Source organism: Miscanthus floridulus, chromosome 3 (genome assembly GCF_019320115.1).
Source record: "Miscanthus floridulus cultivar M001 chromosome 3, ASM1932011v1, whole genome shotgun sequence".
NCBI lineage: Eukaryota > Viridiplantae > Streptophyta > Magnoliopsida > Poales > Poaceae > Miscanthus > Miscanthus floridulus.
The window spans coordinates 144224093-144292860 of record NC_089582.1 but is presented as its reverse complement, the minus strand read 5'-3'; the positions used below and the strand labels follow the sequence as shown (position 1 = coordinate 144292860).

The window sequence follows — 68768 nt, the reverse complement described above, 5'->3', positions numbered from 1 at the left end:
ATCCATTCGCTCGTCGCCGTAGCCGGTAGGCTCGGCTCGGAGAGTGGCAGCCACGCCACAGTCCAACCAGGCACCTGCTCCACACTGACCACACTAGGACACTCGTAGCATCGCTAGCAACCGTCGTCGAGCCCGACACGGTAACGATGTCTGCCATACGGCAGCAGGTGACATGGACCCTGGCCGAATCATCGAGGGAAGCGGAGAAACACGCCCTAGGCACGATTGCCACCTAGATGACCGAAGCCCCAGCCCTAAGGGTCGGGGCCACGGGCCACGGGCCTTTAGCTGGTGCATCCGGAGAGCGCCGTTTCCACAGCGTTTTCGGCCTCCCACCAACATCACTAAATACACTAGGGAGACAAACCTAGGCATTTGGCTTGAAGACTTCCGGCTTGCCTATCGTGCCAGAGGAGTGGATGATGACTTTTTCATCATCCAATGTCTTCCCATTTGCGTAGGAGAGCATATTCGGGCATGGCTCGAATTCCTTCCACACGACAGTATCCGCGACTAGACTGACCTCAAGAGAGTCTTTGTTGGGAATTTCTAGGGGACATACGTCCGCCTGGGAAACTCCTAGGAACTCAAGAGCTACCAGCAGGAGCCCAGCGAATCCCTACGGGATTACATCCATAGGTTTTCCCAACGTTGTAACTCCCTCCCTGATGTCATCGACGTAGACATCATCAGCGCCTTCCTCTCTGGGACAAACTGCGAGTCTCTGATCCACAAGCTTGGCTGCCTAAAACCCCACACCACCCACGATCTACTCGACGTTGCCACGAACCATGCCTCTAGCGAGGAGGCAGTTGGAGCAGTCTTCAGCAGAGACTGGGACAAAGGCAAGCCCAAGCGTGCGGATCTAGACGAAGGCCCCTCCACTCAGAGAGGCAAAAAGAACAGGAAGGATCGGCACCGGACGGATGATACCGTGTTGATCGCCGCAGCTGATCGTGCACCCAGGCAGCCCCAACAGGGACTGCCTGACCACTTCAACAAACTCATAGATGATCCATGCCCTAATCACGCCTATCTCGTCAAACACCTCTACAAGGAGTGCGAGCTCCTTAAATGTTTCCTCCGATAGGCCGACGCGCCAAAGGAGGGGGACGACAAGGAGCCAGCAGTCAGGAGGGGCGGCGCGATGAGTAAGGATGGGGATGGTTTCCCTAAACCCGAGGAGTGCATCATGATCTTTGGTGGATCCAACGCCATCTAGTCTAAATGCTAGCACAAGGTACGCTATAGGGAGGCATGCGCCGTCGAAATAGCCGTCCCCTCTTTTCTTAGCTGGTCGGAATCCCCAATCACCTTTGATCAGAGGGACCATCCCTCCTACGTCATGAGACCAGGATGCTACCCGCTCGTCGTTGACCCCATTGTCCGCAAGAAGTGCCTCACCAAGGTGCTAATGGACAGGGGCAGTGGTCTCAACATCCTGTACGTCGACACCCTCGATGCCATGTGCATCCCCCGATCAGAGCTCCGCCTGGTGGGCTCCCCTTCCATGGGGTAATCCCAGGAGCACAGGCATACCTGCTCAAATAGATCGATCTATCGTCATGTTCGGTAGCTGAGCCAACTTCCACTCGGAGGTCCTCACCTTTGAAGTGGTAGACTTTGGGTCCTACCACAACATTTTGGGGTGGCCATGCTACGCAAGATTCATGGCGATCCCCAACTACACCTACCTCAAGCTGAAGATGCTAGGACCAAATGGTATCATCATAGTGAGTAGCACCTTTTCACACGCCTTTGAGTGTGACTGCGAGCACTACGAGCTCACCACCACGGCCATCAACTCGTCCGAGCTCCTGTAGCTCGGGGAGTCATCAACCCCTGTAGTCCTAGACTGCAACAAACCAACCTCCTTGATGACCTTCCACCTGCTCAAGGAAACCAAGGCGATGGGTGTCGATCCCACCAACCCAACCAAGACAGTCCAGGTCAGGACCCAGCTTCCGGCCAAATAGGAAAGCGAGCTCATCGACTTCCTACGCAACAACCGTGATGTCTTCACATGACAGCCGTCTGACATGCTAGGGATACCCCGGGAGGTCGCTGAGCATGCACTACGCCTTACCCTAGGCTCTAAACCCACCAAACAACACCTGCGTCGCTTCGATGACGAAAGGCGCAGGGCCATAGGCGAGGAAATCGCCAAACTCCTGGCAGCCAGGTTCATCAGGGAGGTCTTCCATTCCGACTGGCTTGCTAATCCCATCCTGGTCTAAAAAAAGACCAGGAAGTGGAGAATGTGCGTTGATTATACTGGACTCAACAAAGCATGCCCAAAGGATCATTTCCCATTACCATGCATAGACCAGATAATTGACTCCACCTCGGGTTGCAAAATCCTCTCCTTTCTAGATGCCTACTCAGGCTATCACCAGATCGCGATGAAAGAGTCTGATCAGCTCGCAACCTCATTCATCACCCCGTATGGTTCGTACTACTATGTAACCATGCCTTTCGGCCTAAAGAACGCTGGTGCCACCTACCAAAGGTGTATGCAGCAATGCTTCACCGACGAAATCGACCCGCTCGACCAGCCTGATCAGGTCGAGCGGCCAAAACCAATGATCGTCGTCTATGTTGATGACATAGTGGTCAAAACGGCTCAAGCTTGTGACCTAATCACAAACTTGGTCGTGATGTTCACGAACCTCCAAAGGTTCAACATCAAGCTAAATCCCGAAAAGTGTGTTTTTGGGGTTCCAAAGGGGAAACTGCTGTGATATATTGTATCCAAGCGCGGCATCGAAGCCAACCCCAAAAAGATCACGACCATCTCCAACATGGGCCCCATACGCAATGTCAAGGGCATGCAGAGACTCACCGGTTGCCTGGCTACCTTAAGCCGCTTCATCTCCCGGCTCGGTGAACGGGGAATGTCGCTCTACAAACTCCTCAAAAAGGCGGACGCCTTCGTCTGGACTGAGGAAGCCCAGTAGGCTCTCAAAAGCCTTAAAACATTCCTAACGTCGGCCCTAATCCTCATCACTCCCAAGCAGGGAGAACCCCTCCTCCTCTACGTCGCGACAAGTAACCATATGGTGAGCGCCGCTCTGGTCATAGAGAGGGAGGAACCAGGACACCAGCTTAAAGTGCAGTGACCCATATACTTCATTGGAGAAGTGCTTACCGACCCCAAGGTCTGGTACCCCCAGGTGCAGAAACTCTTGTACGCCGTGTTAATGGCCGCTAGGAAGCTCCTACACTACTTCACCGACCACGAAGTCATAGTCGTCACTTCATACCCACTCAGAGACATCATCCGTAATCGTGACGCCATGGGACGAATCTCTAAGTGGGCCCTTGAACTCATGGGCCATGACATCAGGTATACCCCCCGCACCGCGATTAAGTCTCAGGCTCTCGCAGACTTTGTCACCGAATGGACGGAGGTCCAGCTACTGGCCCAGGACGTCTCCCATGAGTACTGGACAATGTGCTTCGATGGGTCCGTAATAGTGCCCGGCTCGAGGCTGGAGTGGTTCTGATCTCCCCAGATGGGAGTAGGCTCCGCTACGCCATCTGCCTCCACTTTTCAGCTTCAAACAATGCCGTAGAATATGAGGCCCTTATCAACGGACTATGCATCGCCATCGAGCTCGGCGCTACGCGACTCTACGTCCATGGTGACTCGGAACTAGTCATTGATCAGGTCATGAAGGAATCCTCCTACAAAAGTCCCCTCATGACAGCATACTGCCAAGAGGTGCGTAAGCTCGAGGACAAATTCTAGGGAATCAAGCTGCATCACGTCCCTCGAAGGGACAACGACGCTACCGATTTCCTCGCAAAACTGGCCGCCAGGCGAGATCCGTCCCCGAGCGGAGTCTTCATCAACGACGCCCACGAGCCATCCGCCTGCATCCTAGAAGGTCCAACCCAGACACACCCCGATAGCCAACCGGCGCTTGGGGGCTCTGACCCTAGTACCTCTATAACGACGTTACCCGTGGACATCGCTGTATTGGTACTCGATCAAACCGATTGGCGAGCACCGCTACTCACCTACCTCCTCGAGGAGGTTCTCCCACCTGAAAAGAACCAAAGCCCGATGAATTGCTCAACACGCCAAGACCTTCATCATGCTCAGCAATGAACTCTACAAACGGAGTTCGTTAGGAGTACTCATGAAGTGTGTCCTCGCCAGCCGGGGAAAACAGATCCTCCTCGAGGTCCATTCCGAGATCTGCGGGCATCATGTGGCCCCAAGGTCCCTAGTCGAAAAAACCTTTCGCCAAGGTTTTTACTGGCCCACCGCACTATGATATGCAGAGGAGGTCATCCGCATGTGCGAAGGATGCCAGTTCTACACTCGGCAAACCCATTTGCCAGCACAAGAGCTCCAAACCATCCCAATCACCTGGCCATTCGTGGTCTGGGGCCTCGACATGGTAGGACCTCTCAAGAAAGGTCCAGGTGGTTTTACCCACCTACTCGTAGTAGTCGACAAGTTTACCAAATGGACAGAGGCCAAGCCCATCACTAATCTCTGCTCGGAAGAGGCGGTCAAATTCTTCCTTGACATCATCTACCGATTCGATGTTCCTAACTGTATTATCACTGACCACGGGACTAACTTCATCGGGAAGAAGTTCCAAGACTTCAGCAATGGATATGGCATCAGAATCGATTGGGCTTCGGTTGGACATCCATGAACTAACGGTCAGGTCGAACGCGCCAATGGCATAGTCCTCCAAGGACTCAAAATGCGCATCTTCGACCGACTCAACAAACACGTGGGGCGGTGGGTTGCAGAGGTCCTAGCGATCCTCTAGAGCCTAAGAACGACCCCAAACCGATCCATGGGATTCACACCTTCTTCCTGGCCTACGGAGCAGAAGCTGTGTTGCCTCTGACCTCGACCACAGCGCACCAAAAGTAAAAGCTTTCGACTGCGACCAAGCCGCAGTAGCTCAACAAGATGTAGTCGACCCGCTCGAAGAAGCCCACGAGACAACCATCATCCACTCTGCTCGCTATCAACAGACCCTTTGCAAGTACCACGAAAGGAAGATCAGAGGAAGGATTCTCGAAGTCGGTGATCTCATGCTACGAAGGACCTAATCAACAAATGAAAAACACAAGCTCTCTCCACCCTGGGAAGGACCCTATACGATAACTAAAGTAATCCGACCGGGCACCTACCGACTGGAGGACAACAACAACAATGTTCTCAACAACACTTGGAACATTGAACAGCTATATTGTTTTTCCCTTAGAAACTGGTCTAAACACCTTCGATTAAAGCACATGCTCCTATAAGAGCGCCCCCGCCCGAACGCTTTCAACCCGGGTCGCTCCGGGGCTCCATAAATATACAAATATTGAGTACTACCTCTCTATTTTGTTTACTACTGTATGGAAAATTCCTTCCTACCCTAATGGAAGGGTAGTTCGTTCTTTTGTTTTACCTTACATAACTTTGCTTTAGAACATTCTGACTGATCGCACCCTACCTTTTCCTACGGCAATGACCGGTCGAGCCTCACGGGCCACACCCCAGGCTCGCAAAGTTGTGACCTACGAAACAAATGGGTAGGTACGAGATAGAAAGAATTTTAAAACAAAATTATGCTAAGGGAAAACTAAGGAACGAAAGGGAACAAGCTTCCCTAAACGGAGCCACTCCATCACGAGAAAAAAACCAATTACAGTCATTAAAACACACCACAAAATGTCTTACATGGGAGCTTCCCTATGAACTTAAAACTTCCTACATTTGCTAACTATTATTATATTTTTACATGCTACTAGGCCGACTCGGCGACATCCGACGACGGTGCAACTAACGAAGGCTCGAGCTACTCACTTCTCGATGACGCGGCACCTGGCTCGGCCAAGACTAGGGCGACATTCACCTCTAATCCGACATCACGCTCTAGGTTTGCAAAAGGATCCCTAAGTCCTCCCCCTCGCTCACTCTTCCTCTCACTAAGGAACCGCCGCAGCGTATAGGCACTCTCGGCGAGAAAGAAGAAGGAAGGAAGAGCGAGGAATCTTCACCAAAAGAGACCACCAGACCTCCCTGAGTCGATCAAGTCACCCAGGAGAGATCAACCAGCCTCCTGAGTCGATCGATTCACTCAGGATAAGCACCTGAGATACAGGTAGGAAGCAAAGGGGCACCCCATGCGGGCCATGCCGACTCCATCTCGAATGACGAGCATGGGTCTCGGTCGGACATTTTTGACTGAAGCTCTCCGAACCCCGTCTCTCAGGTCATCAAGGTAAGCATGTGTTCATTAAATACAAAACTGTTCACACGAGAGCTAACCCATGATTGACAAGCGTAGGTCTCAGATGCGTGTTTCCGACTAGAGCTCTTCGAACCCCGTCGCTCCAGTCTTCAAGGTAAAACACCATCAAAGCCCCTCTATTTCATTACAAATCATTCATACATCCATACACGCATTCATCTCATACGCCTAAATCCCCCGGACAGTTAGAGCATGAACCGCCCGGGGGCTCAGGAACTAAGCATCGCACGTGCAGCGAAATGCACCAAAATGCTCCGTGTTGCGCCATGAAGCGGTGGCTTGCCTCATTCGACATGAGCAACCAAACAGAGCCAGGGGAGAAAATCATAGATGAGCACCATGCGGCCTTCGCCTGGTCTGGCAAACTAGGTCATCTCAACATTCTTGTTCGATCCTGAACCTCTCGCCAAGCCCACAGAATCTCCATCGAAGGGGAGGCCGTCAGGCCACCTGGGTCGATCTATGGAATGACCTAGGCATCTATCGGGCTACAGGTAAAGGAGTAGTGGAATGTCACAAGAGGGCTATGCCGACCCCGTTACGAACGATGGACTCGGATTCCACTCGATCACACCCATTAGCGAGCTCACCGAGCTAGTCTTCAAGCCCGAGCAATCGGAACAGGTGACGAAACTCAGCCCCTCCGGTTGTGAGGAACCAAATGGGGTAGCACAAAAATGACTCACAGCCCCCACGAAGGCCCAATAGGGCTTGGGGGTTTAAATGCCATGGGACCGTGACTCTGAATTCGCGTCGATGGGATAGGCGACATACAGCTATGGCTTGGGACCATGACTCCTTAACTCGCGTCGACAGGATAGGCGGCATCCGGCTATGGCTTGGGTCCACGACTTCTTAATTTGCATCGACAGGATTGTAAGGAAAATGGATCCTAGGCCAATTTACTTTGGATTTTGGTGTTTGATGACTAACACAACCAAATTAGACTAATGAATTTATAAGTGTTTGTTTTGTAGTTCAATAGGGTGCAAGACGTGACTTGGATGAAGGCAACGTGATGATCCGATAATCAACGCCATAAGCAAGACCTTAGGAGCACAAGAAAAGACACAAGATATCAAGCAAAGTCCAAGCACGAAGATAGGAACCAAGCTGGACACAAGATCGCGAAGAAATAAGCTCATAGAGGGCACAGGATGCTGAGTGCTAGAGTCCGGTCAACATTAGTAAGGTTCCAGAGAGCCATTTTCGTGACCGAATGCGTTCGGTCAGTGCTGACAGGACGCTGGTCAGAGTCAGGTTAGTAGTAGAAAAGCGGGATTTCATCCCCAACGGCTACTTTCTTAGTGGGGCTTATAAATAGACCCCCTAACCGCCCATTTGAAGGGTGTGGAGCTGAGGAAACATACCAAGGGTGTTGATACATCATTTTAGTGATCTCCACTTGCATAGTGCTTAGTGTTTTATCAGGTGATTAGCGTAGGTGCTTTGCGAAGTGCTTAGGTTGATTAGACCACCGCTTATGCGCTTGCTCTAGGTTTAGGCCTAGTGTTTAGTGAGATTTGCATACTTTTTACCACCCGGTGCTTGCGAGCACCATTGTTGTACATCAAAGGGGCTTGAAGTCTTGCGAGATCACACCAACCGCGTTTATGATGTGGCAACCACCGTGTATTGGTGGGAACAATGCCCATGATGTTTCGGCCGGAAGCTTGATAGTGAAGACAACGGGGAGCATCTAGGAGAGGCTTACCGGAAGGCACGTCGGAGACCCACTTGCATGTGGGGAAGGCCCGAGGCTATCCACGGAGTTACCCAACCGGGAGCTTGGCCCTTGCAAGGGATTCCTTGCGAGGGGCTCCAACGAGGACTAGGGGGAAGCTTGCACGCTTCTCAATACCTCGATAAAAATACCGGAGTTGTCGACGGGAGTTTGCATATCTCTACCTTGCTCTTTAGCTTCCACATTTACATTGATTACTTTACTACATTTATGATAGAGATAGCAACACACTAGTAAAACCATAGTTGCACATTTAGATAGTTTATCTTTTGCATAGGTTTGCTAAGGTTAGAAAAAGAGGCTATAGTTTAAAGTTAGAATTTTTAAGTTACCTAATTCACCCCCCCTCTTAGGCGTCATGGTCCCTTCAATTGGTATCAGAGCTGGTTGGCTCAATTTGGACCTTTGGCTTAACCGCCTTGAGCCGACGCTATTTAGAGTGGTTGAGATAGATACCGCTAGGCCTCCGTATTTTGACAGCACTAACTTCTCGTACTATAAAGCTAGAATGGCTTGTCACCTTGAGGCAGTTGATTTGGGTATATGGAGAGTCACTCGTGACGGGATGAAACCCATCAAGAATCCTAAAAAACCCACAAAAAGTGATGAAAAAGAAATGCACTTCAATGCTAGAGCTAAAAATTGCTTGTTTAAATCACTTAGTATGGATATTTTTAACTAAGTATTCACTTTAAATACAGCACATGAAATTTGGTTAAAACTCCAAGAGCTCCATGATGGCACAAGCAATGTCCGTGAGCAAAAACATTGTCTAGCAAAGCAAAACTACGATTCATTTACTATGAATGATGATGAGCTTGTTCGTGATATATATTCTCATTTGAATCTAATTATCAATGAGCTCCATTCTATAGGATTATTAAAGCTAGATGATGCGAACATCGTGAGGAAGATCATCTCCATACTACCACAAAAGAAATATGCAAGCATCATCACCATCCTTCACAACATGGAGGACTTGAGCAATATGACCTCGGGCATAGTCATTGGCAAGTTAGTGGCATTTGAAATGTCACGTAAGATGGGTCAAGAAGAAGCCTCTTCATCAAGCAAAGGCAAGGCTCTCGCATGTAGCGAGAAAAAAAAGATGAAGGGCAAGCAAGTTGAGACAAACTCAATCTCAAGCTCCTCAAGTGAAGATGAAGAAGAAGATGACGATGATGATGATGATGATGATGATTCAAGTGATGATGATCAATCTTCCTCCTCCACCTCTGACCTTGATGAAGAATCAATCAAACTTATTAATAAGGTGGAGAAGATGATCCAAAGGCTAAATGTCAAGGGTGTGCCTATCTAAATCCAAGATTTCATTTTCACAAATTAAAGAAATGAGCAAAGAAAGAGAGGATGCTATGGATGTGGCGAGTTGGGGCATTTTGTGGAAGTTTGTCCAAACAAGCCCACACCTAAGACAAAGAAGAAGACGTGCAAAAATCAAGCTCTCACGTCAATAAGGTCATGGGATGATTCTTCAAGTGAAGAAGAACCCCATCACAAAAGGCGAGGCCGCAAGCACTCATCATCAAGCTTTTCTCATGTGTGCCTTATGGCACGAGGTAACGAAAGCTCTTCCTCTAGTGAGAGTGATAGTGATGATGATATGCCTTTTTATCATGAAATTGTGCAAGAAAATCTTAATTATGCTAAAGCTTGTATTAGTCAACAAAAGAAGCTCAAAAGTTTACAAGAAAAGCTAGATAGTTCACAAAAAGCTTACAAAACCTTGCTTGAACAATATGAGAACTTTGCTAATCTCAATATTGAACTATCTACTAAAATTGAGAAACTTAAGGCTAGTGCAACAACAAATGCATGCACAATCAATGATGAGCAACTTGTAAAGAAAAATGAAAAATTAAAAGAAAAGTTAGCTAGCTCAAAAGAAGCATATAATAGTTTGCTTGCTAAAATGGAAACCATGTGCAAATATTATGATGAGCTAACTAATAAAGTTGCTAATTTTGAAGCCGTTAGCACAACTCCCACCAAGGCATCTAAAAAGAAAAGTTCTATCTTTAACTTGCCTAAAAAGGATGCCTCTACTTCTTGTAATGATTTATGTTTAGACTCACCTTTGTGCAACCAAGTTTGTGTTGAGAAAGTTATTGTAGATACATGCAGACAAGAGATTGCAAAGGAGAATGAGCAACTCAAGCAAGAAGTAGCTCACCTCACCAAGGACTTGACTCAAGTAAAAGGCAAGGCGAAGCAAACCCAACTTCATTAAGATAACACCATCAAAGGAGTGAAGAAGCTTGATAAAGGACAAACTGTGGTTTGTTATGTGTGCCACAAGGAAGGTCACAAGTCCTATGAGTGCAAGGTGAAGAATGGGGGAGGAGCAAAGAAGAAAGAGAAAAAGCAAACAAGCAAGCTCTCCAACACCTACACCAACAAGGTGGACAAGAAGGCCTCCACACCTTATCTCTTGAAGAAGAAGAAAAATGATAAGGTGGTGGCCATCAAGGTGAACAAGCAAGCCAACAATAGGGTCAAACGCTTTTGGGTGCCAAAGGAAATCATTTCCAACATGAAAAGCACCAAGAAGGTTTGGATCCCGAAAAGAAAGTGAGAAGTCCAATGAACTTTGGGGAATTTGGAGACTTGGCAAAGTATGGGTGTATTTCATGGAGTGCATCATGATGGACAAAATTATTGCCAAGTGGGTTAGTGAGTACTATGAACCCAAATTCTCCTTCCCATGTTAGGTAACTAGATGTTATTACTCTTTAATTGGTACATCTTTCAATTGGCATTTCTTACAATTTGATATCTTAAGCATACTAGTTACTATTCATGCCTATGTTTGCATTTGCATGTTTATATTTTTGTCATGTATACATTAGGTATATCTTATGGTAGGCTTGCTCGGTCTCTTTTTGAACCCTTAGAGCAAACCTACATGGTTTAAAATTATCTAGGGGCATGGCACATAGCTTGTCTTACAATTGTTCATCTAATATGTGTCAAAGTCTAAATTATAGATAATCTCTTCCGAATATCATTTTTGAAAATGATTATCACATTCATGAGATGTCATCTTTCAAGTGGTATTTTGATTCTAAAATCAATGTGCATGATTCCTACAAAATATTCTACACTTGTGTGCACAAATTTAAGGGGAGGATTACTCTACAAGTTGGATGCCTTGAGACTAATACCTTTTCAAGCTTATCATGTGTATAGTAGTCTCATTGCAAGGAAAATGGAGTCCCCGGAGCTAAGCATCATACTTCAAATATCCACCACCTATTGCAAGTGGTAGAAATCAAGTTGGTTTCCACATGTAGTATTTCTAAACCAATATAATCATGTTGATTTCATTTTAATTTTTATATGCTTTCTCCATAGATTAAATTCCCTTGTGCAATAATGTGCTAATTATGCATATGCTTTGCTTTCTATCATATGTATGCATATATTTAGGGGGAGCTTAATCTATATAATGTGAGAGTCAAACTTTGTGATCTATTCCACTCTACATACAAAGGATCACGAAGTTTGACCCTCCCTTGTGCTACTAATGTCTTCCTTTTCGATGTTTGATTCCAAAGGGGAAGAATTTAGAGAACCAAAAGCAAGCATTATTTATTGGACCATTGGTCTACAAGTGGTAATGGTTCGAGAAAGGGAGGATAATGGATTATGGATTAGTCTAAGTAATGGGGAGAACTTGTAGGAAACAAGGCTTAAATCCATAATGCCACATGGGGACATTTGCAAGGGCAAGATAAGTTTGCATATAGTATCTTATATATAGTATCTTTTAACATCACATAATCTTGTCCCTTGCAGTGCATCCTAGCAAGTAGATAGTTTTTCAATTTCAAAAATTTATTATTTGCTTGCTTTGGTCGTGTTGTCATCAATCACCAAAAAGTGGGAGATTGTAAGGAAAATGGACCCTAGGCCCATTTACTTTGGATTTTGGTATTTGATGACTAACACAACTAAATTGGACTAATGAATTTATAAGTGTTTGTTTTGTAGTTCAATAGAGTGTAAGACGTGACTTGGACGAAGGCGACATGATGATCCGATGATCAACACCATAAACAAGACCTTAGGAGCACTAGAAAAGACACAAGATATCAAGTAAAGTCCAAGCACGAAGATAGGAACTAAGCTGGACGCAAGATCGTGAAGAAACGAGCTCACAGAGTGCACAGGATGCTCCCATGCACATGACGCTACATCGGATGCTGCACAGGACGCTGCACAGGATGCTCCGATGCACAGGACGCTGCACCGGACGCTGCATAGGACGTTGAGTGCCAGAGTTCGGTCAACATCAGTAAGGTTCTAGAGAGCCGTTTTCGTGACCGGACGCGTCTGGTCAGTGCTAACAGGACGCTGGTCAGAGTCCAGTCAGTAGCAAAAAAGCGGGATTTCGTCTCCAATGGCTACTTTCTCAGTGGGGCTTATAAATAGACCCCCCAACCGGCCATTTGAAGGGTGTGGAGCTGAGGAAACATACCAAGGGTGTTGATACACCATTTTAGTGATCTCTACTTGCATAGTGCTTAGTGTTTCATCAGGTGATTAGCATAGGTGCTTTGCGAAGTACTTAGGTTGATTAGACCACCGCTTATGTGCTTGCTCTAGGTTTAGGCCTAGTGTTTAGTGAGGTTTACATACCTCTTACCACCTGGTGCTTGCGAGCACCATTGTTGTACATCAGAGGGGCTTGAAGTCTTGCGAGATCACACCAACCGCATTTGTGGTGTGGCCGCCATCGTGTATTGAAGGGAACAAGGCCCACGACGTTTCGGTCGGAAGCTTGATAGTGAAGACGGTAGGGAGTATCTGGGAGAGGCTTGCCGGAAGGCACGTCGAAGACCTACTTGCGCGTGGGGAAGGCCCGAGGTTATCCACGGAGTTATCCGACCGGGAGCTTGGCCCTTGCGAGGGGCTCCAACGAGGACTAGGGGGAAGCTTGCGTGCTTCTCGATACATCGATAAAAATACCGGAGTCATCGACGAGAGTTTGCATATCTCTACCTTGCTCTTTAGCTTCCGCATTTATATTGATTACTTTACCACATTTACGGTAGAGATAGCAACACACTAGCAAAACCGTAGTTGCATATTTAGATAGTTTATCTTTTGCATAGGTTTTGCTAAGGTTAGAAAAAGAGGCCATTGTTTAAAGTTAAAATTTATAAGTTGCCTAATTCACCCCCTCTCTTAGGCGTCACGGTCCCTTCAGGGATAGGTGACATCCGGCTATGGCTTGGGACCGCGACTCCTTAACTCGTGTAACGGCTTCAGACGGCTTCACTAACTAAAACTAACTCTTTCGATCCATGGCGAGCACCGACGCCTAGGTGTACTCATGACTCCACCTTACCCGATCCCACAGCGCACACCGACGCCAGGGCTTGTTTCAAAAACTAAAAACTTCCTCGTCCGATCCCTGGCGCGCACCGACGCTAGGATAATTAAGTTTTGTCTCAATTCAATCCCCGCGCTTAAAAACACCCCGGCTGCACAACGACGTCATGATTAAACAAAATTCCATCTTAAACTAAAAAACATGCATACACGCCTGCTGAGACAACACCCCAACCGCTTTGACCTGAACCGCCTGGGGCTCGGGGGCTACACCCACAGGTGCGCTCGCGCGCACCCACCGGCAAGACAAAAATCCCCCGGACGGTTCTGCCCGAATCGCCCGAGGGCTCGGGGGCTCCTGTCGGGTTTATAAACCCGGGGTCCCTTGGGGACCGGCTTCCACGCTAGGGCTCGGCCCAGGAAAATGACATTTCTTTCTTCTGGACCGGCCCGAAAGTCTAAAACCAACAGACTGGAGCACTCGCTTCAGGCCCAGGCCGCCTTTGGCCCATCTCTCCGACCGGAGCACTAGCTCAGGCTCAGGCTAGCTCCGAACGGCCTCTCTGATCGGAGCGCTAGCGTCAGGCCCCGGCTGCCTCCGCACGGCCTCCACTCAAAAAGCCTGATCTGAGGACCGCCTTCGACTCCGACCCCGTGTCTCCGACCGAGATTCATAGAAAAACACCACCATCACTATTCTCCGACTGGCGCGCCAGATCTGACTGGGGACCATCCGACCAGGGGCATCCGCTCGGAAAGAACCAGAAGGCATGCGGAAAAAGGCAAGGCATGGCTCACAAGTCAACACCACTGTACTAGGGATCATACCTTGCACGAACCAGTGCTCTGTAGCCACCCTGACACAAAGTATTATAGGGGCCGCTAGAAACTCCCATATGGCAAGCCCCCCACGTGTCTGGACATCGATCGCAGTATGGGCTCCAGGATCTGCCATACCGAGTGAACATAGCGCGGCTCCTCATGCCACCAGGCATCCAAAAGTATTTGCAGGTACCGACGTCCATCCTTCCTGAAGAAGATATCTCGACCCCCCGTGCACATCTGACATCCTACAGCAACATCGATAGTATTGGGAGGCTTCAACCATTATCCAGTTTTCATCACCGTAGACAGTAAGACTTAGAAATATCTATACTCTCCTCATCTCACCTGTAAAGCCATCTCCTTCATCTATAAAAAGGGGATGCACTCCCTCCCCCGAAGGGGGGATCGATTTCTTCAAGCCTAGACTCACTAGATCGACATTAACGCTCCCAACTATAGGACCGCCAAGTTTCGACCGCGACCCTTTCGGTCAGAGCCGACCGAACCTCTTGTATACCCCCTTCTTCCTCCTTCTCGTTTGTACCTCTACTATAGACTTTGAGCACCTGGGCTCAGGAATAAAGTCGCCGACCGACCCCGACTAGACGTAGGGCACGTTGCCTGAACCAGTATAAATCCTGTGTCATTGAGTGCTAGGCCACCTCCGATCACAACGTACAACAAAACTATAAATATTTACTAGTTGGTCATTTGCTGCACCGATAAGCTGACTAAGGCCCTGTTTGGCAGGGCTTCTCCACCGGCTTCAGGAGCCGTTTGGAGCTGTTTTCTACCAAACGGGGTAAAGTAAAATAGCTTCACTTGTGAAGCCCCTAAAAATATGCTGTCACAGTGATTTGGGGTGGGATGGAGCTAAAAAAAGTGGCTTCTCCCGGCTCCTCCTCCAGGCCCTTAAAAACATACTCTCACATTGAAGCTATTTTGCCAAACGATTTACCAAAACTACTTTAGCTCCCCCGATGGAACTGTTCGTGGAGCTGAAACAAAAAAAATAGCTTCACTGGTGAAGTGAAGTGAAGTCCTGTCAAACGGGGCCTAAACGTGCAAGTTGCAATTGCAACTAATGTATGACAAGGAAAAGAGAGAAAAATCTTTTGGGTCGGATTAGTAGTGCGGATTAAATTATTTAAGCACTGACGCAGTCGGTCAGATCGGCAAATGATTGAATAGTCGTCACATCAGTCACTAGCGAGCTCGAGTCGTTTTGTGTACGGAGTAGTACAGTAGTAGAGTCTAGTAGGCCAATGACTGCCCACGGCTTGTAGGTCCCGGAGCCGGGCCACGTGGGGCCCACTTATCTTCTTCAGCATGAAAGCTACGTCTGGGTCCCAGTCGAGGAACTATCACGACACCGACAAATAGCCGACCTGTGGGTCCAGACAGCGCCCGCCCTGCGCCTCAGCCGCCCGGACACGTGTGGCGCTCTGGCGAGTGCCATCCAGACCATCTGTGCAAGTGCACGTGGTGGACTGGTGGGAGTGATCCACCGCGATGTGCACAGTACCACATCTTCATCGTATAGGTTTCCTTATTTTCTTATCCTTTTATATTATTCATATATTCGTATATACATATATATATTATATATTATTATAAACCACACACGGTTGCCAATAAATTGGCTAAATCACAAGACCCAGACGTGGAGTTGTGCATCTTGCTATCTCATTTCTAATTTTCAGGTCGTTTTAGTTTTATCGACTAAAAGCATCTCCAAGAGTATCCAATATTTTCTTCCTAAAACTATGAAATTTTACGACTCCTAAAAAAGTATTGAAAGAAATAAAGAAGGCCGTCTCCAAGAGCTCCTAATAATCCACTCCTAAAATGTAGAAGATAATTTTACATCAGGAATCCTATACTATTCTAAATTATCCTAACCACTTTTATATATTCTCTCTCTTGTATATTTGCATCAGAAACCCCTTTCTACTCTATTATTTTCACGCCCTTCCACCTTTAGATTGGCCAACAAACACGCGCAGGAGAGAGAAGATACGCGCGACTCGAAAGCGCGTAACTTTACACGAAACATGGTGACTTTTCCTAAGTTCTAAAATATTAGGAGGATGGATTAGGAGTTGTTGGATTGAGGTTTTTTCTCGTCTTGCTAAAAAACATAGATTAGGAAGGGATTTAGGGAACTTTTGAAGATGCTCTAAGGCCCGTATGTTGCTAGAGCCACCCGACTCTGCCTCCTTTGTGCACTTTAGAAGAATTATGTCTTTGCTCTTCTTACAATGAATTAGAAGTCGGTGAAAACACAATCTTTGGTTGAAAGCCGCGTTCCAGACAAGGTCAGTGCCTTCGCATGGCTTTATTTCAAAGATAGATTGAGCACACACGCAAACCTCTTCGCCAAGCATGTTCTAGGTAATGAAACCTGTCGCCGATGCAATAACGACATAGAAGATCACAAGCATGTCTTCTTTGAGTGTCCCTCCAGTGTTGCGCTCTAGAATCGTCTCGAACTACACCACATTATAAAACTTGGAAATGCAGACATATGATCTACGAACATACCCCTACGTTCGAGTGCATGGCTCTTGCCGTTTGTCTTGCTCACCAATTCTCTGGAAAAAATTGGATGCTAGGAACGGAGAAATCTACAGGAGCAAATGTTCGTCTTGTCGTCGTATAGTGACTCGAGTCTGTGATGGTCTTGTATTATGGCGAAAACGCTTGAGGTCCGAGAGAGATACCTCTGGTCTTAGAAATTGCCGCTTGTTTCTCTTATCCTGTAACACTACTCGAAACTCCGTGGCTTGACATGGAGTTCTTTTGAAATATAATTCTAGCTAGGGAAACTCTATCCCACTCCTCCGTTCATTTCAAAAAAAAAATCTTTGGCTGAACCCACTCTGACTCTTTAGTGCACTGTAGCAAGGAACTATTTTCTCCCCTTTATATTCACTAGGTTACAGCTAGTGCTAGCTCATACCGTTGGAGATGCCCTAAAATAGGTCATAGATGTTTTGCTACATGACTGCATTGCAACATTGATATATGTTGCCTTATCGAAAATTTATCTTAGATCTCCCACATGCGTTTAAGCTGTGTTACTGTTGTGTTGGTCTTTGTTTGATGGCATATGGATGAACGAGATCGATTGACTAAAATTTGGGAAATCAGACGCGTGATTTGCATTTTGATTTTGTTTGCCCGTAGCAATTCCTAGTATAATTTGAAATTTGAAATATAAAGAGTGCGCCGGCCGGAAGTATTGAAAAGAGCACAAATCCCCGCGCTTGGTCTCGGGCCTCGTCTAATTCCAACTCGGGATCCCTCCCACCCAACCACCCATCAGGCCGGCCCACGGACCGCCGTCTCCTTGTCCACCTCTCGGTTACCGATTGTAAACCGGAGCCCGCGGCGTGTCAAAAATCGTCGAGCCCGCCGCTTGGGCCTGGTCCGCAGAATCCACCTCCATCCTCTCCACCGTCGCCTGCGAGACGCTCACCTATCTGCCGTGAGGCCGCGACGCCCCTGCAGCCGCCGGTTCCATCGCGTCGAGGACGCGCCGCGCCGCCAATCACCGCCCCGCTCCCCCCCGCCCCCCCCCACAATCTCCAGAAGGTGGCTGCCGGTCTTCCCCGCGCGCCCTACCCGTCTCCTCGCCTGCTACTACGCCAGGCCGGACTCTTAAACCCTAGCGAGTCTCAGCCAATCCCCGCGCCAGGATGCCGTCAGCGTCGGGTCCGGTGGCCGTGGCGTCGGCTTCGGCGGCGGCGAAGGCCGCGCCGTCTGTGGCCGTCGGGATCTCGCCGGACCTGTACCCGACGGAGGACGACCTGCCCTACGAGGAGGAGATCCTGCGGGAGCCCTTCAAGCTCAAGGGGTGGTGGCGCTACCTCGTGGCCCGCGCCGCCGCGCCGTTCGCCAAGCGCGCCGTCATCTACGAGCGCGCCCTCAAGGCGCTCCCGGGGAGCTACAAGCTCTGGCACGCCTACCTCCGCGACCGCCTAGACCACGCGCGCCCGCACCCCATCGACCACCCGGCCTACTCCTCCCTCAACAACACCTTCGAGCGGGCGCTGGCCACCATGCACAAGATGCCGCGCGTCTGGGTCCTCTACCTCACCTCGCTGCTCGACCAGCGCCTGCTCACGCGCGCACGCCGCTCCTTCGACCGCGCCCTGCGGGCGCTCCCCGTCACGCAGCACGACCGCATCTGGCCGCTGTACCTCCGCCTCGCCTCGCTCCCGGCCTGCCCCGTCGAGACGTCGCTCCGAGTCTTCCGCCGATACCTCCAATTTGACCCCTCCCACGCCGAGGACTTCATCAACTTCCTTATATCCGCCAACCACTGGCAGGAGGCCGCCAACCGTCTAGCTTCAGTGCTCAACGACGACGGGTTCCGCTCCGTCAAGGGGAAAACAAGGCACCAGCTCTGGCTCGAGCTCTGTGAGATCCTCACCAAGCATGCTGATGAGGTTGCCGGCCTCAAGGTGGATGCCATCCTGCGTGGCGGGATACGCAAGTTCACCGATGAGGTCGGCAAGCTTTGGACCTCACTGGCTGATTACTATGTCAGGAGAGGCCTTTTCGAAAAAGCTAGGGATATATTTGAGGAGGGCATTTCTTCAGTGGTTACCGTCAAGGAGTTCAGCGTGGTGTTTGAGGCATATACACAGTTTGAGCAGAGTATGCTTGCGGCAAAGCTGGAGGCTGCTGAGGAAGAAGGGGGTGAGGATGAGAACGAGGGAGGTGGCAGGAAGAGTGGGTTGGATAAGTTATCAAGGAAATTCCTCGATGAATTCTGGTTGAACGATGAGGATGATACTGATTTGAGGATGGCAAGGTTTGAGCGGCTGTTGGATCGCAGACCAGAGCTTCTTAGCAGTGTGCTGTTGCGACAGAATCCACACAATGTGGAGGAGTGGCACAGGTGAGGTTTGCTATAACACCTGCACTTTATTGATTGTGTTGTCTAGGCAGATTAATTATCACTTGGATGTGCGCAGATTGAGCCACCAAATATGTATCATAGTCACCTGTTAATGTTTCTGAGGGATTATTGATTATTCAGTTTCTGTCACCCTTTGAATGCATGCTTTTTCCCCATTATTTTCATTCAGAGATGTTTGTGAGAACTTTAGACAAGCTAAGATATCAACCTTCTGGATTGTTGGTTACTACATCAATTTTGAAAATTCGTGATGAACCAATCAACCCATTCCAGAGTTACTAGCACTGCAAAACTTGCAACATTGTGCTCTCTCTTTTGAAAACAAAGTATGCTGTAAAATCTACTCCCTTAGTTCCCAAATTATAGTTCACTTTAGCTTCGCCGTAAGTCAATTTGGTTTAATTCAATTCTCCATGAAATATGTCTTGATAGTGCATTTATTTGAAATTGTATTTAATATATTTTCTAAGTACTTTGTCAAATTTATAGAATTTCGACTCAAGACAAAGCTAAAGTGAACAATAATTTCGAACAGAGAGTGCATTTGTAAGCGCATTTTCTCTAGCTGGGCAAGTTATTGATTCTTTAGTGATTGTAAGTCTATGCTCAGATCTCCTTTAAATAAGTGATGGCATGAGATGCAAACATGTAGTGTGCTACCAATGCACATTACCATTTCCTTTTGTGTTCTCTGGCTTGATGGAATTGGCTAACAATGCAACAATATGTGCAGGAGGGTGAAACTCTTTGAAAAGGATCCTGCGAGGCAAGTAGCGACATATGTTGAGGCCGTGAAAACTGTAGACCCAATGAAGGCAGTTGGGAAGCCCCATACTCTGTGGGTGGCATTTGCAAAGATGTATGAGAAACACAATCGTCTAGATAGTGCTGAAGATATTTTCAAACGGGCTACTCAAGTGAATTATAAGGCAGTTGACCACTTAGCCAGTATCTGGTGTGAGTGGGCAGAGATGGAGCTGCGCCACAACAATTTTGACAAGGCTATTGAGCTGATGAGGCAAGCAACGGCAGAGCCCTCTGTTGAGGTTAAGAGGCGGGGTATAACTTATTCTGTCAGATCTGTGTCAATTTTAAATTTTCCTGTGTATTTTACAAAACATTCATGCTAACAATATGATTGATGCAGCTGCTGCTGACGGGGACGAGCCTGTCCAGATGAAAGTGCACAAATCTTTGAAAATGTGGAGCTTTTATGTTGATCTGGAGGAGAGCCTTGGAACCTTAGACTCTACCGGTGCAGTTTATGAGAGAATATTGGATTTACGAATTGCCACTCCACAGATAATTCTCAATTATGCATATCTTCTTGAGGTAAGATCTTTCTCCAAAGTCAGCATGTTTTATGTTTCAAATAGGATCTTTTAATGCATCTTTTAATATTCTGTTTGTTACTGTTTCCCTCACAACAGGAGCACAAGTATTTCGAAGATGCATTTAAAGTGTATGAAAGGGGCGTGAAAATATTCAAGTATCCCCACGTTAAGGCCATTTGGGTGACCTACCTTACAAAGTTTGTACAGAGATACAAGAGAAGCAAGTTAGAACGAGCAAGAGAGCTTTTCCATGAAGCTGTCCAACAGGTATGTAAAATTTCACCCATGCTTTGTTTTATGCGCAATATGCTACTCATAATCATATTCACCACTTTTTAGCATCATCATAAGAGCATGCCATGAAAAATACTTGATCGATAATACAATTTAAGCACCATGGCAAGTTTTTCAATTCCAAACTACACTTGATTTTGTGCTTCTTTTGGAACCATGTGCCCCTCTGTTCTTGCTGTAGTATGTCATATTATTCTTTGCGCCTCATTTACTTGTTTGAGACACTGGCACCTGTTTCTTTCCTGCATGCAACTTTGATTTCTTGAGAAAGTTACTTTCAACATCTTTCTTCTGTACTTACACTGTACTTCTTTTGATCAGGCTCCTCCAGAGGAAAAGAAGCCTCTATATTTACAATGGGCAAAACTGGAGGAAGACTATGGTCTTGCCAAACGTGCTATGAATGTATATGATGAAGCTGTAAGAGCTGTTCCTAACAGTGAAAAAATGGCTATGTATGAAATCTATATAGCACGTGCTGCCGAACTCTTCGGTGTTCCAAGGACAAGACAAATATATGAGGTAAGCGTATTATCCTTTCCCTTGAGCTTGTGATTGTTGCCTTATGGTTTTTGGCTGATCATTTGTTTTGAGATTCAGTTTTTTTTTTCGCATCATTGTTGTGGATGAAAGAAATTGATATGGATCTGACATCTGAGCTCTTTAACGCCGCTTTTTAACTATTTGGTAACTGGATGAATTAATTAATACAGATGTTTCTTCTATACTCTCTAGTAGGCTCGCCCTCTGCTTTCGATTGTTGTCTTGTATCTGTTTTAATCGATAGACTGGCTGTGTTATACTCTTATCTAGGATCTAGTTCTGCTACAATATTTTAGCACATGAGAAGTGTGAGCTGGCTAAGCTTGTTTTTACAATTTTACTACTCCCTCCGTTTCAAATTATAAGTCACTTTGACTTTTTTAGTACATCCATTTTGCTATGTACCTAGACATATGCTATAAGTATTAGATACATAACAAAATGGATGTACCAAAAAAGTCAAAGCGACTTATAATTTGGAATGGAGGGAGTAATTAGTAATGTCGTGAATTAATACGTGTTTTATGCTCCCATCGGCCATCTAGAATTCCATATGTTTGATTTTATTGAGCACTCCACACTCCAGATTTGGCCTGGTTGTGTCTTCAATATTTGCAGATGTTTTGCTGGTTACTGATAGTTTGATACTAACTTTCCCTGCTATCCTTGTCACATTTGCAGCAAGCAATTGAATCTGGCCTCCCAGACAGAGATGTTCTGACAATGTGCATGAAATTCGCTGAGTTAGAGAGAAGCCTTGGGGAAATTGATCGTTCGCGTGCCATCTATGTGCATGCATCCAACTATTCTGATCCAAACAATCCTGACTTTTGGAAGAAGTGGAATGATTTTGAGATTCAGCACGGTAACGAAGACACATTCAGGGAGATGCTTCGTATCAAACGTACAGTGGCTGCTAGCCGCAGTCAGGTATGCCACACTTATCAACTTAATTTGCAGTTTGACATGAACATTAATTCTTGTATCACAAATTAGCACTGACTTATAATGTTGTGCAGACACATTTCATACTACCGGAGTACTTGATGCAGAGGGATCAGAGGTTAAACCTGGACGAAGCAGTTGACACTCTGAAGCGTGCTGGCGTCCCTGAAGATGAGATGGCAGCCTTGGAAAGGCAACTGGCTCCCGGACCATCCACTGCACCACCAGCAGCACCAAGCACTGCCCCAGCCTCTGCTAACAGGATGATGAACTTTGTCAGTGCTGGAGTAGAGGCGCAGGCCGAGAGCAGCAGGCAACAGGCTGGTAACAATGAGGACATTGAGCTGCCCGACGAGAGTGACGACGAGGAACCCGATGTCCAAATTGCAGAGAAGAGTGTTCCTGCTGCGGTATTTGGTGAGCTTGGCAAGAGAGCTGCCGAGAACAATGAGGAAAGCTCAGGTGCCCAAGGGAACGAGCAGCTGGGCGCCCTCGAAAGGATAAAGAGACGGCGCCAATAGGGTGCCGCTGCTAAGCTGAGATCCCATGTGTGCACCGTGGTATCAGCACGAGCTTTAGCGATGTTGTACTTGTTACATGTAAACATTTTTTGAGTGGAATTTTGTTCTTGTACAAGCATTTACGGAAGTTGATCGGGGTATATCCTTTGGCCATTTTTGTGTAGTCTTGGGATTTCTTCTTCCTTGAAAGAGCAACATGATGCCGAAACATTATTATCATTGGGCCAGAATTTCGTCTGCGTTGAATTCGAACAAGTGAACAACCATAGTCAGATGCCAGCTATCCTTGGCCGCATTCTGAAAATCTTATTGGCTGTCGTAAACTCGTATAATATATAAGAATACAAAAAGGAGAAAACTTGGAAAATTTTCTATGATTCCATCAGCACGTGTGTCATCTGTTGTATGCCTAACAAACTCATCTGTACAAAAAAGAATTCTAAAGCATTTTTGCGACTACAACTCCAAATGCCAATAACCCGCCCTCCATCACTTGACATAATCTGAACCATCAAGGAAGTGAGCAAACTCTGTCCCGTTCAGTTTGCTGCTAACTTCCTCCCAGTTCCTGACAAGGTCCGAAAGAGGTCTCGTGTGAATTTTCACCTGCCTGCTCATCAGCCTCCTCACCGGGACTCTGAGGAACTCTTGCACCTGGGATAATGCCTGCGCACCCAAGAGATGGCATTAATATTAGTTAACCCAAGAACGTAACAATGGATCTTTCAGTGGGACATCTAACTGCGCTCAGTACATTGCTGTTGCTGATTATATCCTCATAATAGAGGATCATGTGCCGCGTACTCTTGAAGTGGTCCAAGCAATCTCTGATGGCCTTCTCAATGTTTCTGATGTTTGTAATCAGAGTTGACAGATCCAGATGTGGTTTGAATTTTGCTAATATCTCAGCCTGCCCAAAATGAGCTGTACTAATCAGATAAGAGGTTGCAGTGTAATATCAGCTTAGATGCAGTTTATCTTTTACCCACCAGTGTAATCAAAATCACAAAGCTGCCATAAAATAAGTGATATATGTACTAAGCCACAACTCATGTAAAATGAGCTGTGGACAGCACTATGCTCAAAAGGGGGACCAACAGAACAAATCCTCTCTCTCTCTCTCTCTCTCTCTCTCTCTCTCTCTCTCTCTCTCCTTACCAACAGAACAAAGCTATGCCAGTAAATTTGTTTGAAACTGTTTGCACATTGAAATTACCTCTTCTATTGAGTGAACATGAGACTTGTGAGTTCCATTCAACTGCTTTGCATCTTTGTCGTAGTCGTTGGCCAACACAGATATAAGCCTGCGTAACGTGTTTCTCCTGAACAGAAATATAACAGAGACACCCTTCTTGTTCAAATAACCAACTATATCTTCAGGTTTTTCCAAAATTCCCTGGGAAAACACAATGTTGGAAGTTATGAGCCAGGCATATATTTAACATCTGGTAGGCATAAGCATAACTCCAATTGTTCTGATAAGAAGGAGCAGAACAAGTTTCAACATGGATCATCATTGTTAAGTGTTAACGAGCTTGGATGGTGAATTTTGCTTAGTACACAGTTTTAAGAACTGCAACCTGTAGGCATGTTAGTAGTTGGCAGTTGGCACATAGGCCATAGCTTTGAGAAAAACATCCATATATGCAGTATAATAGAGTTGAATTCTAGCTATAATTCTTACAGAATCCAAACTTTGGCAAGGAAAATAGATCATATAAAAAGGTTTGCCCATGTTCCACCGGATAGAACTGTAGTTTATAACACAGTGCTAGTCACCGCTGGCAAGGACTCCTCATGTTATGCTGTATTTTTCCATTTAGAAAGCCATAGTTAAAGTACCTGATTAAGCATCCACTTCAGTCCAAATGCAGCTGTGCACTCATTCTTCGCTGCGCTGGTGAGCCAGTCCAAATTATACAGTGTGTCAAGTGTTTGTAAGATAGACGAGATATTTTTTCTTCTATCCACTCTGTTAAAGATTTCGCCATTGGAACTAATGTTAGGGTGACTATTCAGCAAGGTCTCAAACCATCCACTTCCGGATCTTTGCATAGACACAATTACAAAGAATCGAACAGGAGTACATGAGCACTCCCCCCTGCAGCAGAAGGCACAACAATATCAACATCAGCCATAAAATATACTGTACTACATAATTGAGGACTACAAAGATTTTATCTATCCTCACAGTCAAGTGGTGGATGTTACCTGCTATAACTCGTAGGTTTTGGAAAGTGCACATAACTGAGCTCCTCACGTGGCACATAAGGCTTTCTGCAAATATTGTCCCTTTGTTCTTCTGGACTATTCCCCTCTTTTTCGTTCTCTAGCGTTATCTGATTAAAGGAGAGGTAGCATACATAGAAACCAAATGACGCAATGAAGAAAACAAACACTGGCCGTGGCAGAATTGGTGCTCCTTTGGAACTCTTAAGTGAATAAGGGTGCTGCAAGCACAAACACGATTTTAATGATCAGGCATTGCTGCTACTAGCAAGCATTGGGGACAAATAACTGTAGTCCAGGAGCACTGTGCTATACCATTTTCAGCTTGCAACAGATAACTACTGTCTAGGCTGATTTCTTGTTCTCCCACATGAGCACAGAGAGGAAGCATGTTTAATCCTAATTGACATCAGATGCTCACCATGTGCCAGCGCGTCACAGTGCATCCTGGTAAATCAAATGCAGATTTTACAGTCAGACAGCTGCTCATAAAAGAAGTAACATACTCGACAATGTAGCTGCCAATGCAGCGCTAATTGCAAATCTGCTTCAAGCAGTGCTCAACAAAGTTTACCAGGAACAAATAGGCCCAAAAAGTTTGAGAAGACGAACGAAATCAAACGAAACCCTGAAATAGGATTCGGTACAAACAATAATGGAGGAGGAGAGGAGCACATGAGAGCCAGCTCCACTAAATGCGGGAATAACCTCTCACCAAAACTCGCGCGACACGGAGCAAACCCAAGCAGCCGACGAAATCCCAGGTGGGATTTGAACTCCGAAATGGCGAAGAACCCCCGCGAGATGAAGAGAGGGAAGATCCGAAGACGGCTGGTTTTACTCGAGGTGAGCAAGATTCAGCTCTGACAAGCCTCCAACTCCAAGAAGCAAGACGCTCCCCAAAACCCTCGGCAGCCAGCGAGGAGCAAGAGCAGAACCAAGATTCGGGTGCGAAGAATCACGCACGGGCCAGGAAGGCTCCGAACTCCCCGCAGATGAGAGATGCCTCAAGCAGCGGAAGCAAGAAGAGGCAACTCTAACAGCAAGATCACGTGAGCAACCTAACACGCGTCGCGGCGGAGGCGGGGAAGAATGGTCGTCACCTGCTTCGTCAGCCGGAGGCCGGAGCGCGGACTTCGACTTCCCCGACCTCGCGCTCTCTCTTTCGCACGGCTCCGACCTTTCCTCGGGTCCCTCTCGTGATCTCGTCCCGCGCTCACAATCAAGAACAGGAGGAACGGAAAAACGGTGCCGTAGGAATGCCTCTTGAATTCCTTTTTAAGATGGTTTGAAACGTGGGCAAGGCCGCATTTTCTTCCCTTTTTCTTTTGAACTCAAAAAGGGCAAACCAAGCAAAAGCAAACAAAAGCGAAGAGGGGCCATGGCATGAAATGTGAACGAGCAGGAGCGTGTGGTGCACCTAGTCTTCGTGTACCATTTGCAAAATATATAAAAGACTAGAAGAGGCGGGTAATTTCCTCCTGTTGATGTCAGTCAAACGCGTACTTAAATCAAATTCAGATTTTGCAATGGTTGTTCTTTTTCTTCTTGTCTGGAGTCTGTAGTTACTCCGTAACTCCGTTGGTTACTTGCAGCAGCAGCAACCAAAACAAGACTTTTCCTAAATAAATTAAGATAGACTAGAGTTAAAATCCAACAGAAACAATCAAGATTTAGGTACATGAATAGATGTCTTCTAAATACTCCTATCTAAGGTTAAGTCTTTGGATATATTTCATCATTTCAAGTCTCCTTTTATTGGCCATATTCGGCTTATCCCATATTTAGTTTGTTTGGCTTCTTTTTTCAGTCGGAACAATATTTTTTTCTCACAACAATTCAGCCGGAACAGTGTTTTCAGCCAGTTTCAGCCAAGTTTCAGACCAGCGAACGGGGCCAGCCTCTACCCAAGTCAACTTCGGTCTTTCTCTGCCTCTCTTCACGTTACTATCCTGGCTTAGGATTCCATTACACACCGATGCCTTTAGAGGCCTTCGTTGGACATGTCCAAACCATCTCAACCGGTATTAGACAAGCTTTTCTTCAATTGGTCCTACCCCTAATCTATCACGTATATCATCGTTCCGAACTCGATCCCTTCTTGTATGACCGCAAATCCAACGCAACATACGTATTTCTGCGACACTTATATGTTGAACATGTCGTCTTTTCGTAGTCCAACATTCTGTACCATATAACATAGCAGGTCTAATCGCCATCCTATAAAACTTGCCTTTTAGTTTCTGTGGTACCATTTTGTCACAATGAACACCAAATGCTTGCCTCCACTTCATCCACCCTGCTTTGATTCTATGGCTAACATCTTCATCAATATCCTCATCTCTATGTAGCATTGATCCTAAATATCAAAAGGTATCCTTCCTAGGCATTACTTGACCTTTCAAACTAATATCTTCCTCCTACCGAGTAGTAGTACCGAAGTCACATCTCATATACTCAATTTTAGTTCTACTGATTCTAGAACCTTTGGACTCCAAAGTCTCCCGCCATAACTTCAATATCTGATTCACTCGTGTCCAGCTTTCATCAACTAGCACTACATCGTCCGCGAAAAACATACACCAAGGAATGTCCCCTTGTATGTCCCTTGTGACCTCATCCATCACTAAGACAAACAAATAAGGGCTCAAAGCTGACCCTTGATGTAGTCCTGTCCTAATCGGTAAGTCATTCGTGTCTCCATCACTTGTTCGAACTCTAGTCACAACATTGTTGTACATGTCCTTAATGAGCCCGATATACTTCGTTGGGACTTTATGTTTGTCCAAAGCCCATCACATAACATTCTTTGGTATTTTATCATAAGCTTTCTCCAAGTCAATAAAAACCATGTGTAGGTCCTTCTTCTCCCTATACCGTTCCATAACTTGTCTTATTAAGAAAATGGCTTCCATAGTTGACCTTTCGGGTATAAAACCAAATTGGTTCATAGGGACCCACGTTATTGCTCTCAAACGATGCTCGATAACTCTCTCCAATAGCTTCATAGTATGGCTCATCAACTTAATTTTCTGGTAATTAGTACAACTTTGAATATCTCCTTTATTTTTATATATTGGTACCAATATACTTCTCCTCTACTCATCAGACATCTTGTTCGATCGAAAAATATGGTTAAACAGCTTGGTTAGCCATACTATAGCTATGTCCTCAAGGCATCTCCACACCTCGATTGGGATACCATCCGGTCCCATCGCCTTACCTCCTTTCATCCTCCTCAACACCTCTCTGACATCAGATTCTTGGATTCTTCTCACAAAGCGCCTATTGGTGTCATCAAAAGAGTCATCCAACTGAATGGTTGTGTCCATATTCTTACCGTTAAATAATTTGTCAAAATACTCTTGCCATCAATGTCGGATCTCATCCTCCTTTACCAAGAGATGCTCCCTTTCATCCTTAATGCACTTAACTTGGTTAAAGTCCCTTGTCTTTCTCTCACGAACCCTAGTCATCCTATAAATGTCCTTCTCTCCTTTCTTCATACTCAAATGTTGGTAAAGATCCTCGTATGCTCTACTCTTTGCCACACTTACAGGTCGCTTTGCAATCTTCTTTGCCACCTTGTACTTCTCTATGTTGTCCACACTCCTGTCATGGTACAAGCGTCTATAGCATTCTTTCTTCTCCTTAATAGCCCTTTGGACTTCCTCGTTCCACCACCAAGTATCTTTAGCCTTGCCTACACTTCCTTTGGTTACTCCACACACCTCTGAGGTCACCTTCCAAATATTGGTTGCCATCTTCTCTCATATGTTGTTTATGTCATCTTCTTCCTTCCAAGAACCCTCTTTGATAACCTTTTCCCTGAATATCTCTGACGTCTCCCCTTTTAGTTTCTACCACTTTATTCTTTCAATCTTAGCTTGTTTATCCCTACGGACACGCACCTGAAAACAAAAGTCTGCCACCAAAAGCTTATGTTGAAAAACAACACACTCCCGTGGTATCACCTTGCAACCCAAGCATGCTCGTTTGTCATTTCTTCTTGCGAGGACAAAGTCAATCTGGCTAAAGTGTTGTCCGCTACTGAAGGTCACTAGATGAGATTCTCTATTTCTAAAGAAAGTGTTGGCTATCATCAGGTCAAAAGCTACCGCAAAGTGCAGAACTTCCCCCCCTCCTGATTTCTACTACCATACCCAAAACCTCCATGAACTGCCTCGAAACCCGCGCTTATAGTACCTGCATGCCCATTAAGATCTCCTATAAAAAGCTTCTCACTACTAGGTACAGCTCTAATCAGGCCATCTAAGTCTTCCCAAAACTGTCTCTTAGCACTCTCGTCGAGGCCTACTTAGAGGGCATACGTACTAATTATGTTCAAGACCATATCACCAACGACAAGCTTGACTAAGATAATCCTATCTCCTTATCTTCTCACTTCCACCACACCATTCTTGAGGCTTTTATCAATTAAAACTCCTACTCAATTTCTATTCACGACTATCCCTGTGTACCAAAGTTTGAAACATGTATTGTCCACCTCCTTTGCCTTCCAACCCTTCCATTTAGTCTCTTGAACGCATAATATATTTACACGCCTCTTAGTCGCGGTATCAACTAATTCTCTTAACTTACCTGTAAGCGACCTTACATTCCAACTACCTAAATGGATCTTAGTTGGTTCGACTAGCTTCCTTACCGTTTGCACCCGTCGACTCAGATGTGAAGATCCTTGCTCATTTTTCACTACACCCGGACGCCGATGTAGCGCGCCACTAAGGAAGCGACGACCCGGTCCTTGCTCACTTGACACTATGCCCAGATCACGACACGGCGCATCACCAAGGGGGTGCCGACTCGGTCCTTGCCCATTTAACACCATAACCGGGTTACAATATGACGCGTCGCTAAGAGGGTTACGTCCAACGATTTTTTTTTGGGTTTCATCTCCATTAGAATGACTAGATTTAACGTTGGCTCGCCACGCCTATCACAACCCTCCGTAACTCTGTTGGTTACTTAATTAATTAATTTGTCTTCTGTTTTGGTTGAGGTGAAAGATGCCTTAACTAATACTGGTTCGGCCGTTTTGTTTCTTTAGATTAGATAGAACCATTTAGGGATCCTTAGAACGTAGAGATTTTGCAGAAATTATATAAAAAAATATCTACATTTTATAAAAAATAATTCATTCTTATAAGAACGCCAGCGTAAAATATCCAACATTCCAAATATGGCCTTTAACAATTTTCGTCCTCTTGAATGGTGAATTGGTGATGATATATTTTTGGGGGTTTGGTAATTGACAATTGTAGTTGATTTAGAGCCTGTTTGGATTGCGGGAAAAAAATTCATGTTCCTACGTTTTTTCTGTGAAATTGAATTGATTCCTGTGAAATTCCTACGAGATTCCTGTGTTCCAAACAGGCTAGAGTGATAATAAATCATGCAGATCAAATTGTTTATTTGACTCTTCAAGGGAAAAACACAAGGACAACGTCACAAACGGTGACTTTAGTTTGAGTAGGACGTTTCGTATGTATTGTCTGCATCGCGCGCCGTTCAAAACTTGATATGTGAGCAAAAACTCCGTCCGCGTTGAGTTGTTCAAAAAGCTGTTGCTACCAAACCAAATGCTCAAGCTCCTGAAAAGCTGTCTCTGCTGCCTTTTCTAAGGAAAAAGCAAGCTTGGAGATTTTTTACAGCTGCATTTCAATTGTTTAATAATAACATAATATAACCCCATTGGTTGGAGCACTTTCGCAGATTTTCGCAATCAAATGGCAAGTTCAAAAACTGGTAGAACGGAAACGGTAGACTAAGGTAGGCTATGAAATTACAATTCTGCCGAATTATGAATTTGAATGAATTACAAATGCAGATATTTTCCCCCTGTTAGAGCAGACGAAATCCGTCCGAACATAGTAATTTTTTGTCCTGAGAAAGAGAGACCACAAGCCCACAACTACTGTTGTAGTCCTGTGATGCAAGTCTAGACCATGTTTAGTTCACCCAGAATCCAAACTTTGGCACTATGAAAAAAAAAAATCCCTATCACATCAAACTTGCGGTACATATATGGAGTACTAAATGTTAACGAAATAAAAAACTAATTGCACAGTTTGGTTGTACTTTGCGAGACGAATGTTTTAAGCCTAATTAGTCAACGATTAAACAATTGTTCCTAAATACAAACGAAATGCTACAGTGCACAGTGCCGAATTCAGGCGGCGCAAGTTTGGACGCAACTAAACGCGCCCCTAATGCGTTGCCCATTATGTCACCGACAGCGTAGTTGAATCGAGCAACAGCCAAGCAGCAATAGCAGCAGCAACAGTGAGTGTATTAGGTGACGGAGGCACAGATGGATTCACATGCTAGAGCTGGTACAAAAGGACAATTAGGTGCGCTTGATCCCAACATCAAGGCAGACACCAGTAGGTACAAGAGCACGGCATCAGTTGGAGCGTCAAATCAAAGCTTAATATCATCCACAATGGTTTGGGATCTTCATAACAATTTTTTTCCTAGAGGGACCAATGTAGAGCAACGGGTCCACTCCGAGAACACACAGCCCCTTGTTGAGATGACGGACTCATCTTCATGATGATGACATGAAATCCTCTGGCCTGGCAATGAAAACTTCCTCAAACTCATCGTCATCTGGTGAAGAACAGAAATTGCAGTCAGCAATTGTCAGACTGAAAATGCAGTATTAGCTACAGAAATTACAGTCTGGAAGCTGCATTGAGTAGGTTGAGATTTTAGAAAAGGACTAGCATCATGCATTCACTTTATTTAGAATAGGGGCAACCTGCTATTTTGCTATGATAAACCACGTTGCAATTATAGGTTCTTCTTGATTTATTAATTAACATAGAAATAAGGGAAAAAGTGTAAATTTCTTGCTAGAGAAAGCATAGCCTATGTCCAACCCACAGTCCAGAAAACAGATCAATCCGATGATTAGTGAATGATGACCCAAGACATAACAAAGGTATTTTCTACAAAGTTAAACAGTTGCTGGGCAATAATCATAACCATTGAGTGGTATACTAAGAGTAAGCAAAAAAATGGAAACAATAATAATGCAAAAAGCACTACCTGAAAGATACTAAGGAAAAATAAAAAGTAGACAAAACCCACGATACCTTTTCTTAGTGCCAATGCAACAATGGAATCGTTTTCCACCTGAACAAGTATAAAAAAGAAAATATCACACAACCGACAGATGAATTAGACAAGCTGTGGGTTTAATCTTCAAAGAGAACTGATATGCTAAGGCTACACAAACTAAACTGTACCGTGACTAAACAAACTAGATATATGGTACCTTCTGATCTGCCAGCGTCTTTGAGTCTTCAAGCACATCACTGCTGGGCCACAAGAACAACTGCTGATTAATAGGAGGTTGATCTATCAGCGAATGCAACTTCTGTTTGATGCTCAAAGCTGTTTCTGTTGGTTCACATTGAATGAAGTAGGTAGTCTTGTTGCGCTTCACGCGGATATACATGTTTGCAAGCCTGCATCGGCAGAATGCCTAAAAATTATCAGTACACAGATGGAATGGAACCAGCAACAGAGGGAAATATCTCTGCTTCCCAGAAACCATATTCACTACTCCAGGGGTTGGTGGAATGTAGTAGCACTATAGTGATAAGCGTACTGCTTATCTTAGTAATAATACCCTAAAAACTGCTGAGGGCAATGAAATCCTATGGTTGCATTGGACATGGATTACGTAAAGGGTCTCGATAAGTGTCTAATTGAGCGAATCAATCATGTATACAAACACGCAGTCAGCTGTAAAAGGTACAAATAAATTCCTATAGTGAAAACACAATAGAACAAGCATGCCAGAACAAATGCGTTCTGGTAACAGGCAACGCGAAGTATTACCCTAAAATCATGAAATTATACTCGATCCCAATGGTTCTTGAAGCAAAGTGACTACACAATACCCCGCAACGAACAAAACCTACGCGTAAAAGCCGCCTGCGGAGCCCCCAGCTACTCTCGCACGCCAATGAATTGAACACACAAGTACACAAGAGTTGGTCAGATTCGCGAGCCGGGAAACGAGACGCACCCTGGGGATCGCCGATCTGTCTTCCCCTGGGGTGGCACGCGGGCCAACGGGGCCGTCGGCGGACGCGCGCGGCACGGCGGCGCTGGCGTTGACGAGCGAGATGCCGAGGAGCCGGGAGATAGAGACGGAGACGACCCGCGGCGGATAGGTGGAAGCGAGGCGAGGGTAGGGGAGACGGGAAAGGATCTGCGCTACTCAGCGCGTTGGGCTATTGGGCCTGCCATTGTGCTTGCTTACCCCGCCACACATTATCAAAGTGGGCTGGCCCAGTACTCGGTCTTAGCTCCTTCGTTTTCCTTCGCCCGACGCGGCGGTCGCCGCTCTCGCTCGGTTTGCCGGGGTTCCCGTAGGGGCAGGCGTCCTACCTTGCCCTACTGGTGACCTTCCAGGGGCACCGCGTGCTGGCGGAGGTCTCCAGCGGTGGCCCATAACTGCTATAGATCACTAACGGTGGTGTCGGCGGCAAGCGTCAACTACTCGGCGGCGGTGATGGCGGCGGCCGGTGGCGGAGGAGGAGGCGGAGGGCGAGCCACCACATCCGGCTGCGGTCTCAAGCGCCGCTACTCACCACACGACAAGGAGGTCCGCATTCTTCTTATTCTTCTTCTGGTGTTTTCTCGCCTGCCATCATCGCATAAATGTTTGCTGTACTAGAAATGTTAGTCTGACTGATACTACACATGACGTTGCACGTTCGGTTTGCTAGTGGGGTATTTTGCACGTTGAAACCATTTCGCAGACGACTGAGTCGGCCAATTCGTCTTCCTTTAGGGGTTGATGACTGACCTTAAACATTTGGGGAGAAGAGTCCATGTCCATCATTACATTTAGAAGTAAAAATGACCTCCGGAATATCAAGAACCCAAAATTAACTGCTCCACTAACTGAAAATTCGTCGCAAGTTGAATTTAGGGGTTGTAAGTAACATCGTAATGCGGCAATTGCCAACTAACAGAGCTGATGGCACATTTGGTAGCGAAGAACTTTTGTACTACTGAATCACCGAGTGTTTTCCATTCATGACATATGAGATGATATGATACACACAGGAGGAGACGATGAATCAAGATCAGTCTTCTAAGGAAGATTGGTGTGGGCGATTGTGGAATGGGATGGACTTGCTCAAGGATGTCACAGAAAACAAGCATGTCCTCCCTACTGGACTTGAAGGGTATAGTCATGCCCTCTCTTACTCAGTCTTCGTCTCTTATTGGCTACATTAACATCCTTGTCTATATTACCTATTATGATCAATATGATCCTAGTATCATTTATTTAATCTTTCAATTGCCAGCATTGACACACTTCTTGGAGGCGGCCTGCGCCAAGGTCAGCTGACAGAGGTTACTGGACCATCATCTTCTGGTAAAACACAGGTGAGAAGATGAGTTATCTTTTATATACACTTAAAATGCTTATGGTTACTGCTTAGGATGATTGTATTGGAACTAGTATGGGCTAAATCATAATCATGCTCTTGTCTATTGCATATATACCATTTCAGGTCTGTCTACATTCTGCTTCACATGTTGCAGTGAAGCATATGGGTGTGGTTATGTACTTGGATACTAGTAATTCCTTCTCTCCTAGTCGCATTGCCACCATAATTGATGGAACTAACGACCTATCTGATCAAAGAGGTAGACAGTCACCCACATGTCTAGCCTGCTCATACCTTTTGTCATTCTTTGAGTTCTCATAATTTATTTCAATTCTTATGGTGTAAATAGAAATTTGTTCCAGCAGTTTGCCAACAAAAGCTTTACCATATGTTGTATATATAGCTTAAGATCTACAGCAACCAGGTTTTGACTTGCCACATAAGGAGAGGCTCAAGACCATGATGAGAAGCATCGTCTGCAAGTCTGTGTTTGATATATTTGGTATGTTTGAAGTATTACATCAACTTGAAGTCTCTCTACTGAATGACAAGGTATGAATGAAGCCTTCCTTATTGTTTCAGATTTCTTGTCAAATACTTCTCTGACATGGCACATGTACAGGTAAAAAGTGGTGGTAGGAAAATTTGCTTACTTATCGTTGACTCGATATCATCCTTGCTTGCTCCCATCATTGGTGGCAAGTATCCACAAGGTACCACCTTCAAGCCTTGTCTACAATTCCTCCCCACCACCACCACCACCACCACCACACACACACAGAGAGAGAGAGAGAGAGAGAGAGAGAGAGAGAGAGAGAGAGAGAGAGAGAGAGAGAGACTTTATGCAGGAATATCAAGAGGTTGAGATAAATTAGATTTGAATATGATTCTGTGAGTTAGGAACTGAATTGAATTGGTGCTTATGCAAGATAGCTTATGAATTTAGTATAAACTTAATAATAATGTCTATGATACAACTGCTAATTTATAATCTCAGCTGGTCATAAATTGGATTTCCCTAAGTTAAGTTCCTAAACAATAGTCTCTGGGATATTGCTTCCTAAGAGGAAGACGTCCTTAATTCACAGCTTTTGTTTCTTTTCTCTGAACCTGTATTAATAAACTGACAGGGCGGTCGATGATGATATCAGTGGCGATGATTCTAAAGAAGTTAGCCTATAAGCATAATCTATCTGTTCTGGTAATTTCTTTGAACCCCAGTTTTTGGTAAGCACTCATGGAATGCTAATTGCATGCTCTGGGATGAGCATATTTGGAGCAATTGAGAATTGTTAACTTGGTGTAAACCTAGATTCAACTCTTTGGCTTGAATTTGATTGTTTTTCTTATTAACGGGAAGATACTTAAAAAAAAAAAAGATGCTTTTTTAAAAAAAAAAAAACTATCTAACGTTTTGATTTTGGTCATGGGGATAATATATGTATTCAATTTATTTGTCAAATTCGTTGTGCAACTATGCAATGTTCACTCAGCAGTATTGTTTACATGCATTGAGAGAATAAGAACTGTAATATCGTGGTGATTATCTTGATGATGCATAGCACCTGAATTTTCATGCTGAAGATTGTTTGATCTTATTCGACAGGCTGAATCTGTATGGTGTTTGGTCTTGAATTTGCATACTACCTTCCATGCATTAAACACACTAAAAAAGAGATTACATATGGGCTGTTGAAACATAAAAGAGATGTCCACAAAACAACTACTACGGACTAGACCATAGTTAGTTTCTGTAATTTGCACCTGCATAACATAACAAGGCTCCTTTATCTAAATTGGTGGTCCTAGTTACCAGCCACACATTCGTTCCGTTAAAAACACAGTCACTATGATGTTTCCAAATTTGTGAAACAACTACAATAATCAAATAATTGAGCCCATTCCTCATTTGCTTGTCAATTTGTTTAAGATCTTGGCACCACCATGAGGAGAAAGCTGTAGAGTTCAGCTCCTATTGCAGACCCAGACACTGGAGAATGATAAACCACGCTTGCCTAGAGAAGACCCATGAAATTAGCAAGTGCTGTATAGTCTTCATCCCTTTGATTGCTCAATGCCTGGCAGTCGGGGTGTGGTAGCCCACATTTGGCAAGCCTATCTGCTGTCCAACTGTGACTGCGAATGGCCAAGAATTTGCAGCGCAAAGGAGCCCAAGATTTCTAAATACGCTTCCATGGAATACACCTAATTGTGCCCGCAAAGAAAGCGTTATAGGTTACTTTGGAGGAGCAGCAACCAGATTTTGCCAATTTCCATATATGCTGGTCTTGTCATGCATGTCCTTTGCTAATGTACTTTATTGGTATTCAAGCCACAAAAAATTATGTAGCAGGCTCTTTTTTCTCTACTCCATTTTCTCTGGTCTGAAGTCTGAACTAGCTACCAGTTAGCTCCAAGTATTTGAGTGAGGAAGGTTCCAAGGATGGACCAGTATATTTTTTTCTTCAGTCTTCAATATTTTCTTGTAATAAGGTACCAATGACCTAAAAATGGTTAACATCATGTACCGAGAATGTTTATTCTTCCATATAATCAGCTGTTTAGGATGTACCATCATTGCATGGTTGGTGACTCAACGAATACCACATACCACCTTTGTTTTAGCATTTGAAATGGAAGTTTATGTTACTGCTTGGCTTCCTATAGGCATTCATAAACTATTTGCCTTAAACAATTGATTTTACAAATTGCTATGAATCAGACAGCAAAATTTTTTGGCGAATACTGGCAAGTCTGAAACGAAAAGTTTTTTTCTTAAGTTCATTCATTGAGTTACTCTCTTGCATCAAAACCAGGTAACCAACCATATGGTTTCAGCAGGCAATGGAGCTGTCAAGCCTGCTCTTGGTGAGAGCTGGAAAGCTGTTCCACATGTCCGCCTGGTGATATCTCGTGTACATGGTAGTAATATCTGCACAGCAACTGTGCTGAAGCACACACTACTGGTATTTCCTTTGGCAATTTGATTATACTTCTAGCTTTCATTGCAACAGCAGTAATGCTTGTTGTTGAAGTAGAACTTGCATGGGTAATAACTAATAAAACAGCAGTACCATTTTTTAATAAACAGATAGATTGTCAGGGTGCTGAAACACACTGGGTATTTTCTTGGTTATTTGGTTATAATTTTTTTTAGCTTTCATTGCCACAGCAGCGATGGTTGTCCCTGCAGAACTCCCGTGGAAAAACCAGCAGTACCATTTTGTTAATAAGCAGATAAATTGTCCTTATGAGATTTTTAGAAGCATCATTTTCTATACCCGTATACCATAGCATTGCATTTGATTACCCTATGCAAGTGTATTATGTGTGTACGCTATATGGTTTGTCCATGCCTTCTAGAGAATTTTATTTTATTTTTCCCAAGCTTCTGATTTATGCTGGACAGCAACAACAGCAGACATATGTTTTATGCATTTTGTTCATTCTGAGACAAGATGCATGTGAGACCAGCAGGAAGCATTTGACTTATGAGTAGTACTTCATTTGTAATACCTCGTAAAAGAGTGATTAAGTTAATGATATGCGCCTTCGGGGTATGTCAATCTGTCTGATTAATAGCATCTCATCGTATAGTGTAGTGTGTGTGTAGAGTTGTGTGTGGTTTTTGTGTGTGTTGTGTTGTATGGGTTCTTATCCCATTTTAGTATCTTCTTAATATAATGATGCGCAGCTCTCCTGTGTTTTCGAGAAAAAAAACATCTCATCGTATAGAGAAGTCAGATAATACTGCATATGGAGGGCTTGAGATATTCTTGTTGCCATAGTTTTCAATTTTTTATTTTTGTCTCTGCTCACTCCGTGGCCTTTTACATTGCTTGTTTTTCCTAACCTTGTTACTGAATCGCAGGCTTCTGGCCGTACTGCAAAATTTGTGGTACCCAGCTAACCTTTCGGACGAGGTGATGACAGATTGGCCGTTAAGGACTGAGACGATTTTCATGCCCTAAGACACAGTGAATATTTCTCTTTTCTTTTTGGTTGTACATACATGGTGTGTAGTGTATGCCCCATGAGGCAGAGTAGGATATGTGTATATGTACTAGTAGGTTATTGGAGACTTGGAGTAGTCCTTGCATTTTATTTTCCTTTTGCAACAAATGGTAAATGTATCTTATCTTCCGATAAAGTATAGCTTATTTTGTCGGGGCTTTTGCATGGTTACCATCACTTTGGAGCCTTTTTTTTTCTGTCTGTCATCACCATTGTGTAGTGGGCCACAAGCGTCATGGACCTATAAATTTAATATGCTACTTCCGTCCTAAAATAAATGCGTATTATGTTTTTCGAGAAGTGAAACCCTTTTAAGTTTGACTAGCTCCATATAAAATAGTATCAATATTTGTATTTTCAAATGAATCTATTATAAAAATATATTTTATAATCAATATAACTAATTTAATAATATTTATTACACATCATACTTATTTTGTATATATATTTAGCCAAATTTAAAATATTTAATTTCTCGGTAAGTGAGATGTGCGCTTATTTTGGGACGACGGAGGGTGTACTCTACTCTGAACTCTGAAGTGACCGAGATACTTCAGGAGTATCGTAATGGGCCCCGAGTGTCATGGGCTCGGACCTACACCTGCGAAATGATCTGTTCATCCTCTGAATTATTTTTATTTTTTGCAGGTTCTATGATCGCAAAACTTAGCCCATGCTCAACACATATACGTATCATGCTTTGCTTGATTGTATATGTTTGGAACAATGCACCTGCTTCATTGTATAGGTTTGGAACAATGCACCTGAATGAGCAATCCGTATACATACGTTTGGAACAGTGCGTTTATATAGGTTTGTGTTTGTTAGATTCCTGGCACGCAGCCACACAGGACAGCATGAACTGATGACATATCAAAAGCACTGCGGCATCATCCAAGCCCACAAGGCAAAAACACACCATGGAGCACAGAAAACTTGAATAAATGAAGAAATGCAGCTGTCTTACAACTCTTGCGCTATAGAATGTACAAGTCCAGCTCTATCAACATACTTAGAAGAGTAGATTAGTTCCTTCAGAGAGAATTACTATGAAGTTAATGTATATAAAACTGAACGCATATACTCGCCTCCAAAACCCAGACCTAAAGGTGAGGGCTATGGCTTTTGAACGGCAGGACACAAGAGTAAGTAACATACTTAACACTATCTATAAGAACGACAACGAAGATCCGGGACAACGATTTTGAAGAGATCCTCCCCTCACCATCCCCGTCGCCAGCCTCTCTGGGATCAGCCAGCACTGAGACGACCACCGATGAAACAGGCTTCGTACTGCCAAAGCTCTCATTCTTCGGTGGTGTTTTGAGGTGCTCGGTGTCGTTGGATGTTGAACCTCTTAAAGGAATGGCCTCAGAGTATGAAATCCTTCTGTTCTTCACCGTGTGAGGATGAGCAGAGGGAAGATTTTGAGTAAAATTCTGTGACGAGTTTGACATGGCATTGGAGTAGACAGGAATGATGCCATTTGAATGAGCAGATGATGGAGATGCATCAAACTGGAAAACTTCAGTGCACATTCCTGAGCTCAGCAAGGGGCCTGAAAACGAGTGCAGGAGCAATGATCAGTAAACAAAGGAATAACATCCACAGTTAGAACAGTAACTTAACAGGTACAAATGAATAAAAGTATACTAAGAAAACACTAAGCATAAAACCCTTTTTACATATAGAAACAAAGCATGTATGATGAAGCTACAACTGAATTATCCAGAAACACCTGTATCCTCACTATGAGCGTAGCTACTTCACATATCCACATTATTCATGCATGTTAACACACCAATGCAATTAACTTCAATAGTTTTTTTTTGGAAACTTGCCAGGAGCACTGGCGCATCATGTAAGACTCGTAAATGGGCAACTACACTTGACCGCGCGCTCAAGCGCAATTGAGACTGTCTAAGGGATCTCAGAACGCGTCTACTGAGGCACACACACCCTATACACACACCATGCCTACAGTCCCCTCTGGGGAAAATCCCCGGTGCAGCACCCACGGTCGCCCAGACTGGGATTCGAACAGTGGGCGGGCAGCGTGGCCACTGCCAGCGCTACCAACTGAGCTAGAGCTCGTCCGCATTAACTTCAATAGTGACAACTATTGGCCTGACCTACTAACACTCCACACGGTATGATGGTAGCTACTTTCTAAGTGGCCTACAAACCCAAACAAGGATTTATTGCTCTAGTATTGCAGGGAAGATATACAAGCATATATGTGCAAATATGTTGTCCAGCCATATCAACCTCCCATTTCAATTGCTTAGCACTTAAAAGTGACTGCATGATCTTTGAGGCTTCATTACTTTGTGTTAGTTAGCCTACATGCTAATATTGAAAGTAAGCTTCAAGTAGTGACTGATCTTCAGATCTCATTTATATCACTACTAGTATAAATTACTACAGAAAGCATCATAGCAATATGTTATGTAGGTCATTCCAAACACAACAAAATATTAAACTGAGCAAAGTATGTAAAATTCATAGCATCTTACCAGACATTGCTTCACTAAACCACTGTGGCAGCAATCCATCCTCCTCCCTATACACGTTTCCATCTGCAGGAGCCAAAGCCATCAGTTCATGTTTCATCATTCCTTTGGTTGATTCCATAACCTCTCCTGCTTCCAATGGAGTCACATAGCCAGGAATTGCCAAGCTAGTCTCTTCCTTCTTTTGGTTTTGAGGACTCTTCCCATCATAGCTAGACAGCCGCAATGAAGCTTTCTCACTAGCAACAATCGACTTAATAACAAGATTCCCATTAATCTTGACATGTTTCCCATTCTTCGGTAGATACAACAGCGCTGGAAGCGTCTCACTGGCACTCTGTGGCAGCTTTGGATCGATACCATCCGAGACATTATCACGAGGCCCCTCAACAGCCAGCACCCTCCCATGATGAGCTGGACGGAATGCAGCACCTTCTCCAGCATCAACAGAGTCATACATCCGATTTACTGCAGGAATCAAACACCCACAAAGCATCACAAGGCAAAGCAACCCCAGGAAGCTAATACTTGCAACCTTCTTGGTCTTCCTAGCCTTCTTGGCCGGTGGCTCTGCTGCAGCAGGTGCAGGCTGCTGGGGTTTCAGACGAGGAATTGGCACCAGCGGTACCTGTGATCCACGCATGGGATACGCCGGGTGCATCCACGGCATCGGCAAAGGATACATCGCGGGGTACATCGGCATCGGCAGCGGGGGCGCGGCTCCAGCAGCGCCACCCAGCTGCTGCTTGAGAGCGGCGTTCTCGGCAGTGACGCAGGAGATCCTGGCGGAGAGGTCAGCGATGGTGGCCTGCATGGCCTTCACCTTACCCTCCAGCTCCTCCACGTACTGCTGCTTCCTCTGCCGCGACAGGTGCGCGCTCTCGCGGTTGCGCACCAGCCGCGCGCGGCGCTTCGCTTCGTCCTCCTCCCTCTTCCCCTTGCCGCTGACATCAGTGCCGCTCGCGCTCCTCGAAGACGACTCCGAGGACTCCTCGTTCCTCAGCCCGCCGCCGTCCCTGCCGGCGCCGGAAGAGGACGACCCCCGCTCCGGAGACCCAGCCGAGGAGGACGAGGTCGCGAGCGGCGGCGGCTGCGAGAGTTGCCCGTCCGACGCGAAGAGGTCGAGGTCGAGGTCGAAGTCGATGTCCAGGTCCAGATCCTCCAGATCGAAGTCCTCGAACGCGAAGCTTTCGCCGTCGACGGGCGCCTGAAATTCGGGGAAGGGGAGGTCCGCGAAGGGGTCCGGCGCGAGGAGGGCCGGCTCCGCCATGGCCTTGCCTTAGCCGATCTGGTCACGGCCGGCGTATGCGCATACACACACCCCGCTGAGGAGGCTAATGGTTGAGTCTCTCGGGATCGCGCTCGCCGACGACGCGGTTGCGGAGGCGTGCAGGGTTTGCCGCAAAAAAGTTAAAAGTGTGGGGAACCGGGAGGGGTCGGTCGTCGGAATCGGTGGGGTTAATTGGTGGAGACGAAGCCGCCGTGCGTGGCGGTGTGGTCAAAGCTGGACGCCTCTGGAACCTTTGATGGGCCGCTGGAATGGGCCTCAATGCATACAGGCTAGAACTTGGGCCGCATTTTTAAATGGTCTGTACTAGTAAGAGACAGATTGAGGAGGAAGGCCCAGGTGAAACCGGCATGGCGACGGTCGCAGCCCGCCGCCTCCTCCAGGCGCGATGGGTGGCCGGCGGGCGGTGCCGGCTGCTGGGCACGGCGGCGGAGGCTTCTCCCGGCGGGGACAGCGCGCGAGGAGGGGGAGGATCCGACGACGCGATCTACGTGAAGAAGCCGTCGGCGGCCACGGCCGTGACGACGCGGGACGAGACGTCGGTGGCGATGCCGACGTCGTTCATGACGGGGTCGGTTGTCGGGAAGCGCTTCTACCGCGACGCCACCGTGCGGCGCGCCGATGACGGCAACGGGTGGACCGTGATGTTGGACTACCGCACGCTCAAGTCGCCGGCCAAGCGGCCCCTCAAGCTGCCCTCGCGCTCGCTCGCAATGGCCATCGCCGCCGAGTGGGAGTACCAGGTCCTCATCCCATCCATCCCTTTCTCCTGCTGTATTCTTGAAATGGTCCGACAACATCAAGTTACTTTAGTGCAATGGAAATCTCTACAAGCCGCAAATTTCGTGTTGACTTAATGACTTATTCATGCATATTTGCAAGTAATTTCAAATGGTTTGGATGGAAAAAGTATCTTATTAGCGCCTGATTTGTCCTCTAGCTTAGTAGTTAGTAGTGAATTATGAGAGTTTTGCGACCATTAGTTCAGCATTTGAAATGAATTGAGTTCAGCCTTTTTATCTTAAGTATATCCATAGGGGTTAAAGAAGAGTCTGTCTACTACCATGTGTTTTATACAATTCTAACACATGAATTTTTTTGCACCATAAGATTAAGATCCAACAGCCTCCATCCTTCTTCTACCTCTAGCCTTCTTCTACCTTCAGACAATCACAAGATCACAGATCCACAGATCACAAATCATATATCACATAAAACAATTTTTTCTATGGAAGGACAAATTATAGAGCGATTGATTCCATTGCTGCCCGTTCGTCATGGGTCGTGTCGTGGGGCCACCTGACACCTGACATATTACAGAGCGATTCGCGTTCGCGTTCACGTCCTCTCTCTCTCACGGACGCGACCAGCCACCTGACATGACCACGCGCATCGTCTCTCTCTGGCGTTCGCGTTTACTGGCTTGCAGATCTGACGGACGCAGATAACCGAGGCAATGATCCGGTGACTAAAAATCCATGTGTTTTTTTGTGCTAAAACACACGTGTGTTGTATAGCATTTCTGTTAAAGAATGACCTATTTTGATGATTTCTCCAGGTCTCGAATCCTGGAGTGGCCTATGCCAATGTTTTCAGGACGGCTGGTCGAGCCTGGACACCTGAGGACCGTCTAGGACGTCCAGGATGATTAGTCGTCGTCCAGGACGATTAATCGACCCTGGACGAGTCCCCTGGTCGTCCCGGTCGTCCCCTACATATGGGGACTGATATATACCATATATATATATTATATAGTTATATATACAATATAAAATATATACCATATATATATATATACACACACACACACTAGTATACTATATGTTCTAGGCTCTACTGCTCTAGATAGATAGGTCAGCTGGCCACTTACCTGGCTGCTGCTGAGCCCTTTCTTGTCTTGTTGGCTGCTGCTGCCAAACTATGGAGGTGATGACTGATGACTGACCTGAGGAGGAGGAACTCATCTTTGTCGTACAGTCCTTCTACCTTGCACAGTTGGACCTGTGCATCCGCTGGATCTACAGGCTTGCGCGCCTGCAGCAGCAGCCGCAAGGAAGAGGGAGGGCAACTGGAAGGGAGGGAGGAGAGGGAGCAGCTAGGAACTGGGAGGGAGGAGAGGGAGCAGGCGGCTGCTGCTGCTGGACGGGAGAGGTGAGAGGAGTGAGTATGTTCTGCTGACTTCTGAGTGAGTGAGAGGCTGAGGGAGTGAGGGGTAGGAAAGAAGAGAAACCCTAATGGGCTTGGGCCAAAATATAAGACAACTAGATAGGCCCAACTCTGATATGCAGCCCACTCTCTGGCTGGACGCCCACAGCCTGGACGGACGATTAATCGCGACTGGACGACGACTAATCGAACGTCCAATTTCCTGGACGGTCTGGCCGAGTCGGATGATCGATAAGTCTCATGTGTGGCTGGTCTTTGTGGGGCTGTGCTGCTCACATGGTCCTTGTGACTGTTTTTCTGTTTTTAGGACAGCATCTTAGACTAGATGACTGTTTTTCTGTTTTTAGGACAGCATCTTAGACTAGAGGATAGCATTTTAGCTAGGACAGCATATTAGCATCTTAGACTAACATCTTAGACTACCATCTTGGCATATGCTTGGCTGGCTAGCAGCCTATAAATATGTAACCCTAACCCCTTAGGTTGGTATGGTATTTGTGTGAGCTTGTGTGAGAAATAGACAAGAAAATTGCTCCAACTCCTAGTGTCATCCTCTCTCGATGAGAGTAAGAATTCTCCTACTACCAAGAGTGAGAATTCAGCGACTAACAACTGGTATCAGAGCCGTATTATCCTGTAGCCTGAGCATCTCTTGCTCATCTTCTCTCCCAGCCCCACAACAGCCCCAGCTGTTGGCAGCACCAGCTCCTCCGGCCGCTCCTGTTCACTCCTCCCCCGTCTGAAGCAGCCCTCTCCCCACGCAGCAGTCCCCCGGTAGCGCGTCATGTCCGCAGGGCAGTCTCAGCGCTCGGTCGCCTCGAGCACGCGGCGTCGGCAGGAGGCCGAACTTGCCGCGGCAGAGGAACGCGAGCGAGCGGCGGCAGAGACCGCTGCGGCGGCGGCAAGGGCGTCGAGGCTGGCAGCGGCGGAGCTGGCAGCAGCCAGAGCAGAGGCGGAAGCAGCGCGTACGGCGGCGGCGGAGGTCGAGGCTCTGCACGGCAGCATCGGTAGCTCCATTTCTGCTGACGACACCGCCGACGCGGACCTCGAGCTACTAGAGAGGGAGGCAGCGCGAGCGCGGGCGGCGCAGTGGGTAGCCGCGCACGTCCACGAGCGTGGCGGCAGCCCAGACAGGCACGGACGCGCTGGCGGCGCTCCTGGAAGAGGCGCGCACGGCGGTGGCGCTCCTGGGGCAGCCGCGCACGCCTACGAGCGCAGCGGCAGCCCAGACAGGCGCGGATGCGCCGGTGGCGCTCCTGGAGGAGGCGCACACGGCGGCGGCGCTCCTGGAGGAGGCGCGCACGGCAACGGTGACGGGTGGAGAGCGCGGCCTTCACAGGCAGCGTGGCTCTCTCTGCCCGGATCGGTACCGTGGTTACCACGGGCTCCAGGCTGTTGTCAGGGACGTCGGTCCCGACGGTGGGTGGCCTACCCACACCAAGACCAACTACGTCGAGTGGGCTGCGGTGATGAGGGTAAAGCTCCAGGTGCGGCACATGTGGGAGGCAGTCCGATACGGCGACGTCGACTACGACCTAGATCGACGGGCGCTGGATGCCCTCATCGCTGCGGTCCCGCCCGAGATGCAGTTCTCGCTTACCAACAAGCGGACTGCCAAGGAGGCTTGGGACGCCATCGCTGCGGCACGCATCGGCAGCGACCGCGCTCGCAAGTCCACACTGCAGGCACTTCGCAAGGAGTGGGAGAACCTGGCCTTCAAGCCAGGTGAGGACGTTGATGACTTTGCTCTCCGTCTCAACACTCTATTGCAGAAGATAGTGCAATTCGGCGATGACACCTACGGCGAGGAGAGAGCTGTCGAAAAGCTCTTTCGCTGCGTCCCCGAGAAGTACAAGCAGATGGCTCGCTCGATCGAGTCCCTGCTGGATTTCTCCACTATGTCGATCGAGGAGGCGATAGGTCGCCTCAAGGTCGTCGACAGCGATGAGCCACAGTCTCTCTCGGGGCCCATCACCACTGACGGGAAGCTCCTTCTCACTCGGGAGCAGTGGCTTGCCAGCCAAGGTGACCGGAAGAAGGGGGAGCCTTCTTCCGCGACAGGCGGCCGCAAGCGTGGCAAGCCACGCAAGGCGCGCAGAGACGCCCAGGCGGGGGCGCGAGGACGTACCGAGGGTGATGCCCGCGGAGGCGCCCAGGGCGGCGCCGCCGGCAGGCACAAGCCGGCACGGGACGACGCCTGCCGCAACTGCGGCCAGCTCGGCCATTGGGCCAAGGACTGCCGACAGCCACGACGCGGCCAGGCCCACGTCGCACAGGCGGAGGAGGAGGAGCCGGCTCTGTTCATGGCACATGCAAGCATTGAGCTACCTTCAGCGGCACCGGCCGCAGCAGCTCTCCTCCACCTCGACGAGCCAAAAGCACACGCCCTCCTCGGCGATAGCTCCGGTAATAACAAGACTGACGGGTGGTGCCTCGACACCGGCGCCACCCATCACATGACCGGTCGACGGGAGTTCTTCACCGAGCTTGACTTTAGCGTCCGAGGCTCCGTCAAGTTTGGGGATGCCTCCGGCGTGGAGATCAAGGGCGTCAGCTCCGTCATCTTCACCACCGTGTCTGGTGAGCACAGGCTGCTCACTGGAGTCTACTACATCCCCGCGTTGAAGAACTTCATCATCAGCTTGGGACAGCTGGATGAGAACGGTTCGCGCGTGGTGGTTGAGGACGGAGTCATGAGGATTTAGGATCGTCGCCGTCGCCTTCTTGCCAAGGTATCCAGAAGCGCAAATCGACTCTACGTCCTTAACGTGCAGGTGACACAACCCCTTTGTCTCACTGCTCGTCGGGACGACGAGGCGTGGCAATGGCACGAGCGTTTCGGGCACCTTCACTTTGAGGCCCTGAAGCGGCTCAGTGCTACGGAGATGGTGCGAGGCCTGCCGTGCCTCGACCATGTGGAGCAGCTCTGCGACGTCTGCGTGTTGACGAAGCAGAGGCGACTCCCCTTTCCACAGTGGGCTAGCTTTCGAGCCAAGGAGAAGCTCGAGCTTGTGCACGGGGACTTGTGTGGCCTGGTGACACCGGCCACACCGGGAGGACGACGCTACTTCCTGCTGCTCGTCGACGACCTCTCCCGCTACATGTGGGTGATGGTCCTCGGCAGCAAGGGAGAGGCTGCGGACGCCATCAGGCGCGCGCAGGCTGCTGCGGAGGCGGAGTGCGGCCGCAAGCTGCGCGTGCTGTGCACCGACAACGGCGGCGAATTCACGGCGGCTGAATTCACGTCGTACTGCGCTGACGAGGGCATTCAGCGCCACTATTCCGCGCCGTAGAGCCCGCAGCAGAACGGCGTCGTCGAGCGGTGCAACCAGACGGTTGTGGGAATGGCTCGGGCCCTCCTCAAGCAGAGGGGGATGCCGGCTGTCTTCTAGGGAGAGGCGGTGGTGACGGCCGTCTAGATCCTCAACCGCTCTCCTACCAAGGCGCTCGACGGCAGGAAGCCGTACGAGGCTTGGCATGGGCGCAAGCCAGCGGTCTCCCACTTGCGGGTCTTCGGCTGCCTCGCGTTCGCCAAGGAGCTTGGCCACATCAGCAAGCTCGCCGACAGGAGCACTCCGGGAGTGTTCATCGGCTGCGCGGAGGGCTCGAAGGCCTACCGCATCCTCGACCCGAAGACACAGCATGTGCGCACGGCGCGCGACATTGTGTTCGACGAAGGACGAGGATGGGCGTGGGACAAGGTGGTGGACGACGGCTCGGCTCCGACGTACAACGACTTCTCTGTCGAGTACGTCCACTTCGAGGGAGTTGGGGGAGTAGGCGGCTCTTCTTCGGCGAGCGCGTCTACCCCAGTCCCCGAGCCTCCACCTACCCCGGCGCCTGCTACTCCGACAGCACCACACTCTCCAGCCAGGACCTCGGCTGCGATGAGTTCTTCGCCAGCTCCACCACAGCCGGCAACGCCACGCACTCCAGCACCGACAGGCACCACTCCGGACACGTCTACTCCACCACCAGCTCGTGTCGAGCACGGCCCGGTTGAGCTCGCTACTCCGCTCTCTCACGACGAGGAGCGCGTCGACGCGTACCACGACGGCGAGCCGTTGCGGTACCGTACGATGGAGAACCTTCTCGGCGACCAGCCGGTGCCGAGACCGGTGCCTCACGACCTGGAGGCGCAGTTGCACTTTGCGTGTGACGACGGCGAGCCTCGGTCGTTTGCAGAGGCCGAGAGACACGCGGCATGGCGCGCCGCGATGCAGTTGGAGATGGATACGGATGAGAAGAACCGCACCTGGGAGCTTGCTGACCTTCCTCGTGGTCATCGCGCGATCACCCTTAAGTGGGTGTACAAGCTGAAGAGGGATGAAGCCGGTGCCATCGTCAAGCACAAGGCTCGCTTGGTGGCACGATGTTTCGTGCAGCAGGAGGGGGTCGACTTCGATGACGCCGTTGCTCCCGTGGCACGGATGGAGTCCGTGCGACTCCTTGCGCTAGCTGCCCAGGAGGGCTGGCGTGTTCATCACATGGACGTCAAGTCGGCGTTCCTTAACGGCGACTTGAAGGAGGAGGTCTACGTGCACCAGCCGCCGGGATTTGCGATCCCCGGCAAGGAGGGCAAGGTGCTCCGCATGCGCAAGGCCCTCTATGGCTTGCGGCAGGCACCGAGGGCGTGGAATGCCAAGCTGGATTCCACGCTAAAGGGGATGGGCTTCGAGCAAAGCCCGCACGAGGCGGCCATCTACCGACGGGGCAATGGAGGTAATGCCCTGCTGGTGGGTGTCTACATCGACGACTTGGTGATCACCGGCACCAAGGATGCGGAGGTGGCGACATTCAAGGAAGAGATGAAGGCCACCTTCCAGATGAGTGACCTGGGGCCTCTCTCCTTCTACCTGGGAATCGAGGTGCACCAGGATGACTCTGGAGTCACGCTTCGACAGACCGCCTACGCCAAGCGCGTCGTTGAGCTAGCTGGGCTCACCGACTGCAACCCAGCTCTCACTCCGATGGAGGAGAGGCTGAAGCTGAGCCGCGACAGCACGACGGAGGAGGTGGACGCTACGCAGTACCGGCGTCTTGTGGGGAGCCTTCGCTACCTCGCCCACACACGGCCGGACTTGGCATTCTCCGTCGGCTACGTTAGTCGGTTCATGCAGCGACCGACGACGGAGCACCAGCAGACTGTGAAGAGGATCATCCACTACGCTGCGGGGACTCTCGACCACGGCCTCTACTACCCGAGGTGCCCTGGGGCAGCACACTTCGTCGGGTACAGCGACAGCGACCACGCCGGCGACATCGACACTAGCAAGAGCACGAGCGGGATCCTCTTCTTCCTCGGCAAGTGCCTCGTTAGCTGGCAGCAGGTGGTGGCCCTGTCCAGCTGCGAGGCCGAGTACATAGCGGCCTCCACCGCTTCGACTCAGGCGCTCTGGCTCGCTCGACTGCTTGGTGATCTCCTCGGCAGAGACACTAGAGCGGTGGAGCTCAGGGTGGACAGCAAGTCCGCTCTGGCCCTGGCAAAGAACCCCGTGTTCCACGAACGCAGCAAGCACATCCGGGTGAGGTACCACTTCATCCGAGGCTGTTTGGAGGAAGGGAGCATCAAGGCGAGCTACATCAACACCAAGGACCAGCTTGCGGACCTGCTCACCAAGCCCTTTGGGAGGATCAAGTTCCTTGAGCTCTGCTCCAGGACCGGGATGGTTCAACTCTCCCACAAGACGACGCACAAGACTTAGGGGGAGAATGATGGATAAGTCTCATGTGTGGCTGGTCTTTGTGGGGCTGTGCTGCTCACATGGTCCTTGTGGTTGTTTTTCTGTTTTTAGGACAGCATCTTAGACTAGATGGCTGTTTTTCTGTTTTTAGGACAGCATCTTAGACTAGAGGAAAGCATCTTAGCTAGGACAGCATATTAGCATCTTAGACTAGCATCTTGGCATATGCTTGGCTGGCTAGCAGCCTATAAATATGTAACCCCAACCCCTTAGGTTGGTATGACATTTGTGTGAGCTTGTGTGAGAAATAGACAAGAAAATTGCCCCAACTCCTAGTGTCATCCTCTCTCGATGAGAGTAAGAATTCCCCTACTACCAAGAGTGAGAATTCAGCGACTAACATCGGAGGCCCTGGTCGAGTAGCTCCAACCGTCCAGGACGATTAGTCGCGATTAATCGCGATTAATCGGACGTCTTGAAAATGCATATTTGCATGAACTTCAAATGATTTTGATGGAGACATTCTAGTTAGCGCCTTACTAGACCGTGATCTGATCTCAAGGTTTAGTTCATCCAGGCCAGTAGTGAAGTGCGAGCTCGATAGTGCTCACTTAGTATTCCTCGTCTCATGTGTAATCTGGGTTGATATCACTCTATCTGGTGGGTTTGAAATGTGTACACTCAAATTACACAAGTTTGGCTGGGTAGACACTGCTATCTGTTCCTTTTGTTTCTTCTGGGTGAGGCTAGAGGGCTGTAGATTAACTAAAAAGATTGATAAAAAATTTGAAGAAAATAAACCAAGTAATTTGAAGTCTGATACTGGAGGTTGTTCCATCATGGCAGGATATGTAGTTCATGGACCTCACCTATGTAGATAATATAACGTTTTGGTTTTATTTGTTTGTTTCTTACATCTACAACAGAAGTTGGTTAATATTATAAATTGTCAATTTCAACTCCTGCAACAGGCAAATAAATTGTATTCTGTTTTAAACCTAGGCATCGATACAAAACAAATACTACTGATTGAGCATCACCAATGTCTTTCTTGCTTGCTGCAATGGGTGAACATAACAAAACATTGTATTCCTTATTTTTATATGAAGTTTTCACTTGATAAGAAATTGATATCATCTTTTTTTGTCTCTGTTAGCACCATGATTTTGTCATCCCACTGCTTGGTCCCCCTGCAGCTATGACATTTGTGTATGTTTGAGTTCATGTCATGAGCCTGTGACATGTGCCCATTAATAATCAACCAGAGAAGTTGCAGCACGTTGCTTTCTTTTCTGGTCTACCACCTTGCATTTATATCTCAGTTATCTTATTTGCGGATGTTATATTTCATTTATTTTCTTAATTTCCATGGAATAGATACTGATCCTGATTATCTTGTTATGATAGGAATCAGATGGAATTCGACCTTTCACAATGCCTCTCATGAAGCTTGCTTGCACTGCATTGGAGAGAGTTCCTTTGACACGTAGAAAAGTAATTGATAATTTGATGAAGAAATTTCATCAAGATTTGGTATTCTGTCGTTCACCTGCTGATAGTGAACTGACCATTGGAGTTCATCGTAAGTTGTGTTCTCATGACTTTGTTTGGTATAAACGAGGTTCATATGTTTAAAAACTGTTTTAATCCCCCTAGTAGATCTATACCAGTGTTTGGTTCAATTCTTAATGTCTTATGCTTCCTGAATTTCTGTCTGTAGAAAAGCAGAAGGAGAAAATTGATCCAATTCTGGAGTGGGTAGATACTGAATTTGGGTTCAAGCCCGTTGTCTACACGACCTTCTTTGGGGGAAAGCAAGATGAGGGCCTTGCTAAGGCTGTAGAAACTGTTCTTAAGAAAGCAACTGACTGTGAGTTGGCATCTATTGATGCTATGGCTGCAGCAGCCCATTCCCTGGTGATCCCTCTTGCAATATTTAGAGAAAGGTTGGGTATTGAGGAGGCCATTGAGTTGATCAGGCTAGAAGAAGACCACCAGGTGTTTATCCCGCAACCATCATGTTCCTCTGCTGTTTAGAATTATTTGTCCTTTATTTCGTCTTAAGGTTTTTGAATGTACTCAGGTTGACCGATGGGGCTTGGTGGAAGGAGGTCATGACGTTGATATTGCCGATCTTAAAGTGCAGATGTCCTCGGCTGTTGTATTTCTTGAGCTTACATGGGGACTGTGAACGATCCTGTTTCTAATCTATATGTTGGTTAGTTGTTTATTTCCAGGCTTGTATTAATCTAATACCAAGAGTTGTAGAAAATAATTGCTGCAGGAGCTGGATAGCAAACAAAGTATATGTATTCAGCAATCAGCAGTTCTGTTGTTAGATTTTGGATTGAGTTGAGAAAATGCTGTTAAGGTATGAACTAGGGAGCCCAGCATTCCTTTGGCTTTGTACTGGTAATGCTGTGAGAATAAGAATATAATCTGCGAACTAGTTTTGCAGTGGCAGTCATGAGTAACATTCTTTTTGATGGAGTAGAACTCATTCATGAATCCCTACTCTCTCTGTCCATAAAAAAATTGTATTTTTTTGCTTTTATAGAGTCAATCAAATTAATTTTTATCTAAAGTTATATAAAAATACTAATATTCATGATACAAAATAAGGATCGTTAGATTAATCATATTTTTATAATAATTCTTTAGAGATAGATGTTAATACTATTTATTATAAAACTGACTTGTTTAAATGGCATAAATCTTCTAGTTGTATTCTTTTGTAGACATGAGTCAGTCAGGGAGCTACAGGAGCTACGTCATGACTTTAGGCGAGTTTGGACCATTGAATAGATGATATACGTGGACTTAGTGAAGGGACAGAATGATAATAGTTCCTCCGACGTTCGTGGAGCAAATTGAGAGAGAGGTACGAGTGCCTCACACGGCTCCATCCGTGCGTTCACCGTTCAGCGCTGCCTAATCCATCCTAAAATACATTGAGTAGTCACCTAATTTTAAATTTGACTAGATTTCCACAAAATAGTATTAATATTTTTACACTTAAATAGATTCAGCATAAAATATAGGACGTGGTTAATCTAAAGATACTTATTGATATTATGAATATGGGTACTTATATATATATATATATTTGATCAAGTTTTAGATTGTTTGAACTTCTCAAAATGCAAGATGCATATCTATTTTGATATGGACGGAATAGACTAGACCGGTGCTATATAGTATCCCTAGGCATTGATGAACTCGACAGGTGGCTTGGTACCGTCCTGTTTGGTAACCTCAAGCCTCAGGACACTGCGCCCCGTCGCAGGTTATGTCTGCCAAATTTCCATCTTACGGTTCTACCCACAATTTATAGAAAAGTACTAGTAATATTTGTATCTTTAAATAAATCTAATATAAAATATATTCAATGATTAATTAATCCAATGATTTTTTGTTAGGTACTATAAATATTTTTTTCTCGATCACATAAAAAAACATACTATAAATATTAGTAATCTCTTGTAAATAGTTAGAGACAAAAAGTGACGAAGAGACTACAACTCTCTTTATTCACCCATGGCAGGCTGTGCTTTTCAATTTTTCTCCTTACGTAAGTTTAGATACTACGGCCCTGTTCGCTCGGAGGAATTTGGAGGAATCTGGATAAATCTGGAGGAATCTGGAGGAATTTATGAGAGGAAAACACTGTTCCGGATAAAAAAAAAGCGAATCAAGCCAGATTTAAGGGCACACGAACGGGGCCTACAACTTCTACTCGATGTATGGAGGCATTCAAAAAAAAAAAATCCTCCCTATGGTTCTACAACTCTCTCTCTCATCTTTTGTCATTTGAAAGCATGTGCCGAGCCCTTCTTTTGCTAAGATCGTTGTCTGGCGGTTGAGGTTTGTCAATTGATTGAGGTAACAGTAACCGCGATGTCGAAAGCCATGCAAGTATGCAACGAGATTCACACCGTGGTAAAGAAATCGAGAACACAACCCCCCCCCCCCCCCCCCCCCACCCCCACCCCCACCCCACACACACAACACACACACCAAAGCGCCTTCTATGTCCTCGTGTTGTGCATGACCTTAGGGCACTCCCAATATAGAAAACCACCATAGTTTCTATGAACATTAATTGTACTATCATCTAAGTGTTTTACTGATGTGGCAAGGTAGTTATTGAAGATAGAGAGCAAAAATCATAGAAACCACATCTAAGTTAGAAACAATGTCTACATAAGAACCAAGGCATGAAGGGATGTGATTGATAGAGAATTGAGAGAAAATATATGTGATTGGATAAAAAATTATTCTGTAGAAATTATCCATTGGAACCATGGTTTATATATGTAGTGTCTATGAAAATTAATAGGTATAGAAACTACATGTAGTTTTTAGCATTGGGACTGCCCTTATCTACCTACTCCCTCTGTCCTAAAAAAAATCATTCTCGCTTCTCAAAAAGTCAGCAACTTTTAACTTTGACTAAATATATTTAACAAAATATTAATATTTATGGTACATAATTAGTATCATTAGGTAGATCGTTGAATATACTTTTATAATAAACTTATTTGAAGATATAAATGTTGCACGTATTTTCTACAAATCTAATCAAAGTTGAGAAAGTTTGACCAATACAATTTCTATAGCGACTCTATTTTTGAGATGGAAGGAGTAGCTTTTTTTTATAGAGAAAACTGCCCCGCCCCCAAGCCCCTATGCTGCTGCAGAGATCGTTGACCAGCAACACCGACCCCCGTACATACAGTATGCTCTTGTGTATACCGTACATCAGATGACTGCCGCATGGGCACTGTCCGTATTCGACGGCAGGTGTTTTCAGCGTGTGAGCGCGTGGAAGCCGACAGCCTGTTGGTTTGCTCGTAAACAATCGTAAATTTCTAGTTAGAAATAGTGTTTTTCTCTCACACTAAATCAGCCAGCAGTAAATAATCCACGATACGATACGGCCTCCCGAACAAGCTGCGAGTGGGCCGAACCACAGGTGAGCGGATGACTGACGTCGATTCCCCTTAGGTGGACATGTGGCAGTCGATAGGAGCGTGTAAGCTGAGTGGATACTGTATACATATAATTTTTTTCCCGTATCGCGGCTCCTCTGCCGAGATCCGCACGCAAATGCGGTGTGGCCTGGCACTGGCAGCAGCGACGCCATCGTGGACGCCCCAGCCCCCAGAAGCTTCGCGGCGGCCGTGCACGCGACCGCGACGCGCGCGCCATTGCCTCTGTTGACGACTTCAATTTGCCGCGCCGGCCGATCACATGGGATGGGGCATTCCCTCCGTTGCCGTAATTTCGAAAAGGACTGCCACCCCCCCCCCCCCCCCCCCCCCCCCCCCCCGCGTGGGACAGAGCACGCGCCGCCACGCCAACAGTTCAGTCTCATCACCTACTGCGCTGCCCACACGACACCCGAGCTGTCAGCTGTGCAGCGCCGCTATATATCGCGCGTCCAACTCCAGGGCGACACCGATCCAGCAAAGATACTGGCGAGCAGGCCAGAGCCAAGAACCGGAGGCCATGGCCAGCGACAGCAGCAACCAAGCAGGAGCAGCAGAAGCCAAGCCGAAGCCGAAGCCGCCGCCGCTGCCGCTATCGGTGCGGCTCCAGCTGGCCGGGCTGACGGCTGCCATCGACGCCGTGGAGCGGCGCGACGGGACGGTGAACCGCTGCCTGTACGGCGTGATCGACCGGCTCCTGAGCGCGCGCGCCAACCCACGGCCGGACGCGTCCGGCGTGCGCTCCTTCGACTTCACCATGGACGCGTCCCGCGGCATCTGGGCGCGCGTCTTCGCCCCGGCCACGGCGGACCGCCCGCTCCCCGTCGTCGTGTACTACCACGGCGGCGGCTTCGCGCTTTTCTCCCCGGCAATCGGGCCCTTCAACGGCGTGTGCCGCCGCCTGTGCGCCGCGCTTGGCGCCGTCGTGGTGTCCGTCAACTACCGCCTGGCCCCCGAGCACCGGTGGCCCGCCGCCTACGACGACGGCGTCGACGCGCTGCGGTTCGTCGACGCCCGCGGCGGCGTCCCGGGCCTGGACGACGACGTGCCCGTCGACCTCGGCAGCTGCTTCCTGGCCGGGGAGAGCGCGGGCGGCAACATCGTGCACCACGTCGCCAACCGCTGGGCCGCCGCGTGGCAGGCGTCCGCACGGACGCTCCGCGTCGCGGGCGTCTTCCCCGTGCAGCCCTACTTCGGCGGCGTGGAGCGCACGCCGTCGGAGCTGGCGCTGGAGGGCGTGGCGCCCGTGGTGAACCTCCGGCGCTCCGACTTCTCGTGGACCGCGTTCCTCCCCGTCGGCGCCACCCGCGACCACCCCGCCGCGCACGTCACCGACGACAACGCCGACCTCGCCGAGCAGTTCCCGCCCGCCATGGTCATCATCGGCGGCTTCGACCCGCTCATGGACTGGCAGAGGCGGTACGCCGACGTGCTGCGCCGGAAGGGGAAGGAGGTGCTGGTGGCGGAGTACCCCGGCATGTTCCACGGCTTCTACGGCTTCCCGGAGCTCCCTGAGGCCACCAAGGTGTTGCAGGACATGAAGGCCTTCGTCGACAGCCACAGGGCCACGCCCAAGCTCGCCGACGCGTGATGAACGAACAGACGAACTCCATTCCATTCTAGTGTTGTGTTGGTTGGTTCATCACTTGATCTATCTGCTGTCAACCCAATTATGAAATTGCTCATGTTTCTCGCGTGTATGACTATATTATTTATAGTAGTATATTCTGATCGATGATGTAGCGTCAAAACTCCAACCAAAGCGCTTTATTACCTACCTACCTGTAAAGGGAAGGGAGATCGTTCATTCACATGCTGCCACTAACCTCTGCCAGCGCAATCGTGATTGAGATCGACTTTGAGATACAGTTAGAGATGATCGAGGTGGCAAGAACAAATATCACATGGCGTCGTCCTGTTCGCCATTTCCGCTAAGGCCTAAGGCCGCCAGCCTTGTGGCCCGACTGCGCAAGGTCAGCGACGTACGTAAGTGGTGACCGTGCTTGCCAGTGCAGGATCGATCAGCCGTTCTCTCGTAATAAAAGGCTTTAATACCAGCCGAACGTGCCCATCTGGAGACAGGATTGCACCGGCAGCGACGTGATCCGCCGACAGCAACACCTCATTGAATTGCGGTGAGTGAGTAGTTTTGGCTGGCTTTGCGGTTGACGACGACCAGCAGGATAAGATCGATTCCATGTGACCATTCATTGTTGCCGTAGCGTGATATTGTGTCGAAACTTGCTAATCCGTACTGTAGACAATACGTGTGGCTCAGTACTCACTAGTCACTACTCCTGGTCTCCTGCCAGTAACGATTTCAGCCATCCCAGCAGCGAGAGCTAGTAGCGAGATGGAACCAGGCGCCGGCACCGGGGAAGGAGCGCCGAGCGCGCCGGGCAGGCCGGCCCTGCCGTGGAAGGTGCGGCTCATGCTCTTCGCCCTCAACGTCGCCAGCGGCCTCTCGATGCGTCGTGATGGCACCATCAACCGCTCCGTCTTCAGCCTCTTCGACCGCCGTGCCCGCGCCAGCGCGCGCCCGGACGTGCGCGGCGTCCGGTCCGCCGACGTGGAAGTGGACGCGTCGCGCGGCCTGTGGGCGCGCGTGTTCTCGCCGTCGGAGGCGGCCGCGTCCGCGTCCCCGCTCCCCGTCGTGGTCTATTTCCACGGCGGCGGATTCGCGCTGCTCTCCGCGGCCTCGGTCCCCTACGACGCCATGTGCCGCCGGTTCTGCCGCGAGCTGGGCGCCGTCGTCGTGTCCGTCGACTACCGCCTCGCCCCGGAGCACCGCTGCCCCGCCGCGTACGAAGACGGCGTCGACGTGCTCCGGCACCTCGCGAACGCGGGGCTCCCCGACGGCGTCGCCGTCTCGGTCGACCTCTCCCGCTGCTTCCTCGCCGGGGACAGCGCCGGCGCCAACATCGCCCACCACGTGGCGCAGCGCTGGACGACGGCCTGCGTCGCGTCCTCCTCGTCTGTGCCGCGTTCCAGTCCATTCCGCCTCGCGGGTGTCGTCCTGGTGCAGCCGTACTTGGGCGGCGAGGAGCGGACGGACGCGGAGGTCAGGCTGGACGGGAAGGTGCCGGTGGTGACCGTGCGGGGCTCGGACTGGATGTGGCGGGCTTTCCTGCCGGAAGGCGCCGACCGGAACCACCCCGCCGCGCACGTGACCGACGAGAACGCCGACCTGGCGGACGGCTTTCCGCCGGCGATGGTGGTGATCGGCGGCCTCGACCCGTTGCAGGATTGGCAGAGGTGGTACGCCGACGTGCTGCGGCGGAAGGGGAAGGCGGTGCGGGTGGTAGAGTTCCCGGAGGCCATTCACACGTTCTTCATCTTCCCCGAGCTCCCCGACTGCGCTAGGCTCGTGGAGGCGATGAAGGCGTTCATAGATGACAGCAACGCATCCTCTGACTCGGCTGCCTGACTGATCATCAACCCTAACAGGTCCCGGCGGAAGCAACGTGGACCTACTTGGCCCTATTGGTCCTCTCTCCGCGTGCTTTATCCATGTGCACGAACTGTGTACAACTATCATCATTCTTGCCTTAAAATTATTATCAGCTGTATAATTTATACTGATGTCAAATTAAGTTGGACTTATGTTTCCTTTTATAGTCTTTTTTTGGACGATGTTTCCTTTTTATAGTCACTCCATTCCTTTATAAACCACTATCAAGTCTCTCACAAATTGTTCGGTTCATTAAGGATCAGTTTGCTAGAGCCCCCATGATTCTTGAGTTTCACTTCTTAATTCCTCAAATAAAGTGGTTTTAGTGGAGGAGTAGGGTGAGGAGCAGGTGAGAATTAATTTTTAGTGGCGGTTGAACATGGAGTAGTAGGAAGCGGTGGAGAGCGGGGTTCTTTTTAGCTCACATCTCGTAATGTAAATGGAGAAGTGATCCTCGTCAGGTCTCCACCAGAATTTAGTTGCATTTTAAGTGTTTCGTAGGGTTCCACAGAATCCGCTCCAAAGAAGCTGGGAGCGGAGCTTTGCTGAACTGAACCTGAGTTCCTATTCTATATTAAATTTTATATCATCTTGCACATTATTTTGGGATTTATAGTTGCCTTTTTCCCCCTGAAACACTGTCGAAATTTATCACAGCGTTGCTCATATCTTCTAGAACTACTACTGTCCCAAATACCCGCCGGACTACCCTGCTGTTGTGCTAATATCCATCACCTCAAGCATTCCCAAAAACAAACAGTAGAACCATCACCAGTCATCTACTCATCTTAGGCATGTTATCCGCGACCTACGAGGAACTAGGTGGTTTTTCATTAAGAAGATAAATAGACACCCAAATTCAGTTCAAGACGGGACTTGAACCTGGGTGATTGGGTGCATAGCCACACGTCTCACCCAACCAGTTGAGCTAGGTTCATTTCCTTTTGCTTGTAACATTGTGGAGAAAGAAAATATAATGATATCTATTAGGCTGTTTGCAAGCTTCTTACGCAGGTGCATCGTGGAATAGATTGACAAATTGTAAATTGCACTTAAAGTGTCAAAAGACAATATGTTTTTGATTTGGTCATAATATGAGAATCATGATGCCAAAACTTGTTCTTTCTCTAGGTCACCGCCTTGAAATCTGTCAAATTTGTATCATGATCATTGGAATCGACACTCTATCGTTTTCTCTTTGCTGACGTCAATGATGATGCAGATTTTTTCGGTCATGAAGGGAAAGGGCAACTCCAACAAGCTTAGAGCTATAGCAAGGGAACATATAGAAATTGGAGGTTTAAAGTACGACATGAAAAAAGGATTTTGATTATTTTTTGTTTGAGTGCTAAGACCTATGACGTATTATCATTGGTGTCTCGCTTGGATACCTCTTGTGCATATGTTTAATTCTTTCCACATTCCTTGACGTCTTCGTCTCTGCCTATGGCTCATCTCGTATAGAGTTAGCCACTGAGCTGGGTTGGCCTTTCCATCATAGGTGTTAACACCAAGTACCTTGAAAGCCACAGACCACTAGATGGCTCGGAGCCTTTTCATGAAGGGGTGAAGTCCTGATGCGTCGGCGGAAAGTGGCGCTTGACGGGCAGCAAATCTCTCATGTTCGGCATCAAATTGCCGGTGACGCTTCATCTTTGCTTCGTAGTGTGCGGACCTGCTATTTTCGATGCGGCCGTGGACATCTGCACCGTCGTTGATGTGGTCACGAAGGTCGCGAGGGGGTTGATTGACCTCCTGGTCGCGGTTGCTACCCCAACCTCCCTAGGGGCGTGGTGGGCGGCCGTCGTGGCGTGAATGAGCTTCATAGTTGCCCCTAGATCCTCTATAGAGGTAGGGACCTCCAACTTGAGGTCGAGGGCCCTCGGCACCGTGATGCTGGCCTCTTCCGTCATGGTGGGAGCAGCGGCTATGAGCTGATGCGATGGAATAAGATGGGGCATCGTTCTGAAACTCATTGACTTGGACTTGTGCTGCTATGATATGCGCTCAGACGTTCTCGACCTCTGGAGTGTGAGGGAGTTTATCGAGCTCGTTGAAAGCGATGGCTAGATTGGTGCTTAGAGTTTGTTAGATTGGCTGGTCGCCCACCATGTCAAACACCTCCTCCAGATTACGTTGATGGCGAAGCGGGTCGTGACCATCTTCATTGGCCACTTGGGCTGCTTCTGCATCTCAGCGACATTGGCGATCGACGTTCTTCGCTAGACGAGTTTCGCGCTCATCAGCGGTTTCACCGTCCTTGGTGTCGCTGTCGTGGCTGATGTGGAAGATCATGCCCCTAAAACCTAGAGGGAAAGCAAGGCAGCTAGATGCGGTCTTAGTTGAGCCCTCGGAATAATCGTTGGGGGCTCTCGTTCAGAACATTATGGAGAGATTCGGTTGAAAGAGAGGGTTCATCCAAAAGCTAGCGAACAGCCACCATGTTGACCACGGGTGTGGGATGACCGGAGTCCGTCCGGTCGAGGATGTAGAGGTCGGTGATGTGGTCGCACTTGATGTGGTCGACAAAGAGATGGTGGATGGCGTTCTGGTATGCAGATCCCACACCCTTTAGCCCAAAGGGATAGGGCTTAGGTGGGTCCTCCATCGGGGCCTCGTAGTAGGCCAAACATAGGCTGATAGCGGGAAGTGGTCGGCGCCACATCATGTGCCCCTCTGGAGTAGTCGTGATCTCCATATCAAAATCTAGCTGCCTTGAACGATGTGGCCGAGTAGGTCGCTCGGTTGTAGTGGCTTGGTGATCTTAGAGTACGGGAAACTCATCGCTCGCTCTAGATTGATCTGAGACCGAATCCACGAGGAGCTGACATTCCGCTAAGAGGTCCGTGACCCGATCGATGGATCCGATCAAATTATCATTACTGATGGATCTCCTAACCCAGCGGCGGGGCACCAGGATCGAAGATGTCGTTGCAGGTGTTGGCGTGATTGGCGCAGGGTGATCCTGCACCGTCTCCATGATCTCCCCATTGCCGTCGAGGCTGATGACCCAAGTCATGGATCCGACTGTTAAGATCTGGCCCGGCTCGGGAAAGGCCATGGAGCTCGAGAAAGTGACCATCTGGTATGCCATGAATTCAGCATGTACACCCCCTACCTGGCGTGCCACTATCAATGAAATATGTCCGGCAGTCTACCGAGGGTTATGCCCACAGTAGTAGATGAATCGGTGGTGGTGCACGTGAGGGAGCCGGATGGTGACATAGAATGCAAGAGACAACGATTAGACAGGTTCAGGCCATTAGCTTGACATAATACCCTATGCCCTATGTCTTTGTGGATTGTATTGCATATGATCTGATCCAAACGAGGGGGTCTCTACCCGCCTTATATTGCTCGGGAGGTAGGGTTACAGATCGATTGTTTCTATCCTGATCGGTTTTACAAGATAGGAAGTTATAGATATTACGGGATCTGACATATCCGAGCAGGTTTCCTAGATCATCGAAGGTCTTTACGTAGTCTTACGAGGCATGTCAACCTATGTCATGCCTCGCACGACGTCGTCTCATAGGCTAGGCCTCCACCAGTGGCATGGCCCATGAGCAGTCTTGTGGCTAGGCCTACCCTAGTAGCTCGGCCCATGTACAGCCCTGCTGGTATTGGGGGTTATACTCCCATAGATGCACATGGTGGTTTACACTTGGTGGTGTTGGCACATTTGCTAAGGAGAAGTTGTTGGAGTTGAATTGGATCAACTTGGAGAAGAGAGAAAGGCTTTTCGGTGTGCTTCGAACTATGTGATGGCTCTTGGATTGGAATTCTACATTGATCCACTATTATTTGGATCAAATATGCAAGTTGGATGTGTAGCCCTCTGAGTAAGCTTTCCAAAATGTCTAAGATCATCAAATTCGGAGTTTGGAGCTAAGGGTTATAGCCGTTTTAGCGTTGAAAGGTCTGTGACCGAACTCTATGACCTGTGCATCTAGTCATCACCTGCAAGTCTAGTCATAGAGTCCGATTAGTGTTTTTAATGCGTCCAGGAGCGACCGGACACATGAAGTGTCCGGTCCATGATGACCTGATGCGTCCGGTCATCAAAAGAGCTCTCTAGAACCTCTCTGGAAGTCACGGGACTCTCGGAGAGTCGAGTTCGGTCGTAGGAGAAAGGTGAGTCCGATCAATTGTGCAAAGGCGCATTGGTGACCGAACACAGCCTCGACACGTTCGGTCACTGGACCTAGGTGCGTTCGGTCAGGAGTATGCGCGCGCGGGAGCTAGCCATTGGCGAGCAACGATCATCTTCAAACGGCTAGGACACGTGGCGCACGAGGAGCGACCGAACTCTATGACCGGACTCTATGACCTGCATGTCCGGTCACTGCAGCAGCAAGTCCAGTCAGTACAAAAAGTGCCCAGGGAAGGGGGTAATGGCTATTTTAGCCCTTGGGGCTATAAAAGGAGTGTGTGGCCGGTCTTTGCACATGCTTAGCACCCTTGGGACTTAGTATCCATGCTTGAGGAGTGCTAGGATATAACACCCCTAGTGTTATGAGCTTGTTTAGCACCAAAATTAAGGCATAAGAGAAATTAGCAAAACATGTTCTCGGGTTTTGAAATTTAAAGCGCACATGAAATGATAAGCGAATCTTACGTGACTCACTTTTGTGGTTGAGAGAAATCAAATAAATATCTAAGTTAATTGACTTAGTGCGTGAAAGTGCTAATGAAAATCCTAACAAGAAAAATAGAATAAGTAGTTTTAATTGTTTGGCACGAAAAACAAATTTTATAAACAAAGATGAAATATAACTTGTGTATAGTGCTTAAGTAAAGTTCGAAGAGCAAGTTATGTAGATAAACATGCAACTTTAATTTTGGAGAATAAATGTTGTTAGTTAGTGATCTTGGGAGCTCAAAAATCAAATTTGAAATGAAAATAAGCCCTTTTCGTTTAGGCGGCAAGCGCTTGAACTTATGTTTAAAGTATCATTTTTGGAGAATTATATTGAGCAAAATAATTAAATAGTGCTTAAATATTTTGTTCCTATGGTTTAGTATAAAGTATGGACTATTGCATGAAGTACTTGTTGGTTGAAGTTAATAAAGTTTAGACCTATTAGAAAAATGGTGGCAAAAGTGCTAATGGTTGTTTAGTTCAAACTGAATCCTTGCCTATTCTAAGTCTAAAAAGGAAGGAGACAATGACGTTTTGGCATTCAAATTCTAACTAAATTGTTTAAACACTAGTTTCATGTTCTTGTATTGTTGGTTGTCTCTAAGTGAGTACTTGAGTATGGTATAGGTGGTAGTGGTATTGGGTGTCACGTTGCCCTCTTAAAAATTGCCCAAACTTCGTTAAAACGTGTTGAAACCATGTTGTTGGCGCTTTGTTCGCGAACTGGCGTTCAGCATGGCAAGCTCATGTAGGCATTCTTTTATCACCTTCTCTAGTTGCTTCCTGCTCATGGCGATTGCTCCGCTTGATAGCTAGTATTGTTGGCTTTTGGTTAGGGGAATTAGTTGAACCTCAATCATGATCGTTAGCAGCTTTTGCTTTGCTTTAAAATGCGTGCATGTCACCAGTTGCTACCTCTCGGTCCGAGTTCACAGTCACTGCGCACGTGGGCACTGCTGGCGCTGGGCTTAGGCTGTGGCCAGCTCGCGTGCCTGGGTGATGCCACGCAGCACCTATGGCCTAGCGTTGACCGATCTCAGCTGGCTATGGCCTAGCTCCTGCTGCTACGTGTGCTTCATGCTCGGGTGGCTGGCCGTGATGCCGCGCGTAGGGTAAGCCTTGGCTACGGTGGTCATTGCTCGGCCAACGTGGCGCTCGCCTCACCCTTCGATCCACCTACCATGTCGACCCCCCGAGCGTGTTCCACTACTCGTCACGCCTAGGCCAATGACCCTGGTCACAATGGTGATGGGACGCCTCCCTGCCTCGCCTTGCCCTGCTAGCCGATGCCGATGGGCCCTGCTTGGGTCTAGCCACTCCAATTCAAGCATGTCGCGCCAAGCCCTCCCCTGTCTCATCACCTGTACATATGTGCTCATATTGTAGCTATCAATCAGAGCCGCCCATCTTAATTCGCTCATGCTCACTCATGTGCCTCTCCACGACATGACTGTGACAAGAGCACCACACTCTCTACCCATCGATTCGCTTAGCTCAGGGCTTCATAGTCTGATTCCTTGCATTAGTACATAGCATAGGGAGTTAGCTAGCCAGGCAACCTCGATCAAGGCCCTACCGTGCCTTGGCAAGGACAAGCTCAGATTTTCATGATCGCTGGTCATCTCATCATCGTAGTATGGCATGTTTTGGGGGTAAGTCTATACGCTTGGTCTCTGTTCAATTCAAGTCGGCTTTAGACTCGTCTTAACCCCCTGGTGTTGGTGCTTGCCCTAGCTACACTGAAGATCCCGCTAGGAGTGAGCTGACACAACCATGCCTACCTCGGTATGCTGTAGCCATTGTCGCTCGCACATGGCCAGCGCCACACAAGGTCTCTCCATCCTCATCAACGCATCGGCTGCTCTAGTGGCATGACACTGGTGCTCACGCACCTCTTCTACTCTTTCTCCATCATCCTCGTTCACTGGAACAGCAACGCCATCACCGTGAACGGTCGCCTATCATTGCAACGTATCCTAGGGCACCTCCTAGTATCCCATCGCTACCATTGTCGCCATCTAAACCATAGATGGTGGTCGGTCCCTTAGCTTGGTTAGAACAGGTCCCTTTTGCTCGGTGCGACCGTGGTTTGCCAGCGGTTTCCACGCCGTCGCATGCGGGGACGCTAGGGACCGCCTCATTGCAAAGATTACACAACTCAGGGTGCCTTGTGCAAAGCTTGAGTATGTGGGAATAGTGTTGCGCTATACCGTTTGATTGTCTAAAAACACGGGGGCTCTTTTGCTAATGCGTAGATGCGCTCGCGCAGCGGGCCAATTGGGCCGGCCGTCACCGTAAATTCAATATAAATTTGTGTAGTTGACCAAAAATTGTGAAACTAATTTTGTTAGGATCCTAAGATCATGATCTATCTGCTAGTATATCTTGTTCACCTAGTTTCATAATATTTTTAGGAGTTCGCTAATTAATTTGAGATGCTTAATATTGTTAGGATATAAACTTGTAGGAATTTTGTAATAAATTGGTGATAGTGTTGGCTCTAAAATTTCACAGTAAATTCCTAATATTATTAGGTGCTCACTGTAATTTTTGTAGCTCCATAATAATTAGTTTGCTCGAATAGCTATTGAGCCCTAGTTCGAATATATATTAAATCAATAAAATGAAATAAAGAAACACCTAGGGATTTTATAACTAAAACACTTGTGGGAAAATAGTACCTTGTTCAACAACGTAGACATGTGACCTAGTACGTTAGTCATTAGAGCTAACTTGTTAGCTTGAGAGGCGTAATCGTGTGATAAGAGTTGCAGTTGCCATTGATTATTTACGTCTCTGTGTTGCATCCACGTATATAATAGGAACGATGACGGATTCCGGAGTCATCTGGAGTAGCAGAAAAGATGATGCTTGATGATTGTGTCGCCATGATGGAATGCTAACTTTTGGTTATATCTTACCCAGGCAAGCCCCAGTGCATAACCTCTATTATTCTACACTTTATTTTATGCTTGTGCATTAAGTTTTAAGGAGTTGAATGAAAACCACTTGCATATATATATATCCTTATCCTATGAGTCCTACTAGTATGTCAGGATCATGTAGATTGCTATGCTATAGGATATGGTAGAAATCGAGTGATTACCTGTCACTCGTGAGAGATAGTAAAGATATTATTGTTGTTATTATATTACTATCACATGGAATATATATGGAGGGTAATTGGAGACTGGACGGGATGATACTTTAGATCTGGACTTGGTTAGGCATTTGAGTGAGCCTCGGATTGCACTTGTTCCGCCTGTGTCGATTAAGGACTGTCCATTGTTATGGATGGTAGTCAGGTCATTGACTTATTATCCTGAGCACATACTTGCTTATGGGAGCGGGAAGGCTCGTTGCGCTCTTATCGTGGGTTCCGGCTCTTTCCGAACCGACTGATTGGAGGCGGGGAAAGGTGAAGGTCTAAGCACCATGCTGAGACTAGGTCTCAAGTGTGGGGGCTTGGAGTCCAAGTTTGGACGGGGACCTAGACCCCTCGACAAGAGTGAAATGGGTTGGTCTTGTTTGTGCCTAGGGTATAAATGGGGCATGTGTTTCAGGGTACTCAGTTGGGATACATTGGTTAATCATCATTTCTATGAGATGGTACCGACTTGGCTATGGTCTAGCACCGTAGTAAGAACTAGAACTTAAAAGGTGATAAAATGGTTCTGATTGCTTACCACCTGCTTGAAAGTAGCATAGGTGCTCACATAGAATGGATAGTTAATGAACTAATGATGACTGCTAATAAAATTTAATATAAGGACGCACGTTTAGTAATGCTTCCGCAGATGCAATAACCCACAAGCCAAATAAGCATTGCATATCCTTAGAGTCTTTTATTTTCCTCCTGTCGGGTAAGTCTTGCTGAGTACAATCAAGTACTTAGGGTTTTATTTCTCCTGTTGTAGGTGACCAATGGATGGTAGATGACTTTTGTGTGTGGAAACCTCCTGGTGGACTCAGAGAGGATTCCTTTCATGCTACGACCGTAGTATTTATTTATAACCCTCACTAAAAGTTTTTAGAAGAAAAGTTTTATGATTCACCATTGATCTTTATTTTTGCTGTAATTCTAATCATATGTTGTTCTCCGCTGCAAGATAAAAAATGTAAACCTAAACTGTATAAACTCTTTTACATGTAAAACTGTCTTAATTTCACTATTGCATTCAACTTGTTTAAGTACTCTAATGTTGTAATGAAGTGATGTAAGAAATGGTTAAAAATGTTGTAAGCTTTGTTCTCTCATTTATGATCCTGATGGAAAAATATGGATTTTTGAGTTCTCCCATGGGGTGTGCTTGACAGAATAACATGATTTGGTGCACTCTTTTGGGTACTTAGTGTCTAATGGAAGATAAGTACTCTTGGGAGGGCATTAGATTAGGTAGTTCTGCCATAGGTAATGTTTGTGAAATGAAAGAAATGAAGTTATGTGACATTGCCTAGGTTAATAAATTTTTAGCATGACCAACTTGAATAAGGTCAGCAACATACAACAAGTAACAACAACCTTGAATTCACTATATTACCAAGCCTTCAAGTTCACAAGAATACATTACCAAGTTCACTACATTACCAAGTTCTACCAAGTTCATATGCCAAATTACAATACCATGTTTAATACATTACAATACCAAGTTCTGCCAAGTTCATATGGCACAGGTGGCTCAAAAGCACACAAAATCACACAAAAGCATAGAATTCAAAAGCTTTATTCTCTTCCTGTGTTGCTTGTAGTGCTTAGACATCCATCAGGCCCCTTTTGCTCCTAGTGCATGCGCTTGGACTGGATGTCAGCATTGAGGTAGCCTGACTCCTAGTTACTACCCTTGGGCTATCTACCACTGCTGTTTGGCCTACCTCCTAGTGACCGGGGAGTTTGGAACCCTACAAGATGAAACATGTGGTTAACATGTTTTAAACTAGTCATGCCTTTAAACTAACTAAAAAATAGTGCCAAGAGATGGATCACTTACTACATAGTTTGATCAGGAGGTGTAGGCTCAGTTGGAGTTGTCTTCTTCTTCTTACTACATAGTTTCCTCTTCTTAGATGGATCATCTCTGGTTTCTATAATCTCGACCACTTTTGGCTTATAAGTCCTTTTCTTCTTCTTGGTGGTGCAGGTGGTGGTGCATCAGCGTCTAGGACAGTTTCATTGTAGGTTTTCTAGAGGTGGCCAAGTCCACCACACCTTTTACACCTTCTCTTGCCCTTGCTGGTTAACCTACCCTCTTCAACTCCAACCATCCTTCTCTTCCTTGGCCTTTATACTGCTCTATTGCATTTAGGAGGAAGGAGTTTGAAGCCAATTTCCACATTTTCCTATTCTTCCTTGCCTGGCATAGGAGGCACAATAGTTGCATAAGCTGCTTCGAACATTTCTACAGAGTAGTAATGGTCAACAAAGTCCTCTAATTTAACTCTTCTTGTGCCAATGAAAGCTATGGCATGCACACAAGACAGACCAGTTAACTGCCAACCTCTACTAGTGCACTCTTTCTTGTCCAGATCAACAATGAACCTCCATTGGACTAGGTCCTTATTCACTCCTACTTCTCCCTCCATT

The 68768-nt window shown here is 47.4% G+C and overlaps 8 protein-coding genes across 11 annotated transcripts; 5 read left to right on the top strand and 3 right to left on the bottom strand.

Annotated features, from left to right (window-relative positions):
• Positions 1 to 17632: 17632 nt before the first annotated feature.
• Positions 17633 to 22988, top strand: LOC136542692 (uncharacterized). Its single transcript, XM_066535232.1, has 7 exons — positions 17633 to 19111; positions 19866 to 20191; positions 20280 to 20464; positions 20563 to 20733; positions 21082 to 21282; positions 21985 to 22233; positions 22323 to 22988. Exons 1-7 carry the CDS (start codon positions 17904 to 17906, stop codon positions 22767 to 22769), a joined length of 2787 nt encoding a protein of 928 aa, XP_066391329.1. The 5' UTR covers positions 17633 to 17903; the 3' UTR covers positions 22770 to 22988.
• An 84-nt stretch (positions 22989 to 23072) lies between these two features.
• On the bottom strand, positions 23073 to 26391 carry LOC136542693 (uncharacterized). 2 transcript variants are annotated; one of them, XM_066535233.1, is made up of 7 exons: positions 26102 to 26391; positions 25314 to 25445; positions 24981 to 25219; positions 24612 to 24870; positions 23986 to 24165; positions 23524 to 23679; positions 23073 to 23435 (listed from the first exon to the last, which is right to left on the bottom strand). In XM_066535233.1, exons 2-7 carry the CDS (start codon positions 25314 to 25316, stop codon positions 23259 to 23261), a joined length of 1014 nt encoding a protein of 337 aa, XP_066391330.1. In that variant the 5' UTR covers positions 25317 to 25445; positions 26102 to 26391; the 3' UTR covers positions 23073 to 23258. The 2 variants fall into 2 exon arrangements, with proteins under 2 accessions (XP_066391330.1, XP_066391331.1); XM_066535234.1 differs by lacking the exon at positions 26102 to 26391 and adding an exon at positions 25714 to 26088.
• A 4919-nt stretch (positions 26392 to 31310) lies between these two features.
• Positions 31311 to 33211, bottom strand: LOC136542691 (uncharacterized). Of its 2 annotated transcripts, none has more exons than XM_066535230.1 (4): positions 33058 to 33211; positions 32299 to 32491; positions 32117 to 32156; positions 31311 to 31628 (listed from the first exon to the last, which is right to left on the bottom strand). In XM_066535230.1, the coding sequence occupies exons 2-4, from the start codon at positions 32479 to 32481 to the stop codon at positions 31567 to 31569; spliced, it is 285 nt and encodes a 94-aa protein (XP_066391327.1). In that variant the 5' UTR covers positions 32482 to 32491; positions 33058 to 33211; the 3' UTR covers positions 31311 to 31566. The 2 variants fall into 2 exon arrangements, with proteins under 2 accessions (XP_066391327.1, XP_066391328.1); XM_066535231.1 differs by having other exon boundaries at positions 32299 to 32508; positions 33058 to 33190.
• A 133-nt stretch (positions 33212 to 33344) lies between these two features.
• On the top strand, positions 33345 to 38672 carry LOC136542690 (DNA repair protein RAD51 homolog 4-like). 2 transcript variants are annotated; one of them, XR_010780760.1, is made up of 9 exons: positions 33345 to 33639; positions 34107 to 34228; positions 34352 to 34433; positions 34562 to 34697; positions 34863 to 34990; positions 35061 to 35151; positions 35569 to 35639; positions 37280 to 37404; positions 38310 to 38672. XR_010780760.1 is itself a non-coding variant. In XM_066535228.1 (9 exons), the coding sequence occupies exons 1-9, from the start codon at positions 33547 to 33549 to the stop codon at positions 38346 to 38348; spliced, it is 912 nt and encodes a 303-aa protein (XP_066391325.1). In that variant the 5' UTR covers positions 33348 to 33546; the 3' UTR covers positions 38349 to 38672. The 2 variants fall into 2 exon arrangements, 1 of the variants encoding a protein (XP_066391325.1); XM_066535228.1 differs by having other exon boundaries at positions 33348 to 33639; positions 37255 to 37404.
• A 703-nt stretch (positions 38673 to 39375) lies between these two features.
• On the bottom strand, positions 39376 to 42404 carry LOC136542688 (bZIP transcription factor 60-like). Its single transcript, XM_066535226.1, has 2 exons — positions 40969 to 42404; positions 39376 to 40010 (listed from the first exon to the last, which is right to left on the bottom strand). Exons 1-2 carry the CDS (start codon positions 42233 to 42235, stop codon positions 39556 to 39558), a joined length of 1722 nt encoding a protein of 573 aa, XP_066391323.1. The 5' UTR covers positions 42236 to 42404; the 3' UTR covers positions 39376 to 39555.
• Positions 42405 to 42569: 165 nt separating this feature from the next.
• LOC136542689 (uncharacterized) lies at positions 42570 to 52566 on the top strand. The gene is made up of 4 exons (XM_066535227.1): positions 42570 to 42996; positions 51511 to 51685; positions 51824 to 52101; positions 52187 to 52566. The coding sequence occupies exons 1-4, from the start codon at positions 42604 to 42606 to the stop codon at positions 52292 to 52294; spliced, it is 954 nt and encodes a 317-aa protein (XP_066391324.1). The 5' UTR covers positions 42570 to 42603; the 3' UTR covers positions 52295 to 52566.
• A 2996-nt stretch (positions 52567 to 55562) lies between these two features.
• LOC136547357 (probable carboxylesterase 18) lies at positions 55563 to 56794 on the top strand. Its single transcript, XM_066539316.1, has one exon. The coding sequence runs from the start codon at positions 55615 to 55617 to the stop codon at positions 56683 to 56685; it is 1071 nt and encodes a 356-aa protein (XP_066395413.1). The 5' UTR covers positions 55563 to 55614; the 3' UTR covers positions 56686 to 56794.
• Positions 56795 to 57338: 544 nt separating this feature from the next.
• Positions 57339 to 58709, top strand: LOC136547356 (probable carboxylesterase 18). Its single transcript, XM_066539315.1, has one exon. The coding sequence runs from the start codon at positions 57448 to 57450 to the stop codon at positions 58519 to 58521; it is 1074 nt and encodes a 357-aa protein (XP_066395412.1). The 5' UTR covers positions 57339 to 57447; the 3' UTR covers positions 58522 to 58709.
• The last annotated feature ends 10059 nt before the right edge of the window (positions 58710 to 68768 follow it).

Excerpts from the sequence above, each read along its gene's own strand:
- LOC136542692 (XM_066535232.1), top strand. The coding sequence starts at position 17,904 with ATGCCGTCAGCGTCGGGTCCGGTGGCCGTGGCGTCGGCTTCGGCGGCG. Across the intron at positions 20,465-20,562 it reads ATTATGCATATCTTCTTGAG|GAGCACAAGTATTTCGAAGA; the intron begins GTAAGATCTTTC and ends CCCTCACAACAG. Across the intron at positions 20,734-21,081 it reads TCCATGAAGCTGTCCAACAG|GCTCCTCCAGAGGAAAAGAA; the intron begins GTATGTAAAATT and ends TCTTTTGATCAG.
- LOC136542693 (XM_066535233.1), bottom strand. Across the intron at positions 24,166-24,611 it reads TGAAGTGGATGCTTAATCAG|GGAATTTTGGAAAAACCTGA; the intron begins GTACTTTAACTA and ends GTGTTTTCCCAG. Across the intron at positions 23,436-23,523 it reads ATATAATCAGCAACAGCAAT|GCATTATCCCAGGTGCAAGA; the intron begins GTACTGAGCGCA and ends TTGGGTGCGCAG.
- LOC136542691 (XM_066535230.1), bottom strand. The coding sequence starts at position 32,481 with ATGTATATCCGCGTGAAGCGCAACAAGACTACCTACTTCATTCAATGT. Across the intron at positions 32,157-32,298 it reads AGACGCTGGCAGATCAGAAG|GTGGAAAACGATTCCATTGT; the intron begins GTACCATATATC and ends ATACTTGTTCAG. Across the intron at positions 31,629-32,116 it reads TGCATTGGCACTAAGAAAAG|ATGACGATGAGTTTGAGGAA; the intron begins GTATCGTGGGTT and ends GTTCTTCACCAG.
- LOC136542690 (XM_066535228.1), top strand. The coding sequence starts at position 33,547 with ATGGCGGCGGCCGGTGGCGGAGGAGGAGGCGGAGGGCGAGCCACCACA. Across the intron at positions 34,434-34,561 it reads CATCTTCTGGTAAAACACAG|GTCTGTCTACATTCTGCTTC; the intron begins GTGAGAAGATGA and ends ATACCATTTCAG. Across the intron at positions 35,640-37,254 it reads AGCATAATCTATCTGTTCTG|GTAACCAACCATATGGTTTC; the intron begins GTAATTTCTTTG and ends CATCAAAACCAG.
- LOC136542688 (XM_066535226.1), bottom strand. The coding sequence starts at position 42,235 with ATGGCGGAGCCGGCCCTCCTCGCGCCGGACCCCTTCGCGGACCTCCCC. Across the intron at positions 40,011-40,968 it reads GTTTAGTGAAGCAATGTCTG|GCCCCTTGCTGAGCTCAGGA; the intron begins GTAAGATGCTAT and ends ACTCGTTTTCAG.
- LOC136542689 (XM_066535227.1), top strand. The coding sequence starts at position 42,604 with ATGGCGACGGTCGCAGCCCGCCGCCTCCTCCAGGCGCGATGGGTGGCC. Across the intron at positions 42,997-51,510 it reads CCGCCGAGTGGGAGTACCAG|GAATCAGATGGAATTCGACC; the intron begins GTCCTCATCCCA and ends TTGTTATGATAG. Across the intron at positions 52,102-52,186 it reads GGCTAGAAGAAGACCACCAG|GTTGACCGATGGGGCTTGGT; the intron begins GTGTTTATCCCG and ends GAATGTACTCAG.
- LOC136547357 (XM_066539316.1), top strand. The coding sequence starts at position 55,615 with ATGGCCAGCGACAGCAGCAACCAAGCAGGAGCAGCAGAAGCCAAGCCG.
- LOC136547356 (XM_066539315.1), top strand. The coding sequence starts at position 57,448 with ATGGAACCAGGCGCCGGCACCGGGGAAGGAGCGCCGAGCGCGCCGGGC.